This window comes from Dreissena polymorpha, chromosome 8 (assembly GCF_020536995.1).
Source record: "Dreissena polymorpha isolate Duluth1 chromosome 8, UMN_Dpol_1.0, whole genome shotgun sequence".
NCBI classification, from domain to species: Eukaryota; Metazoa; Mollusca; class Bivalvia; order Myida; family Dreissenidae; genus Dreissena; species Dreissena polymorpha.
In genome coordinates this window covers 46,200,223-46,269,685 of record NC_068362.1, presented here as the reverse complement: position 1 = coordinate 46,269,685, position 69,463 = coordinate 46,200,223, and the positions used below count along the sequence as shown (strand labels likewise).

Here is a 69,463-nt window from a genome sequence, read left to right as displayed (position 1 = left end):
TAGATACCGTCCGCTACTATTTTTGAATACAAGAAAATACACACAACACATAAGTATTGGGGCGATAAATGCAAAGCAATAGGGTGGGGAGAAGGGAGGTTTCAGAACCATTGCATTACAAGAGTTGCTAATTATAATTGCATTATTGCACAACATAAGGAAAGCAATGGGACATAAGTATGCTGCCATACGCATTTATGAAAATTAATGCTTAACGTAGTGCTAGAACTTTATAGAAATAATTCAAAGACAGCTAAAATATCATGCATGTATGTATTTGTTAAAAGTTTGATTTCATTACAGACGAAATAGTTTAAAATTGTTGTGCCAGCGTCGGGTACGGGACTTTCCATGATAAAATTATATACACATAATCGACTGGCAAGTGCCAATTTGCAAACTAAAAAATTTCACAATACATCGTCTTTTAAATATTGTGTTGTTTTTAAAGTTTGACATTGCGTTTTGTCAACAAAGTGGACTACGTAAAAACTGTGTCACTTCTGTTAATTAAGCGAATAATCATTATATGTTCTTTATCAAATAATATAACCATGTTTGAATTAGGAATACTGATTTCTCGAAAACAACAGACCATATACCTCAATATCACTGCTGCAATATGGTCCTTTAACGAAATACTTTATGACCTATTTGTGTAATCAATTACCTAAAAAAAGGTAGAGATAACCAGAAAACTTCCTTCATCCTTCAACAAATTCATTGGTGACAGACAGGGAAAAATCAGTATAAATTGATCATACCATTAACGAACGCAACTAAAAGAAGACGAGCGTCTCCTATTGTCATCTCAACTTACTACCAAGACATCTGCCTCCAGGTATGTGCGTTCTGTAAAATGTTTTTAACATTGATTTTTAATATTGCACATGATAACTTGAACCGGTGATTAAACTATGTTTAATAAATAAGATTTACATGGCAATGATTATCTTGTTTACAAGAACAGTTACAACGACATTTTGTCTGCGATTCACATTTTTTTGTGGTTTGCTGTCTTTAGAAGATATATCGTGGTATAAATGCATTTACCGAGCTTAACTAAATTCCATTTTAAATACAATCACAATAAGTTATTTTGCCCTTATTTACGTTATACAGCATATGCAACCATGTACGAAAACAAAATCGCTTTCCATTTCCAGATAACAATGCATGTCCGCACGATGAAGGCATTGGTGATATTTGTGACTGCGTGTGTCGGAAACTGTGCAGCTAACCCTGTGGTGAGTTACGTTAGATTCTTCTAAACGTATTCTTAACTTCATGAAAAGCGTTAGGTTCTTGTAAAATATTGTAAACTGTTTGAACAAAAAATTCATATATAAAAATATATAGTATGTCCTAGTTCATCATATGTTCGATGCTTCAATATTATTTCACTGTGTACATTGAGTTTATTGAAAACAAACTCACCATATGTCTCGTATTTGGGGAATTTATAATGGAAAACGAGTTTTGGTTGTAATCAGCGATACCATGACATAAAAGAGTTATAAATTACAAGCTTAAAAAAAAAGAAATGCTATTATTATATGAAATTATGTTGGAAAATATTTCCGATATAAATAACGGAATCTATGGTTAGTAATTGGTTGAGTAGCTGCTAACAATTGTATTTTAGGCTGCGAACGATACGGGCGTAGATGTAAAGGCCTTTAGAACCAGCAGAATAAAACTTGGGGACAAGGAGGTGTTCACAGTCACCAATGCGGATGGAACACCTTTGGCAATCATTGATGTTGTCCGAAGTGAGGTTGTATCAAACAGAATTATATCATATTATGTTGTGCGTGAACATGTTTATTGGAATTAACCGAAATCAATAAATATACTAATCATATCAATATTTATTGTTATTTAAGGGATATGAAATCGAGCTAACTCCAGATGGCAGAAAGTGTCGGATAAGCCAGGTAAGACTATTGTACAAGTACACATATGTGATAAATGAATCAACATTTTGTGATGAATATTTCCATTATTATATGTCAAGTACTTACATTAAACAAAGAATAATACAGATTAATTAATTATTCGTTAGTCAATAAACATAAACAATAAAAGTATCAAACATACATAAATCTCTCAACACCGATCTTATCTCGGTGTTCGTGCCTTCATTGTATTGTATGTATTTCGGATTAAAGTGTACACATGCACTTAAATCAATAACAAAAACACAAAGAATAAGCAATTGTAAAATACAATAACACTATGAAGAAAACACGTTTCTTTGTTACGTGATTGAACAAGTAATTATGCTTAATATATTCTTTATTGATTTGATTTTAAATGTGTTATCTGTATCTACATAGATTAAAAAAAAGATCTCTGTTGTCAAAACTATACTTTGAAAATATGTTAGTTTTTATAGTATTCTTATGTAATATTATTCATAAGAACCATACAATTTGAAAGTATAGTTGCAACTGAGGCATAGATTAAATTTTCTTTGTGTAAAACGTCTTCGATTTGTTTGAGAACTATCGTATACATTAATACTTTTCTTTTAACCAATAACTTTAATGCACTATGACAACACAAATGTTATCAAGGATGACATTATCATATAAACTATAACTCTTACATATGTGTGTTTCAATTGGTTACCATGCAAAGACTCATTGGACATTAAGATACATTAGCTCTTTTGTAAACGGGCATCGCCCCCTTAACCAGGCTTATATCATGGTGTCAAGGATGTCCAATTTCGAGTGTGTCCACTTTACAGGATACTACACTTATATTGATGCTTAAAGTTCGCAAGGCAAACAAATCCTTCGGAATAATACACAACTATAGCACACGAAAATTAATTAAGTTATTTTGTAAAAACAGCGACAAAAACAACGGAAAATGCCCGACGGAAATACCTAATTATTTTATAAAATAAGACATACGTGGATTAATTTGTCCACGAAAGTCATTCATTAAAATATAACGAATCATGCCGACGAATATAAAATATTGTACATTATGACATTGTATTGTATTAGCCCCAGCATCGATGTAAATCTAACCGCTTCAAGTTATTGCTTGAATAAGATCATTAACAGGTCAGTTCATATTCTTGAAGCAAGCGTGAGTAAATGATACATGGCACTTATATGTTGGATAAAATATATAAATAAGCTCTCTGTGTTGAAAGGTCCAAGACAAAAGTTCGTGTTTCGAAGAGGCGCCACTTACGGACGATGAGCCGGTTTTGGCGCGTATTTCTGACCGTTGCAAAGGCAGAGAGATCGTGACCTTGAAGCCAAAGGATTGCAATGCAAAATCCAGTCTCGAAAAAGGTTAATTATTACTGCAAATAACTTACTCCTATGACCGGTATTTATAATAAGAACGAATATACAAACGATTTGCGCTAAGTTATTATTGAGTTTGTCAATACAAGTGCTCGTATTATTTTGCAAAATGCTTTAGGAAAATATCATTTATCTTACTAACTTATTTATTTTTCAGAGGACTCCACTCGAGTAAAACGGGCTTGGTGCAAAACATGGGGAACTCGTCAAGATTGTGGCATGGAGTGGTTTCTACGCTGGGTATGCAACACAGTGCACTGTTGGATTTGGTACCCCTGTTAATGCCCCAACCACGGACGACAAGTTCTAACTGTCAGCTTAACGCTTACTTACAACTGTCTGAACTTTTATATGACAACTTGCTTCAGTTCGTATATTTATACATTGATCTTTTTTTACAATTATTACTGTTTTCTAAATATTTAGTTTTTTTTCAGAATTATTTCAATTGTTTTTTTTTACTCCTCTTTTATATTTTCTATTCACTTATGTTGGTGTAAACACAATACTTTATTTATTAATAACTTCTTATAAACCTCATAAATCTACCGTATTTCATAATACTTTAATATGAATATTAACACTGTTTTACAATACTTTTTTTCTGAATGAGCAGTTTGTCGTTAAAATATACATTTTTTTTCAGAGAATATCTTCATTTTTCAACAATTTGAATGAAATAGTGCATCTAATATCTTAATTCATATTTGATTTCGATACTTTATCGATTTTATATATTCACTTAATTTCGTTAAAACAGATAGCGCCTTCCCATACATTCTTGAAAATTGTCATATATCTGTAAAAATAATTCATAAACATGTAATTGTATGTTTTCCTTTTACTTTTTTGATTTCTGTTGTTTTTTGTTGTTGTTATATTTACGCATGTGTATTTATTTATATGCTTAAGTCGCAATTAAACTATTTGTTCTTGCTTCTCTTATAAAGCAAACTGGCAATAAATTCTTATTAAAATTATGTTGTTGACTTAGCTTTTTTTAAAATAAACATTGACGTATTTACACGTATAACTGTTCAAATGGTACGGATTTCTATAAAACAATCAACAAGTCAAAATATTGCTAAATTTAATAAGTATAATAACGTGTGTTTTTATCTGACCGTCTGACTCAACTTGCTTCGATATTCAAAAACACCTAAAACGGATAGCTCGCGTTTACTCGAATGAGGAAATATTTAGTAAGGTTTTATCTTGTACAAACGGCCTATTTAAAACATGGTTTCCATAGTATCCATAGTTAGAATACATATGTGTTACAACGTAGAAGAATGTAATCAAGATTTATTTAAAGGGGCCTTTTCACAGATTTTGGCATTTTTTTTAACTTATTCATTAAATGCTTTATATTGATAAATGTAAACATTGGATCGTAAAAGCTCCAGTAAAAAATCAAGAAAAAAAATAAAAAAAGGAAAAGAACATTGCCCGGAGCAGGTTTCGAACCATAGACCCCTGGAGTCCTGCCAGAGTCCTGAAGTAAAAACGCTTTAGCCTACTGAGCTATTCCGCCGAGTACACATCCTTGATGTATTTTATACCTTATATAAGCAATCTTCGTAGTTTCACAAAATTTAACGACAAAAACAGAACTCTCCAAATTATTCAATCGTTTCGCGTTGCAACGCTTTATAATTTTTAGGTTTTAAAATCGTCAAAAGATGCATATAATGGCTATATTAGAGCATGGATAATGTTCAGTATTACTGTTTCCTCACAAATATCATAACTAAAACGAAAACTTACGAATCTGAAACAACTTTTTTCAATTTTGTCAATTTACCAAAGCGTGAAAAGATCCCTTTAAGCGTCATGTCTTAATTAATATGTATTTCCGAGAAAAAGTTAACAGATGAAACTTCGCCATTGAATAAATGATTTTAATTATTTTTTACAAACCATGAGTTTTGGTAGTGTTGTACATATCCCTGTTATCAGATGAATACATTAATATGCGTCCCGCGTAAATGCATTTCCGCAGCGTTTTTTAAGCATCATGATAAAAGCCCGTGCATACTCACCACCGCTATAACACCACCTCGGTTATCCTTAGCGTAAACGCCGGGTGTGCCAAATAATTACGAGCTTTATCGTATGTTTAATGAACAATATGCAAGCATACCTAATCTCTCGATTTGTTAAGTGTTGTTTACTGTTTGTACTTCGAACAGATTTTCCTCAATAAGATTATTTACTCAAAAATCAAAAGAGTACGATGTAACACAACAACAACAACACTTTGTCATATATATAAGTAAATGGTTGTTGTTTTTTTCGACTTAATTTTTTACTATATATATATATATGAAATTGACAATTTTTATGATTGTAGTGGCTGTGTGGCAGAAGTAAAGTAGAACACTTTAAGATACAGAATACATGTAGAAGACGAGACGACTGAAAAGAATGACATGCATATGCAAGGAGATAATTATTTATTGTTGAACACTGTGTTTGGTACAATAAAGGTTTATTAGAAGTCTAAATTTTTAAACGCTATTAGTTGCCGTCAAAAGAAAATCCTTCAATATCTGAAACGAATACCTGTTCGCTTTTAATAAACCACTGTTTTTTTGGTCGATCTAAATTGGCGTTTTAAAAATCGTTGGCAGTCGTCAATTATAATATGCTTACAAATAACGAGATGAAAGCATACACACAATAAAAACAGCGCATTAATTAAATATAATATGCTCAAACGGTATGTAATGGCGGCATAAATATGACGAGGGCTATCCTGGACACCAGTCAAATATCTGCATGGAAGTTGAGTTGTTGTTCACAACGATATATGCACTGATTGTATAAGTTAGGATAAATTATATAAAATATTCGTGTCTTCTTCTCTTACCACGGTCACCAAGAACCGACATGAGACAAAATGAAAGTTATCGAATTGTCATCAGGAACAAGCGTTTTTGTTTTTTTTTAGTTTTAGTTTAAACCTATTTATTTTAGCTCGATTGCATCGAAAACCTCAGGCTTATTGAAATGCTCTCGAGTCCGTTTCCTGGGCTAGAACCCACTGGGGGCTGACGAGGTCAAAGCGTAGTCCGTTTCGCTACGACGTCGGGTATATGTTTTACTACGAAAACATTGTTTAAATACACGTGACATCGAGAACGGATTAGTCGAAAATTGTGTTTAAACATGTAAGATTATGCTTTTCTAATAAAAAACTCTGAATTTAAGCACAATGACATTTCATAGGGCTGTTACATCAAATTATAATCCAAGATGTGTCTGGTTTATGCGGTTAAACATGAAATATACCGCTGATTTATAAAACCGAAGTAAAGTTTCACTTTAAAAAAATGCAATTAAGGTTTACAATTGTGTTTTAGTGACACAATTTTACAATTTCCATATGGCCCATGCATCGTTAAGCCACTGGTGTGTTTAGCAATGTGTAGGGTGACCCAGTTATCAGAAATAAAGGCATGATCATCTGACAGTATACGTATATGCCTCGCTACGACAACGCTTTAGCGTGTATGCGTTTCTCACAGAAGACGTATTGGTTATCTCTCAAAGGCAAAATAAAGAAAGTGTTTTTAGCATAGGTGCGTTTACGCACCTATGCTTATGGTATATACCACATTTCAAAAATCCACATCGGTCGGTTGCCCTTTATGAAGCCTTACCTGATCAAAAATCAGACGAAATATCTATTTAATTTAGTATATGGTCATTCTTACAAATTTTTTTTTGAAACGTTTTTCTAACGTTTTCTTCCAAGAATATTGCTGACACCGTTTTTAGTGATTTTTTCTAAGACCGTTTTATGTTAAAAAATCTTCTTATAACCTAAAACAAATTTCGTTCGTAAAACAATTCTATCTGCACTATAAATCTCAATCTCCTACGCAGTGGCCTCCCTTATACTAGAAGTTACTGACCGGGCGAAGCAAGGGAAGTAACTGCTGTGAGGAGTTTCTATAAAAATCTGCATTCAGAAATCTGTTTTCATAACTCAATCTGTTGTGCACGTCTGCATCTAACGCTTACCACAAGTTTTACGACAAATTCTTGACGCAGACGAAAAGGGTAGCGTCTATTTTCATTTGTGAAAAGAATAGTTCGATACAGATCTGTCCGTGCTTAAATTTTGAAAGGCTTGGGTAATTATTGTTCATTAGCGTTTCAAACACTGATGTAAATGGAAAGATTATCTATTTAAATAGTCGGTAATTGTTTGAAATTATTGATTTGAGAAATTCGCGGATGGCGATATCGAACTACATTATACCACGTGACGCCATTCTTCCCTGTATCTTGCACCTATGCTTTTAACGCCATCGGCGCTCTCGTTGTAATACGGAGTCATGGAGTGGCTGGATGTTTCCTTTGAGGAAGAGGTACTAACAACGGCACAACATGATCCGATGCGCACAGTCGACATGGTAATGCACATTATGATATAATTAAATTCACGACTAGGCCAAAGGAAACGATTAAAATCGAAAATCCATATATAAGATGACAGTTGAGAGTCGAGAACCTAATGTCGTCGGTCTCAATAAAAATGACGCATCTTCACCTTGTGACAATCACTTATACGTTCATTTTGATAGAGACCGATGATAGGTTTTCAGCAAACGGTACTCTTTATCAAATAACATTCGATTCTCGTTATCCCCAACTCGCTTATCTCGAAACTCTGCTTATGTCAAAGTAAATCCCATGTCCCAACTTTGATCATTATTTATCTCATACGGATTTTGATTTTTACATTGTATATATCAAAGCGATTTTCTTGAAAATCGGTTATCGTCAACTAATTTTGAGATGAATTTCATGTTCGTATACATGATTTTACCTGTAAAATCCACACCTGTAACAGCCGTAAGGTGTGGAAAGTAGGACCCCAATGGCATAAATCCGCAATTGCATAATCAATATATCGTTGTAAAGGTGTGGCAGTGGGTTTCTGTCACAGGTTATTGTTTACTGCGTACATGACGGCCGGTAAATTTACCTCGTGTTACAATACGGTTAAGGCCCAGTCTCAATATGATGCCGGCGGAGCCCGAGTGCGTGATCAGGCATCTACCGGGATGATCCGGGGCCCTACAGGGATGAACCGGTGCTCCACCGTGATGACCGGTGGACGACCGGGGACAACCGGGGCTCCAGCGGGAAAGTATTAAAATGTTTAATACCTCCGGGATGAAGCGGGAGTCACCGGGTAGGACCGGTAACGACCGGCGTGGCACCGGAAACAACCGGGACTGTACCGGGAACAACCGGGACGGCACCTTAGCTCCACCGGGGCCCAAACACACCCCGGCAGAGCTACGGCAACGACCCGGTAGAGCCCCGGTGAATGCCGGCAGAGTCCCTTTATAGCTACGTTGCATAAGTAAACCGGATCTCTGACGGTGCCGTCCCGGTTGTTCCCGGTGTAGTCCCGGTTGTTTCCAGTGCCAAGCCGGTCATTGCCGGTCCTTCCCGGTAACTCCTGGTTCATCCCAGAGGTATTGAACATTTGAATACTTTCCCGGTGGAGCCCCGGTTGTCCCCGGTTAAACCGGGGCGTCGCCGCAGCTCTGTCGGGGTCTGATGCCGGTATAGTCCCGGTGAGTGCCGGCGTAGTGACGGTATACCGGGGCTCTGCCGGCTTTCACCGGGATCAACCTTTTCGTTTTGATGTTCATGCGCACAGTGAAGCACGGCATCTTTTGCAATGGGCAATGGCAGTCTGCAGTAACTGCAAACTGCATGTGATATGTCCTGAAATGGATACAGAGACTTCGTTGAGCAACCTATACATTATATTTGTACTTCGTTGCGCAACCAATACATACTCTGTGCGAAACCTATACATAAAGCGACTTGCAATTACCTTTGAAACAAAGCATTTGAATAATTAAAACACATGTTTTGTACTTTAAAATGCAGGGCCGTACCCAGGATTTTTTTACTGGGGGGGCCCAACCGGGGAGGGTTTGGGAGGGGTCCCCCCTCCCTATGTATATACTTTTTAAATTTGGCACTTTGCAAGGTGAATTTTAATGCTTATACAAAACGTATTTTGTGATATGAATTAATGGACTATAACAAGTAAATCAGCACATTTCGGAAGTCTTAAGCTTTAAACATTGGTGTGAATTCACAACAATATTAAAAGCTTTAGATTTCCGAAACTTAAAGGTTTAAACTGACGATTATCCACATCAACTCTCGTATTGCTTCCACCATTTTTTTCACAAATCAATAACGTCACAGGTTTTTTTTTAATCTGATTTTTTCGGAAAGACCTTGCCATTTTTTAGGAAAAAAATTGCGTGAAACGCCTTATTTTTGGGGATAATAATGAAAGTCTTAAATAATCAATTTAACATATTTTACTGTTTTCAAACAAATTCAATGAAAGAGATAATTTAATTATACAATATTTTTCTACACTGGATCAGGTTAACTTATATAATGAGATCGATTTGTTGTTTCAATTTTCATTTATTTACCAATGAGCCATTAATAGGTTGATATTACTCAATTCTCTGTACTCAATTATTATTTAATTCTGCCAAATTCTTATCTGTTGCTCGGCAAATTTATGAATCTGTTTTTCTTTTAAACAAACATGTTAACTATCTCATCGTAGTCTTTTTCATTGATTTCCTTTCAAAAATTATAAATACTCAGTTTTAATATCTTTGTCAGTGTTTTTATTCCAGTTCAAATTCAGGGCCCTATTCTCAATGCAAAAAGTATATATTGGGACCTAAATATTCCCAATAAAAGGTTTTAAAAAAAAACAATTAAACTTTTAGAAGGGGAAAATACGTCTAGGGCCTTATCAAAGAAGGAAAAAAACTTGCGTCGGCAATTATCAGACCATAGTCTACGAACTCCTGTAGCAGTTGCTTCCATTCGCTGCACGTAGTATAATACATGTTACATCAACCATCGATAGATGAAGCATTCATGATCACTATGGGGGACTGATCGGGGATGTGTGTACAAGGCATTAAGAAAACATTGCCTACAGGCTTATCTCGATTGGCGAGCGTTAATCCCCTTGTTTATCAGGGACAATAAAACATAGCTGCTCTTTTGTTTTGAGGGAAAGTGTACTTTGGGCCCTTGCACGAGAGAAAAAATTGCAGTGGGCCGATTATTATATAAAAAATCATAGTTCGACAGCCAGCTGGGGGGGCCCGGGCCCCTGGGCCCATGGCCTGGGTACGGGCCTGAAATGTGTAATGTACACTGAATCAAAGTAACATGTAGTTTTATTTAATTTAAGTTACCGTAATTGGTAATTTTAACAGAATAACCACCTTATGCATTGCTTCAAATCAAAATATTTCGATTTTAGCTCAAAATAAACTTAAAGGTTGCAACTACGCGCATTTGTTATTAGTTTGTTATTGAAAATAAGTGCCTAACATTACTGGATGTTCCGTTCTCTATTCCATAAACACCAGAAAAGATGAAACTCGCCTGATTAAGTAGTGTATTTACACAATGTTTTCGTAGTAAAACATATACCCGACGTCGTAGCGAAACGGACTACGCTTTGACCTCGTCAGCCCCCAGTGGAACCAGTACTTGGTGTGTTTTGGGGCAAATCTGAAGAACGCTCCAACAGTGGGTATCGAACCCGTGACCTCCCGATCGCTAGGCGGACACCATATCCATTACACCACGGCGACCTTAAAAAACCTTTTCTTTTATGGTTCGGAATTTTCAAGTTGGTATTCGGGCATAAAGAAAGTCGGCATTTTTAGGCAAATCTTGTCAATATTGTCATCATTTTAATGTTTGTATTTAATTAAAACAAGTTTATGGTAATTTTATGGAAATAAATATTTTTAATAATCATAGGCTGTTCTATGTTAAATTATGTTCTTAAAGCAAAATGTCCAGAAATAGCACAGTGAACGGACGTACCTTTTAAAAAGTGCATACAATTTAAGACTTCTATTATCTACTACACGTCCTATAACCACGGTCTCAACTTCAACTACCACCTCGACGATCATAACCATTACCACCGAGACCACAACCATCATCACATCCTGTACCACTTCAACCACAAGAAACACTACCGCAACCATACCAGCATTACAACGACAAGTGTACGCCACCTCTACGTCTATTACCCCAAATATCTAAAACCAATACAACAACGTGTACTTCAAATTAAAACAAACATTATTACGTGGATATGAATTATGACGTCAGTGTGGTTGATCTGGACCGCTGAGGCATTATAAACGCCGTGTGTCTTTGAATGTGTGACATTTTCCTGCTTACTAATACGTCGCGACTGGACTTTAGGAGTGAGCATATCAATGTCCGACCTATTTTTGACAGAACGTATCGCTTTAAACACTAACAGGCAGAGAGTAAAACAGCCATAAAGATTCCTAAAACGATTGGCACGATCTTCATTTTCTTCCACTGATGTTAGTTCAGTTATTTTACTAATCCAATGTCTTCTTACATCACAACACATGTTTCTCGCCGTATACTTGTTTCACATATTCGCAAAAATGTCAAGGTTGTAATAATTCATTGTTTGTAATGTAAACATCTATTTCACATAACATCGCAACAACAGCGCTCACAAATTGTCAAAAGAAAACTTCGTTTTGAATAATAAATTCCCTAACAAAGTTTAATTAAAAAACTCGTCGTTAAATACAAGTAATTATGTTATTCATATAAATTGCATCCGGACGCATGTTTTGTGATATGTTACCGATATATAAAGCTCGTATTTGTTACGACAGTTTCGTTAATCAGATAATGTTTCATATCAGCTCACAATGATAACGTTCAAGATAAGTGCTCACGTATGCAATATGTTACAACCTGCTGTGTGCAACGTAATGAACAAACAGAACGATGTTCGATTATATATATATATATATATATATATTTATGCACGCACGCATATATATATTTATGTACGCATATATATTTATGATCGCATATATATACATGTATTTATGTAATTGAGTGTGCGGGTGTATGAAACAAATATTTTAGGATCTCTGTTAGTCTGGTACTTTGTTTTCGCGCGAGATCTCAGAAACGTATGATTCGAGTAAGTGTATTTCGAAGTTAATCAGGTCCTTTTTCGAGCATGAGGCTGCGTTATATGGGATACCAAAGGGGTCGAAACTTTAACTAATGCTCGAGCAGGAAAAAATGCTGCTCGAGCAGAATTTTTTCCTGCTCGAGCAGAAGTTAAAGTTTCGACCCCTTTGGTATCCCATACAGTTTATGGCAGAAACAGTAGAAGTGAGACTACGCAGCTTCGCCTTACTTCTGTTCTTACTTCGAAGGTGTCGGTGGGCTGTTTGCCTTGAATGATTTTACAGGTCATCCCTTCAGGAGAATTCCTGACTGTGTTGGTAATATTTTCTGGTACGTCGTAGTAGTCTCCATAGGGACTGTCGGTCAACGCCATCAAACGCCTTATCATAGTCATAGATTTTGACACTCAGGGGCGATTTCCACTTCATGGATTGTTAAAGAATGATGCAAAGGGTTGCAATCTAATCGGTGCACAATGTGTTCTTTGAGAAGCCGGCTTTTTGGCCATGGAGATGTGGGTCTTCAGCTTCTTTCATTTAGTTTAGCAGGATACGACGAAACACCTTTCCTAGGATGAACAATGGTGTTATCTCTCGGTATTTGGAGCAGGAAATAGGAGCAGGAAATGAGGTCAATTTCTCGGTATTTGGAGCAGGACATGAGGTCGCAATTCTCTGGGAGCTTGGTAAGATCTCTTTTCCACACTGTCAGTATGTCTTCTTCTCATATCCTTGCTGTGGAGTAACCCCATACTGGTCTCTACGTCAGGCTTCAGTGTTTCTGTCGGTATGCTGTCCGGTCCTGCAGTTTTTTTCAATTGCTTTAGGGACCTGTACATTCCTTTTTCCTTCGTAGGAAAGCAGCACATGGATGGCATATGACTTGCTGGCAGTGTGCTGGCGTGACCTTAGTCATCTGCTATGATGGCGCTTCATCTCTGCAGCAACTCCTGCTTTCCTCCTTGTCTCGTACAAGGTTGGGACATTGCATGTGCACAAGAGCAAGCTCGAGTATGTTATGAAAGTACTGAGGGCGTATTTCCCATACACAATCAGTTACTGTGTAACAATAATATCTCAACCGACTACTCGATTACTCGGGGGTGTATGGAAATTACTTGGGGTGTATGGAAAATACACCGTGAGCATGTGACCGCTCTAAGGCAATCGTATTATGTCATTTTTGTAGGAGGTGAGATATTTAGTTCTGCTGTTTTGCATTTTCGTAGTTTTTCATAGGCTAGGGTAGCTGGCCCTTCACCATTTCTTCAATCAGGTTTGGGACCAATATTGTCCGGTTAGTCCACACCAATGATTGCAAAGGGAGACATTGATCTGTTATTAAAGCCATTTATGCCTAGCTTCTAGCAAAAAAGGCCTTGGCAAACAGCGTAGACCCAGATGAGACGCCACATGATGCGGCCTCTCATCAGGGTCTGCGCTGTTTGCATAAAGGAATTTCTGTTATAAATAATATAAATATAGAAATAAATATAATAGACATCCCTTATTTTGGAAATAAATTGATCCAATTTAGAAGGACGGGAGAGTCCACTAGGCATAAATGGGTTTAAATAGGACATTATTATTGCTGTGCAATACCTTTAGCACTTAATTAATTACAACAACATTTTCAGGCAGCTTACCTACCAAAGGGCGCATATTTTCTGGTTTGTTTATCTTTCTGGGAGATATTGCACAATTATTTTTTCTTATGCTTAAATTAAACAAGAAACCGTCAGAGACGGATGATGCTCCCCAAAGTTTTTTTGTAACAATATTGCACTATATATTCAGATAAAAGGGAACGTCTTGAGGGCACAGTAGTTGGGGGGACAATATTTTTTTTTAAAGAAAATTTCAAAGGGCCATAACTCTGTGAAAAATCATCCGACCAGAACCCGCTGATTATATGCACATCTCCTCTTGGTAGTGAAGCTTCCCATAAAGTTTCATTGAATTCCGGTCATTAGTTGCTGAGAAATAGCCCGGACAAAAATTGTGCACAGACAGACAGACAGATGCACACACCGACAGACGAAGCGGCGACTATATGCTGACTATATGCGACTATATGGGGAGCATAAAAATTCTGTTGTTTTGCAAACCCAACCTTACCAAGAAATGAACAACAAAAAGAGGGACATCAGACAAAATAACCTTTACTTAATTTCATATAGCATGTTCCAGCAAAGAAATTCATCGTTTTAATACATACAACGTCCAACAGAATTGTTTTATGACAAAAGTGACATAAATAACATCCAACAGTATATGGTAATTTACAGTGCCAGAGACTGTAACAAACTAATAATACAAATTAATGAATGCAGATATACAATGAAAACAGTTGATGTGCACAACAAAAATGAAAAGATACAGTTATTTAACGAACAAAATGTAGCCACCTTAACATTTGAATCTTAAGAACTGACTTGTAACCATAACCTACGTAAACTACACCCATGCAATAACAGCAACATTCTGGTATTTAATGACCATACAATACTTTCTGTGAGCGGATATTATAAAATTAATCCAATATAAGGTTACAGCATATGAAACCAAGCTTCTTATACAACTGGTTTGAATGTTTATGAAATATAAATCTGCATCTGAATAATGGAAATTGTGCATCTATCAATATCCACTCTACCTCCCCAGTAGGTTGGCTCACTAATAAGTATTGGACTGATATTGACACAAAAAGGGTGTTTTATGGTGGGCACAAACTGGGTGTAATATCTTCAGGTTTTCTATGAATCACGTGAATCTCCTGAAATGATTTTTCCGTACATAGCTTAGTGAATAAGGGCCCCATAAATAAAGTAAAAAGTAAAATTAACTGAAACAACATGCCCATTCTACATCGAAATTAATCTGAGGTATTAACAATTTGTGTTGTTTAAAATTTGCGATTCACAGTATGCTACCAATAAATGAATTCACTGTGCTGTATATGCCATGTTAGTTGAGGTTGACCTTTGAACCTTTTAAGTCATGACCAATTTTTAGGGAATCTTTCAATAGAACATAATTTGTATGCTACTCTCTTCCTGCAATTTTTTTTATTTGAAAGACTTGCCAGTAAATAAAGCAAATATTAGTAATTGGATTGACAAAAATGTATGTGGCTTTGTTTCAATTATGTGACTGATTAAGTCATGACGAATTGTTAGGGAACCTTTCAATCAAACAAACAGCATGTTGTTACAGACAAGTTAGATGTGTGCATGTCATGAAAAATATACCAGCAGACCATTTATGATTTTGACAACAGCAAAATGCATAATGGGTAAACAGACGATACAAGAATGTATGTTTACTTTTCTTGAATGCACAGACTGTCTTCTAAATATCCTTAACCCTTTGCATGCTGGGAAATTTGTAGTCTGCTAAAATGTCGTCTGCTGAATTTCTAAAATTAGCATTTTCTTAGATTTTTTTCAAAGAATACTATCAGAATAGCAAACAGTTTGGATCCTGTTCTGTGGCGTCTCATCTGGATCCAAACTGTTTGCAAAGGCCTTTAAAATTTGGTTCCCGCACTGAAAGGGTTAAAAATAGGTATGTTAACAAAAGTTATTGTAAGGGTATACATGTATATAACTGTACTTAATTTTACTATTTTAAGTGCATAATGGAAGGCTAACAATTGTACTTACGAATGTGCAATTCAACATACAAATGCATGTCTATTGTACATTTGTATAGGTCCTTGATTTGAACAAAAATCCTTTACAGCTGACAAAAGCTTTAGGGATACTTGACAGGGAGCACATACAAAACTATAACATTTACGTAGATTTCTTTATTACATACACAATCAGCACATTGAGATTTAAAGCTTTGTTTACAATATATTGTGTTTATATTACAGCAGTTAAATAGGACTCACAATGACAGGAGCTAATTGGCATGGATTCTTGCAATGTGTCTGTTTGTCTGTGTTTTAGTAACTTCGGGGTTGATGCGCAAGATAAAACAAACAATTAAAACTAGAGATATAGCAGTAAGTGTAAAATAATCCAAAAGAAACATTTTTTTTTTCAGTTTATACAAAAAGAAACAATATCATTATTTTTATGACTACACATATATTCCAGTATGAATGTGTTACCCCGCGCAAGGTTAACAAACAACAATTAACAAATGAAAGACATAATGACAATACCATAATTCAAAGACGCCAAAATAAACAAGGGCTGTTTGTAAAACATGCATGCCCCCCATATGGGCTGTCAATTGTAGTGGCAGCCATTGTGTGAATACGTTTTTGTCACTGTTACATTGACCTTTGACCTAGTGACCTTAAAATTTATAGGGGTCATCTGCCAGTCATAATCGATGTACCTATGAAGTTTCATGATCCTAGGCGTAAGCATTCTTGAGTTATCATCCGGAAACCACTGTGACCTTGACCTAGTGACCTGAAAATCAATAGGGGTTATCTGCCAGTCATTATCAATCTACCAATGAAGTTTCATGATCTTAGGCGTTAGCATTCTTGAGTTATCATTCGGAAACCATTTTACTATTTCGAGTCACTGTGACCTTGACCTTTGACCTAGTAACCTGAAAATCAAGAGGGGTCATCTGCCAGTCATGATCAATTTACCTATAAAGTTTCATGATCCTATGCCTAAGCGTTCTTGAGTTATCATCCGGGAACCATCTGGTGGACGGACCGACCGACATGTGCAAAACAATATACCCCCTCTTCTTCGAAGGGAGGCATAAAAAGAAATGATATGGACGAATTTATTCGAACAAGCAAAGCACGTAAAACAGTACACATCATCATAATAATTCAACTGTTGAATTCAACAGCTTTATTTGCATATATACAGATGAATCATTTTGGAATCAAATGGATTATACATAAAGCTGTCAAGTATAATGCAAACTTGTTTACTATGATTTTAGATAACCACTGATATCTCATGAATATTAAGCCTTACTTGAAGTCTCAAATTTCACGTTTAATAACAGTTTACTTATAATTGATCTAAGATAAAAAATAGAGTTCTTAAAATCTTATGCAAAGGAAAATTAGAATGCTCCAATAAAGGAACAAAATTAATCTGGTAGTGAGAATCTTATTAAAAAGACCTTTTCGCAGATTTCGGCATGTATTAAAGTTTGTCATTAAATGCTTTAAATTGATAAAATTTCATGTAAACATTGGTAAAAAAAAAGAAGAATAAAATTAAAGAAAGAAAACCTCAACTGGTTTTGAACCACTGACCCTTGGAGTAAAACTTCAGCATTTAAAACACCCCGACTTCTGTGTTCATACAGTGAGTTGTATATTTTATACTTTATACATGTATAAGCAATCCTCGGAGTGTCACAAAATATTAACATAATGTCAGAAATGTTCAAATTTTTCAAGCATTTCATGTTTGTAAGACTTGATAATTTCATGTTTTTACATCGTCAAAAGATGCATATTATGGATATTTTACAGCATTGTAAATGTTCAGTATTACTGTTTCCTTGCAAATATCATAACTACAGCGACAATTTGCGAATCTGAAACAATTTTTTTCAATTGTGTCAATTTACTAAACACCCATGCATGCATAATTGCAAGAGTAATAAGAGTAGATAAAAATAAATATAATAATTGAAAGTGTACTTGATAAACTGTATAATATGTTGGGATTAAGGTATATGAGCCACATTGTGGGAAAACAGGGCTTAATGCATGTGCGTAGTGTCGTTCCAGATTGGCCAGTGCAGTCTGCTCAGGCTAATTAGGGACAATGCTTTCTGTCTACACTAGATTATTGTTAATTAATGAGAGACCTCATATTAAGATATTCCTTAAACAAGAGCTGTGTTCGTGAAACACAATGCCCCCTACTGCGCCGCTTTGAAGCTATATATTTTTCCTTTTGACCTTGAAGGATGACCTTGACCTTTCACCACTCCAAATGTGCAGCTCCATGAGTTACGCTTGCATGCCAAATATGGAGTTGCTATCTTTAATATTGCAAAATTTGACATTTGACCTTGAAGGATGACCTTGACCTTTCACGCTCAAAATGTGCAACTCCATGAGATACGCATGCATGCAAAATATCGAGTTGCTATATTTGATCTTTGACCTTGAAGGATGACCTTGACCTTTCACCACTCAAAATGTGCAGCTCAATGAGATACACATGCATGCAAAATATCAAGTTGCTATCTTCAATATTGAAAAAGTTATGGCCAATGTTAAAGTTTTCGGACAGACAGACGCCATATATTTGATATTTGACCTTGAAGGATGCCCTTCACCTTACACCACTCAAAATCTGCTGCTCCATGAGATGCACATGCATGCCCAATATCAAGTTGCTATGTTAACAAGGGCTGTTTGTAAAACATGCATGCCCCCCATATGGGCTGTCTGTTGTAGTGGCAGCCATTGTGTGAATACGTTTTTTGTCACTGTGACCTTGACCTTTGACCTAGTGACCTGAAAATCAATAGGGGTCATCTGCGAGTCATGATCAATGTACCTATGAAGCGTCATGATCCTAGGCAAAAGCGTTCTTGAGTTATCATCCGGAAACAATTTTACTGTTTCGGGTCACCATGACCTTGACCTTTGACCTAGTGACCTAAAAATCGATATGGGTCATCTGCAAGTCATGACCAATGTACCTATGAAGTTTCATGATCCTAGGCGTAAGCGTTCTTGAGTTATCATCCGGAAACCATTTAACTATTTCGGGTCACTGTGACCTTGACCTTTTACCTAGTGACCTCAAAATCAATAGGGGTCATCTGCCAGTCATGATCAATCTACCCATGAAGTTTCATGATCCTAGGCATATGCGTTCTTGAGTTATCATCTGAAAATCATTATACTATTTCGGGTCACCATGATTTTGACCTTTGACCTAGTGACCTAAAAATCAATAGGGGTCATCTGCCAGTCATGATCAATCTACCTATGAAGTTTTATGATCCTAGGCGTATGCGTTCTTGAGTTATCATCAGAAAATCATTTTAATATTTTGGGTCACAGTGACCTTGACCTTTGACCTCGAAATCAATAGAGGTCATCTGCGAGTCATGATCTATCTAACGATGAAGTTTCATGATCCTAGGCGTATGCGTTCTTGAGTTATCATCCACAAACCATTTTACTATTTCGGGTCACCGTGACCTTGACCTTTGACCTAGTGACCTCAAAATCAATAGGGATCATCTGCGAGTCATGATCAATCTACCTATGAAGTTTCATGTTCCTAGGCGTATGCGTTCTTGAGTTATCATCCGGAAACCATTTTACTATTTCGGGTCAGCGTGACCTTGACCTTTTACCTCAAAATCAATAGAGGTCATCTGCGAGTCATAATCAATGTACCTATGAAGTTTCATGATCCTAGGCCCAAGCGTTCTTGAGTTATCATCTGAAAACCACCTGGTGGACCGACAGACCGACCGACATGTGCAAAGCAATATACCCCCTCTTCTTTGAAGGGGGGCATAACTATTTAAAAAGTTATGACTATTAAAGTTTTTAGACGGACGGACAGACTGACATACTAACTGACGGACAGTTCAACTGCTATATGCCACCCTACCGGGGGCATAAAAAGGAAAGTGTGCAGACTGCACAGGCTAAACTAGGAAGGCACTTAATGTACATTCATAAAGCCAAGTTTTCCCAGGATGCAGCAAAATATGATGTAGGGGAATAAAAGCAGTTTATGAGTCAAACTGGAATGCACTATCTACTGTTTACAAAAATATAACATCATGACTTTTACAAATCACATTGAAGCTTATATGTTCAAGATGACAACAACGTGATAAAGAGTAACACTAATAAGCAGCAGAAACAATACACACGCACACACACACACATACACACAGTATTTTTGACAAACTAATTTTGCCTTGCAAAAGCAAAAAGGAACATATTCTTAACCATGGATATACAGATGTACAAATTAAAACAATTTTTGTTTACATCCTCTATACATGCTTTAATATTTCTGTCATTGATATTGAGGACGATTATCATTGTTTACAGGCAACATGTGTAAATTACTGGAACCACACAAGTTTTGCAGAAAAGTTTTAATTTGTAGCCAGTGTGAAACTTTTACAGTGGCTTTAACCCTTAAAGCGCTGGAGCTGAATTTTAAAGGCCTTTGCAAACAGTTTGGATCCAGATGAGACGCCACAGAACGTGGCGTCTCATCAGGATCCAAACTGTTTGCTATTCTGATAGTATTCTTTGAAAAAAATTGAAGAAAATGCTAATTTTAGAAATTCTGCAGACGACATTTTAGCAGACGACAAATTTCCCTCCATGCAAAGGGTTAATACGAAAGTAAATGTCCATAGTTTACAAATGATAATCGCAGAATTGAAAATATATTTGAGATGTAATTATATTTGTAAATTTTAATCATAAAACTTAGTTTGATTTTCAAACAAACCATCAACAAAGGGTCAAACAAACCAAATGGACATTTGTATATTCTTGTTATTCAAAAGAATGCTAGCTTTCAATGTCACTTATGATTAGAGTTATAAGAAGTTATCCATGGACAAGTTCATAAATACATAGTAATTGCACAATGTTGGGGAATTAAGTGCATACAATGAGCACACTGAAATAAATATACATCAAGTCAATACATCAATACTGAATAACCATTTGTATAACAAAATATGTTTATGGTATGTATGTGAATTTGTAGCAAAAAACCCACCAAAATCACCATAAATGCCTTCTGGAAAAATGAACCAGTTTGTCCAATATTGTGGGGGAAAAGTAGATCTATGACAACAAAAGCTGCATTTTATCATTCTTACAACAAAACAACTATATCAACAATCTCATAGGCTGTATCACATAGGAAACACAATATAAAGTCACACACAATAGCAGAAATAGTACGAGATGCATCAGACTGAAAACTGTAACCACCGTTACAGAAATTATAATCAAGGCAATTGGCTAAAAAAATCATAAATTATAATATTTACACTTCCATAAACATGATAAAAAGGTGACATAAATATTTGTTAAACTTGACTGGGCATTCTTTCCTATCATCCAACACTTAAAAAAAAACAACTTGCAAAATATTTACTTTAATGCGAAAATGACATAATATTTGCTTGATTACACTAAGAACCATTGAGTTTTGGCTTCAAGTTTGTTTAATTTATGTTAACTGATTATTATTTTTTGTCAAGTAAGAACAAGATGTGTTTGTGAAACACAATGTCCGCCTATATGACGGTTGACCTTGAAGGATGACCTTGACCTTGTGAAGGATGACCTTGACCTTTCACCACTCAAAATGTGCAGCTCCATGAGATACACATGCATGCCAAATATCAAGTTGCTATCTTCAATATTGCAAAAGTATTCATAAAATAAGCGATTTGGGCCACATATATTTGACCTCTGACCTTGACCTTTCACCACTCAAAATGTGCAGCTCCATGAGATGCACATGCATGTCAAATATCAAGTTGCTATCTTCAATATTCCAAAAGTATTTATAAAATAAGCGATTTAGGCCACATATATTTGACCTCTGACCTTGAAGGATGACCTTGACCTTTCACCACTCAAAATGTGCAGCTCCGTGAGATACACATGCATGCCAAATTTCAAGTTGCTATCTTCAATATTGCAAAAGTATTCATAAAATGAGCGATTCTGGCCACATATATTTGACCTCTGACCTTGAAGGATGACCTTGACCTTTCACCACTCAAAATGTGCAGCTTCATGAGATACACATGCATGCCAAATATGAAGTTGCTATCTTCAATATAGCAAAAGTTATTGCAAAATGTTAAAGTTGGCTCAAACAAACCAACAGACCAACAGACAGGGCAAAAACAATATGTCCCCCACTACTATAGTGGGGGACATAAACACTATGATGTTAATCATCATACATACCGTTATCCCTGAAGCACTTATGAATACAGCAAAAGCCAGCATTGCAGCTTAAGCAATTTTATCATTAAACATGACAAATCAGTTATGATCAAAACTGTCCATTACCTTAATTAAAAATAAATATCTTAACGATCAATATAGGTATGTTATATTGAAATAACCGTAATTGTTAGGCAATTTTGATTGCCTAGAGTCAAACCTTTTATTGGTGAAACATACTTATTTTGCAATAAATATATGTGTTGTACTGTTGTGATGTTGCCCTAAGTCAAGATGCCAATCAAAAATAAATTATTTTTTAAGTGCTGTAACGATCACCTATTTGTACCAGATAACAAGGGGTGTTGACTTATTTTAATTTATCACATATTTTTTGGTGGTGATAAGTTTCAAATTATTTCGCAAAAAATCTGACATTAAATAACTTCCATTACAAATTTAATTGCAAGTTGTTTTTACATAATGCAATGAAATCTAGTTTAAGCATGAAGAACACAGATTTATACTACCATGATGCTGTAGAATTAACTATTATACTGCATTCTTTTTTGTGGAACTGTTGCCCTAAAAAAAATTTTTGTAAAACATGTATGATGTATACCTTCCCTCTCAATGTCATTCATGTGGCATTGACCTCCTCGGATCTCTTGATTGCAAAAGTATCCAGTGAAAGGAGATGTCTAAAGACTCAAAAACCCACTGACTGACTGACCTACAGACTGACAGACAAATGCGGAGCAATATATCCCCTTTTCTTCGGAGGGAGGCATAATTTTATCAATATACATAACCTAACCAATTTTAAAAATTAATGTTCTATAGAAACAAGAATATTTTTCTTATTCCAAAGAAATATCTAAAATCTGAAGAAAAACACCAACTCACAAAAAAACATTAAAATCCAAGCTTTTTTAAGAACCCCATTAACGTTGTTGGTTGCCTAGGAAAGACTGCCCAGAACTATCACAATGAGCACATATTTACAGTGTCAGTATCACATGAGAGGCAATTGCAGTGCTCCCTACAAACACACTTGCATCCGCATTTTGGACAACATGGACTTCTGCATGTGCGTAAAGTGTCGTCCCAGAATGTGCAGTCCCCACAAGCTCATCAAGGACAACACTTTCACATAGACTGGATTTAGAAGAGACTTCCTTTAAATGGACTTGTTTACAGATTTTGGCGTGTTTTGAAATTTGTCATTAGAAGCTTTAAATTGATAAAATCAATTGATTATACTGGAACTAAAAAGCTTGTTAAAAAGTTATCCAAACCTGGGCTTGAACCATTGACCCTTTGAGTAAAAGTCTGATGCTTAAACTACTCGGCCATCCGTGCTGATACTAATTATATGGAATTTTTTACATTATATACACAATCCAGGCAGTGTCACAAAGTATTATGATACCAACAGAACTCTCCATATTATTCAATCATTTTGTGTTTGTAACGTTTTATTATTTTCAGGTTTTTAAAGCGTCAAAAGATGCATACAATGGATATTTTAGAGCATGATATATGTTCAGTATTATTGTTTCCTTCAAAAATAACAAAACTTCATTGAAAAATAAAAAACTGCAACCTTTTTTCAATTTAGTCAATTTACCACACTGTGAACAGGTCCCTATAAATTCCATAAAAGCAAAAAGTGTTGTCCCTGTGTAGACTGCGCAGGCTTACCTGTGACAACACTTAATGCACATGCAATAAGCCCAGTATTGTCATAATGAGGCTAAAATTAAACCGCCAGCAGCCAAGCGCGACAACACTCTCCAGTACAGTTCACAGAACTTATTTTCAGAAGACCAAGCACCATTGTTCTCTCAATTATTCACAAATAGCAATAAGAATGACAGCTTTCAACTCCCAGTCATTCTTTCATGCTCATTTTTCCACAGCTTATATTTATATCCACCAGTGTACTGAAGGTAATATTTCATCATATTTCTGTCACTAAACCAATGACAGAGGCTTCATTAAGTTTCAAAGATTTCGAGCAAAATGATGACAAAATGGACATTTAATAGCAAAATCTATATGAGATAAGTTTTCTAAAATCTACAAACCATAATGCATATCATTATTACGGAGAACTTTAAGTTCTGACCACATTAGCAGCTTTGAAATTGCAGCCTTTCATAGCCAATCTGTGCACATATGCATAATGAAAGATCAACTCAGATATGCTGATCCCTGAAGATGCCAAACATTCAAATTATGGTCCTGCATGAAAAATGGCACCCAAGATTGAAAACATGAGATGCATTCTGGGAAAATAGGGCTTCATGCATGTGCATAAAGTGCAGTCCCAGATAAGCCTGTGAAGTCTGCACAAGCTAATATGGGACAACACTTCCCGCACATGCCTTAAGCCACCTTTTCTGAGAGTGGGGCCCATATTCAATAGGTTCTTCATTACTTTTTCCTACAAATATAAGACTCTTACTCTTCCCCTACTGGGCCATTTTCATCAGTCTCATGCCACTTTGTGTCTTTTCAGACTGGGCCTGTTGTACTTGTTGTGATCCAGTCACAACGATACAGTCCTGGTAATTGAACTGATAGACTGCTGTGCCCTCGTTTTGTGTAGCAAGACATAAAGCTCAACATGAAGTGGGGTCCTGTAACATGTAATTGGCCACAGAATCATTGGCATCGATGTAACACGCTCATGTGTCAACTTGCATACCACAACTTGGTACATTTTATATGTCCAGTTAACTGCTGTCGTCTCCTAATGAAGAGTTGATATTACGTGATATTATGGAAAGATGGCATGCGATGTTTATCACAACAGCAATGTTACATTTCTTGTCAACAGGACTGTGATTGAACGTGACACGCTATCAGAACACAGAAATCTCACACAGAATGTACCTTGAGAAACACAATACAACTTCCAAAACAATTCATCTGTTGCCGATAAGAGATAATCAAATCTCAGTCTTTAAGGCTCTACATATTTAATATGACATTCAGCATGATGCATTCGCACGATTCCATAAGGAGAATTAGCTTGGCAAAGCACCCAAAGATCTGATCTTGAATTCCACCAAGTGCACGCTAAGGTGTATGTTTGTTGGGCCAACCACTGGTGCAGTGATTGCGCAATACAAGCACATGGTGATTGCGCAATACAAGCACATGGTGATTGCGCAATACGAGCACATGGTGATTGCGCAATACGAGCACATGGTGATTGCTCAATATGAGCACATGGTGATTGCGCAATACGAGCACATGGTGGAGACTGTAGAGCAAGCTGCAAGTGTTCAAACGTGTTCAAGTAGTCATTGCTATTGTCATCGCCAGTTCTGTCGCTAGTCCGTTGGATGTTCTGGACATGATCTGTTCCGCTCGAACCACTTGTCAATACACCTGAAAATAGACAAAAGTCAGTCTCATTTGTTGAGTAGATTACACAAATGCAGTGTTTCTGACTGATTTGTATTGCACAAATCTGTGAAAAGGGGGTTTAATCCATGTGCGTAACATTGGAATAAGACATACAACTTAGAAAAGACTCCCTTGTGTCTCAAACAAAACTGTGCATTGTGTTGTTTTATGCATTGGGCATTGTGTTGCTTTAACTGTGTTATTTATATAGATTTGTTTTATAAATATATACTTTAAGTGCAGTTGTATAATAAACATATCCATGACTTTCTTATTAAAAGTCTGTGTTTTTGATAATTTTCACTGCATTTCAAACTGTTATCATGTACACATGATTGTTTTGTTTTCAGGGATTTTTTAAACACAATTCACACAAGCATACCGTTTGGGGTAAAATCAATATTAATGAAGGAAATTAACTATATGTTTTACTCAAAGATGTAAAAATGAATAACTACAACAGGCAAAAGATATATAGAATATGTACAAGAAAATACCACTCTTGATCTCAACTTCTTTTTCCACAAGAGCAAATCAATCAAATGGATTCCAGGCTGTCAACACATTTAACACTAGGGCAATTACTGTTCTGCCCTCATACACATCCAGACATTAACAGCAGTCAAGATAAAATTGCTAAGACAGATACTTTAACGGTCAGTCACATTATCCTCAATGTTTTTGAGAGTGTTTTATTTGCTGAGCATTTCTAAATCAAATACAGTTTCCAGCTTTAAGATAAATTCACATATTGTAGAAATGTCAAATTTCCAACTTTTTGGTGCAGATTTAGATGATAATAGAACTCTTGAAATCAGGGAGTGAAATTACACAAATGATGTAGACTTATATTGAAAATAAAACCTTGTTTATTAATTATCATTATTTTACAATGATACATGATTTGACATTTTGTTTATTTCTTCAATAATATTCCATTCTTGTTATCATATTAGAGCTCTACAGTTTCATGAATAACACAGCAATTAAAGGCATTTACCGAAACACTTAAAAACTATTCCCAATCTGTGTCTGTTTCAGTCCCTTTAAATCAAAACTAGAGCTTTGTCACAGATGTGACGAATACCCCCACATACACAGAATATTTTGCATGTTGTCTTCACAAAAAACAGCGGACACTATGCTCAATGTTTAAAACGAACTAAGTGACCCCGTGACCTAGTTTTTGACCTGCCATGACCCATGTTCGAACTTGGCCTAGATATCATCTAGATACAACTTCTGACCAAGTTTGGTGAAGCTCGGATGAAAACTACTTGAATTAGAGAGCGGACGACATGCTCAATGTTTAAAATGCACTCAGTGACCCCGTGACCTAGTTTTTGACCCGGCATGACCCATATTCGAACTTGACCTAGACATCATCTAGATACAACATCTGACCAAGTTCGGTGATGATCGGATAAAAACACTTAATACGGACAGAGAGACAGACAGACAGACCGACCGACAGACAAGCTCACTTCTATATACCCCCTAAACTTCGTTTGTGGGGGTATAATAAAATAGTCCATAATGCAGTACAAGTAGTTTTCTACATAATGTATACCCCTGCTGCTCTTCATGCATATTTGAGACAAATTACTACTGTATATAAATGGCAAAGGGACACAATATCTTAACTATGTTCCCCTTTGTAGTAACAGCCCATGACAGATCATTAAGGAATGAAGCAAGCATCAGTGTACTTATCCATCACTGCCACTAAAGTTTATTAATCTTTCCAAACTCCACATCTGTACTGTCTAAATTTTTAATTTTCCTAGAAGCTTCTTCAAAGTAGCTACTGAACAATTTTCTCTCAATCAAAGTGCATTATGTCATTATTTTTACTCGTTTATTGTATATGTCAAATTGGGCATGTGATAACCTTCAATGACCTTAAGATGTCCATTAAAATAAATTTCAATTACCAGTACGTTTCTTTCTTTTAATAGTTAATTTTCACTAAGGTTTTAAGTTGATAGGTATCTTGATTTATAACTTATAAGACTGGTATCTTGATTTATAACTTATAAGACTGACCAAATTTTCTAGCATAGAACAGGACCCCCCCCCCCCCCCCCCCGATGCCTCGTGTATAAAAAACTTTACAGATATCATAGGAAACAGTTCATTCTCCTGCTATTCAACAACCAGTGAAAATGATTATGTGAAATAGCATTAAAATTGACAGGCTATTGGAATATTGGTTTTCTGCTAGGCTTAAACACTAAGCAATTAGCACAAGACCATCTGAGCCGGTCTAGGTTTGTAAAGTGTGACTAGTGAGAAAGCAGGCTATGGGAGAAACAAAGAAGTCTGCACACGATATCTCCATGCAATACTGCAATCCGAAATAATAGTGGGAAAAACTGTCATAATCATAGCCAGACTTCTTTTACAGAAATATTAATAGACATTTTTATGTCCCCCACCACTATAGTGGGGGACATATTGTTTTTGCTGTGTGTTGGTTCGTTGCATTGTTTGTTTGTTTGTGCAAACTTAAACATTTTCCATAACTTTTGCAATATTGAAGATAGCAACTTCATATTTGGCATGCATGTGTATCCCATGGAGCTGCACATTTTCAGTGGTGAAAGGTCAAGGTCATCCTTCAAGGTCAATGGTTAAATATATGGGGACATTGTGTTTCTTAAACACATCGCTTGTTTTATATTAAAGTTCCATCTCCTTTGAATAATATATATTGTAGAGAAATTCTTTGTTAAATCAAGCTATAAAATGTTTTGTTTCATAAATACAGTGATTTGCCAAATTATAATATTGAATATCATATAAAGCAGACAAGGGACTGAAACAAAAGCACATTACAATACAAACAATTTGGCCATGAAATGTGGAGAGATATAAACAAATATTTTTAAATATAGACTAGACCTTTGTCACAATCATGACTAGTTTTGCGTAACAAACGCAGTCATGGCAACCATGCCAATACTTAGGTTCAAGGGCTCACAACTAAGGACTAAGTGGATCACTGCCCAAGAAAATTTGGTCTAGCACAAATATACTTTATGGGGCTGACTTATTTCATGTTTAAATATATGTGCTTGGGAAATGCAAATGTAATTCGTTCCAGAATCATATAACTCGTAGTATTGCAACAATATACACAGCTTATTTTAAGGGTGCATATCTAAGATCTTGACTAAGTACATGCTACATGTGAGAATTGTTTTATACGAATGTAGGTAAAAATGCCAGAGGTAAAAATGACAGAGGTTAAAATGCCATAGGTAAAAATGCCAGAGGTAAAAATGCCAGATGTAAAGTGGTAAAAATGCCATATGTAAAAATGCCAGATGTTATATAGTAAAATAGAGTTTTGAGAAATATTCTTAAGGATATTGAGTATTGTAGGGGTTAGGTGAATGTTTAAAATCCGCAATTGATTAAGAAACAAGAGTTCCGCGGTCGGAGATGACCGCATTGAAGCCGGATTTTTGATTTAAATGACAGGAAAGTACCTTTTGTGTTTTTGTCAATGCAATACTTAAATTACTGAAATATTGTTCAAAGGTCAAAATGAAATGTAAGTACTTTTCAAGGCATGAGCAAACCTTGTGTTATGTTTTGAATGCATATAAAAATTTTAACATTTTAACATTGAAGGTCACAGTGACCTTGACCTTCAAATGAATGACATTGAAATGAGCAGTGGTGATCTTCTAGTACTGGCCAACCTTTATGTCAAGTTTGAAGACTCTAGGTACAAGCATACCAAAGTTATAACATGGAATAAGAACTTTAACATTTTTACCAACCAAAGTATAAGAACTTTAACATTTTTACATTCAAGGTCACAGTGACCTTGACCTTAGAATGAATGACCTTGAAATGACCAGTGGTCATCTAAGTGTGCTTGCAAACCTTCATGTCAAGTTTGAAGACTCTATGTCCAAGCATACCAAAGTTATAACAATTTTAACATTTTAACATTTAAGGTCACAGTGACCTTGACCTTCAAATGAATGACATTGAAATGACCAGTGGTCATCTTCTAGTACTGGCCAATCTTTATTTCAAGTTTGAAGACTCTAGGTACAAGCATACCAAAGTTATAACATGAAATAAGAACTTTAACATTTTTACATTCAAGGTCACAGTGACCTTGACCTTCAAATGAATGACCTTGAAATGTCCAGTGGTTACTTACTAGTTCTGGCCAACCTTCATGTCAAGTTTCAAGACTCTAGGTCCAAGCATACCAAAGTTATAACAACTTTAACATTTTTACATTCAAGGTCACAGTGACCTTGACCTTCAAATGAATGACCTTGAAATGTCCAGTGGTTACTTACTAGTTCTGGCCAACCTTCATGTCAAGTTTCAAGACTCTAGGTCCAAGCATACCAAAGTTATAACAACTTTAACATTTTTATATTGAAGGTCACAGTGACCTTCACCTTCAAATGAATGACCTTGAAATGACCAGTGGTCATCTGTTAATCCTGGCCAACCTTCATGTCAAGTTTGAAGACTCTAGGTCCAAGCATACCAAAGTTATACCATGAAATAAGAACTTTAACATTTTTACATTCAAGGTCACAGTGACCTTGACCTTCAAATGAATGACCTTGAAATGACCAGTGGTTACTAACTAGTTATGGCCAACCTTCATGTCAAGTTTCAAGACTCTAGGTCCAAGCATACCAAAGTTATAACAACTTTAACATTTTTTATATTGAAGGTCACAGTGACCTTGACCTTCAAATGAATGACCTTGAAATGACCAGTGGTCATCTGTTAATCCTGGCCAACCTTCATGTCAAGTTTGAAGACTCTAGGTCCAAGCATACCAAAGTTATACCATGAAATAAGAACTTTAACATTTTCGAGCACGCCGCCCGCCCGCCCGCCCCCCCCGCCCGCCCGCCCGACAACATCAATCTATAAGCCGAGATTTTTTCGAAAAAAATCCGGCTTAAAAAATGCAGATAAATATTATGTACAAGATTTCAGTTGTGGGGGGAGGGGAATTTACTCTGTAATAAATCTATATATTATCGGCTCTAAGTTAAAATGCTTTAATTAGCTATACGTATCAATACATGCCTCATTTAATAATTAATGTAAACATAATCACCATCAAAACCCTGCTTGTTTGTCACATTGCTTTCATAATTTATTGTCCTCAAAAATCAAAAGATTCCATTACATCAATAAAAATAGCTTTTAAAAGGAATTTAACAAGTGTTATTTAATGACCGATTCATCAAAGAAACAAAAAATCCCAACCAATAAACAGAACGAATAAAGCACAATAACAAAATTATAGTCTACATTTATTAGTGAGACAAGTAGAATAACAAGAGCACCGCCTTGCGGGTGCAGACCGCTCATCTATTTTCTTTTTAAAGGTGAAGGGACTCTCATTTTCAATCACAAAGGAGGGAGGAGTGGAGTGAAGAAGGGTGTATAGTGTGGGGTTGTGGACATTTATTACATTATCTTCCAAAAAAGCGAAAAAAAAAAAAAAAAAAAAAATCGGGGGGGGGGGGGGGGGGGGGGGGGGGGGGGGTTTGGGTGCGATGGTTGGACGGTATTTCAAAAATAACCGTTTTAAAAAAAAAATGGGGGGGGGGGTATAGTGTGAGGGTGTGGTGATAATTTGTGAGATGATCTTAAAAAAAAAAAAAAAAAAAAAAAAAAAAAAAAATCAAACAAAAAATTGGGGGGGGGGGGTGGGGGGGATGGGGGGGGTATAGTGTGAGGGTGTGGTGGTCATTTGTGAGATGATCTTAAAAAAAAAAAAAAAAAAAAAATAGGGGGGGGGAGGGGGAGGGGGGGAGGGCACGGGGGATGGTTTGGGTGAAGTCTATTGTGGTATGTCAGGTAGGAGTAGTTTCATCAAAGTATCAATCAAATCTAATCATAAATAAAGAAGTTATGGCAATTTTAGCAAAATTTAATAATTTGACCTTGAGAGTCAAGGTCATTCAAAGGTCAAAGTAAAATTCAAGTTGCCAGGTACAGTAACCTCATGATAGCATGTAAGTATTTGAAGTTTGAAAGCAATAGCCTTGATACTTCGAGTGGATCGAAACACAAAATTTAACCATATATTAAAAGTTACTAAGTCAAAAAAGGGCCATAATTCCATAACAATGACAACCAGAGTTATGCAACTTGTCCTTTTACTGTACCCTTATGATAGTTTGTGAGTGTTCCAAGTATGAAAGCAATATCTATGATACTTTAGGGGTAAAGTGGACCAAAACATAAATCTTAACCAAATTTTAAATTTTCTAAGTATAAAGGGCCCATAATTCCGTCCAAATGCCAGTCAGAGCTACATAACTTTGCCTGCACCGTCCCCTTATGATAGTTCATAAATCTTGCAAGTATGAAAGCAATAGCTTTGATACTGTAGGAATAAAGTGGACCTAAACACAAAACTTAATCAAATTTTCAATTTTCTAAGTATAAAAAGGGCACATAATTCTGTCAAAATGCCAGTCAGAGTTACATTACTTTGCCTGCACAGTCCCCTTATGATAGTTAGTAAGTGTTGCAAGTATGAAAGCAATAGCTTTGATGCTTAAGGAATAAAATGGACCTAAACACAAAACTTAACCAAAATTGTCAATTTTCTAAGTATAAAAAGGGCACATAATTCTGTCAAAATGCATGCCAGAGTTATCTAACTTTGCCTGCCCAGTCCCCTCATGATAGTTAGTAAGTGTACCAAGTTTGAATGCAATAGCATTGATACTCACTGAGAAAAGTGGAACTAAACGCAAAACTTAACCAAAATTTTCAATTTTTTAAGTATAAAAAGGGCACATAATTGTGTCAAAATGCACGCCAGAGTTATCTAACTTTGCCTGCCCAGTCCCCTCATGATAGTAAGTAAGTGTACCAAGTTTGAATGCAATAGCATTGATACTTTCTGAGAAAAGTGGACCTAAACGCAAAACTTAACCGGACGCCGACGCCAACGCCAACGCCAACGCCGACGCCGACGCCAAGGTGATGACAATAGCTCATAATTTTTTTTAAAAAAATAGATGAGCTAAAAATAACATGTTCAATAAGAAATGTTTCCGTACAATACTCAATATCCTTAAAAAATATTGCTCAAAACTCTATTTTACTTTTTTAACATCTGGCATTTTTACCTATGGCATTTTTACCTATGGCATTTTTACCTATGGCATTTTTACCACTTTACATCTGGCATTTTTACCTCTGGCATTTTTACCTCTGGTATTTTTACCTATGGCATTTTTACCTCTGGCATTTTTACCGCACACCGTTTTATACACTTCATGGGATGACATATTGTAAGTTTCTATTGAATAGCTCGATAAATGTTGAATAAAAAAGTTTGTTCCACAAACTTAGCATTGTGTATGCTTCTGCAATGACCAATGTCAAGGGCAATTAACTCAGGAAGAAGATAATTACTATAATTTATGTTTCAAGTTAATCCCTTAAAAAACTGAAGAACTAATTCAACAATCCCACAACCTGACCAACTAACAGAGTGACTCCCATATGTGTGTGTATAACCGAGTTTATTTTCAGGTCCTTCTAGCCTCTTCACGAGGTCTTTGTAGCCCAACCTGAGTGACTCCCATATACCTTCTTTCTAACTTTTATTTTCATGGGTTTAACAGCCTAAATCCTGGGTAAAACAAAATGTTATTTATATCAAGTTAATATCTTTACCAAATGATTAAGTATTGCAAAACAACAAATCTTTGTAACATAAAAGAAGCTCATCATTACAGGATGTCACTTCAAAACATATTTAAATGTGAAGTGATGTTAACTGGAGGCTATGATAAGATGATGAATGCAGTTAACACTGCACACTGTGTATCAAGAATTAAAGGAAATCACAAGTTTGTAAATAACATTTTGTCATTGGGCCTTCCATTTCTATCTTAACCCTTTACCACTTAGATACATATTTTGACGCATTTGTTGTCACTTCGAAAGTTAAATTTAATGAAAGACCTTTCTTACTAGATTCAAGTTTTAAAGGCTTCATTTCCAACCCTTAGATACTGATGAGCAGCAAACAGCATAAAACCTGAACAGACTGCGAGATACTCGCAGGCTATTCTAGTTTTATGCTATTTGCACATTGCTTCTGAGTGGGAAAGGGTTAAAGGAAGTCACAAGTTTGCAAATAATATGCTGTCATTGGGCCTTCCATTTCTATCTTAATAATTGTTGTTATAAAGTTATCTTTTCACCAATCAGTTTAGTTTCATTGTCCTTCAGTAGTTTTAAGACACACTTGCCACTTGCCATATCTGTTATACAGATTTCACAATTTATTATCAAATTTATTTAAAAAAATTATTTTTGATTTTTCTAAACCAAACCAAGGACACTGTTCCTTTAAAAGCACATTCACATAATCCGTACAGGTAACAACTAGATTGCTATTTTGTACCTGCACTTTATTTATTTTACGCACTGACCCACTTTTGTTGTGAAAATAATCAACAATGTTTATATAACATTCCATTTCAAATTCATCAAACAGGACTGGTTTGAACCAACAGTAAACTTTGCAAGTAAATAATAAAAATGTTGTTAACATAGTTGTAAAGTTCTTCAATGGATGAGCAGATCTTTGACTACCCTGTATTCAATTTTCCAGAACAAATACATACATACGAATGTCTACTGCATTAAAAAATGCATTTTTCAAATTAAAAACCAGAATGATGATACATTTAAATGAAATAATGCAACAGTCTCATGAATAAAACATCTTGCATAAAGACACATTTAGACACAAACTACATTAATAAATTATATACAAACATTTTTTTTACAAAATAAATAATTTCATTTCATATTTATAAGCAATGAGACATTCAGAAACATGGCCATCATTCATATTAAACAAAGCTTCAAATGTAATTATTCCTTAAATCATGTTTATTTCTGTAATTGTTTATGTCAATCTACTAATCAACTGCTCTGTAAGCTCCCACTTCTTATCCCAGCTGACTCTTCACATCTCTCCTAGGCAATCAATGCCACAATCAGACAGGGGTCCGTCTGGAACCTGCCCTAAGTTATTGGTCTCTTCACAGCCAATATAACACTCAATAAACAGACCAAAACTGCCTACGCAGCCTGGAGGATCCAGAGGGTGAGTAGGTGTTTTGTTTCACAGCTACTGCTTTAATGATACTTTCGGGCAGATATTGTGCAATATAAAAGTATAAACAGCAAACATTTGCATCTAGGACATTTATTTCCACTGCTAAGACCAGGCCAGCTGGCCCAGTTGGTAGAAAGCTGGACAACCAATTAGAGGATTGCGGGCTCGATTCCCAAACATTTCATTTAAATGGTAACCATGTACATGTATCTCGGATTTTTTTAATTGCATTGGCATGCGAGTCAAATGGCACAGATATGGTGTATGTACATTTCTAAGTATAAAATGGCTTCTTATTTTGACAAATTTCGTACTAGATTTACCAGACTTGGCCCATCTGTCATTTTAATACGTGGAATACATTAAGCAGGTTTGAATGAATGAAATACCTCAGGTCATTCCTCAAGACATAAGCTTACCCAAACAAGAGATATTTTTGTCAGAAACATAATGCCCCCTACTGCGCCGCTTTGATTAATTTTTGTTGTTGATTACATCCCTTTAAAAAATATAACTTCCCTTGAAAAAATTATCTGTGCCTGCCAAATGATAAATAGAAATTATCTCCCTTTAAAGGTTGTTACTTCCCTTGGATTTTTTTTACCTTTGACCTTGAAGGATGACCTTGACCTTTCACTACTCATAATGTGCAGCTCCATGAGATACACATGCCTGCCAAATATCAAGTTGCTATCTTCAATATTGCACAAGTTATGGGCAATGTTAAAATTTTTCGGACGGACGGACGGACTCACAGACAGACAGTTCAAATGCAACCCTACCAGGGGCATAGAAACTTAACCTAGCTCAGATTCCAATGCCAACCCGGTCAGTAAAAAAGCTAACCTATTTTTCTAAAAGAAGCTAGAAAACATGCATGTATACTACTCAACCAATTGTAATGGATGTAAAGATGCCTAGACTCATGTTGATCGCTGATATACATTGTTTGGAACATTGTGCCAGGTGAAAAAATATAAGATTGAGTAAGGAAAAGCAGTCATATTTTTGTGCAATGCGGACAATTTTAAACAAATAGGGATAGTGGAGATATATTAACAAATACATACATGAAAATGTGGTACATATTTACTTCTAAAAATTAAAAACACTATGGTATGGCAAATGAAGGACTGTCAAAAGCTAAATTAAAACTGTGAATACATACCCTTTATGATAAATACATAGACAAGGTAACCGGGCTATGGTGTCTCCCTGATCTAACTCATCGAAGCATATTACACATTCCCCCTTGCTCTCTGTCAAAACATCCTCTGAAAGAGAAATGCAATCTTCCAGTCAGGACATGACATCAGGTTTATGTTCAGCATTCTTTGCACCCTTATCTCAACAATGGGTATTTTGATCGTCCTGACTGTATAGGAAAGGGTATTGTAGAATATGGGCTTTTTTCTTGGTTTTTGGAAAGGGTCGGCCTTCCATTTTGCTGAAAAAAATTAGCGACAAAACAGAAACAAGAGGGCCAAGATGGCCCTAGTTCGCTCACCTGAGAGGAGTCGGTTCATTCAATCTTTACCTAATGTCAATCTTGACCTAGATATTGACCAGACAAACATCCTGGTCAAGTTTCATCATTATTGAACCAAAACTCTGGCGTAGGGAGTGTTTTTGTTTTTGTAAGATTTGAAATGGTGACTTATATTTTGAGTTGACCCCCCTTACCAAACATCAAACTTTGCTTACAAGGATTTTGTATAATAAAATGAAAATTTGGACAATCTAAGGGCAACAATTATGGCATTAATTATGTGATTTTGCTCATCATCAAACTTGACTGAGATCTTTCAGCAACTTTGATAAAGAATGCTTGAGAAATGTGAATGCTAGAGTGTTTACAAACCAAATGTGGACGGACGGACAGCGGACAAAGACCAATCCTAAAACCTCACCTGAGCAATCAGGTGAGCTAAAAAGTGTTTCACCGATATGAGCCATTTTCCAACTTGTCCAAGAAATCAATAAAACCAATGTATTGACTAAGTTTCATGATGATTAGGCAAAATATGTGACTTCTATAGTGTTCGATCACAATGTTTCTCTATATAGTCACATAAGGAAAACTGCCACACACCCCTGGCAGCCATGTTTATTGACCCATCGGGACCATTTGCAAACTCATCTGAGATATATATAAAACCAATCTTTTCACCAAGTTTTATGATGATTGGGCAAAAAATGTGACTTCTAGTGTTCACAAGCATTATTTTACTATATAAATATAAGAAAACTGCCCCCCCCCCCCCCCAGCAGCCATGTTATTCAACTGACCAGAACCATTTTCCAACTCAACTCTTGTATCAAGGAAACAAATGTTCTGACAAAATTTCATGAAAATTGGGCAAAAAATGTGACTTCTAGAGTGTTCACATGTTTTCACTATATACATATAGCGAAAAATGCCCCGCCCACTGGCGGCCATGTTTTTTCACCGATCTGGACCATTTTCAAACTCGTCTGAGAAATCAACAAGGGCTGTTTGTAAAACATGCATGCCCCCCATATGGGCTCTCGGTTGTAGTGACAGCCATTGTGTGAATGTTTTTTGTCACTGTGACCTTGACCTTTGACCTAGTGACCTGAAAATCAATAGGGGTCATCTGCCAGTCATGATTAATGTACCTATGAAGTTTCATGATCCTAGCCATAAGCGTTCTTGAGTTATCATCTGGAAACCATTTTACTATTTCGTGTCACCGTGACCTTGACCTTTGACCTAGCGACCTGAAAATCAATAGGGGTCATCTGCGAGTCATGATCAATGTACCTATGAAGTTTCATGATCCTAGGCATAAGCGTTCTTGAGTTATCATCCGGAAACCATTTTACTATTTCTGGTCACCATGACCTTGACCTTTGACCTAGTAACCACAAAATCTGTAGGGGTCATCTGCGAGTCATGATCAATGTACCTATGAAGTTTCATGATCGTAGCCATTAGCGTTCTTGAGTTATCATCCGGAAACCATTTTACTATTTCAGGTCACTGTGACCTTGACCTTTGATATAATGACCTGAAAATCAATAGGGGTCATCTGCGAGTCATGATCAATCTACCTATCAAATTTCATGATCCTAGGCATAAGCGTTCTTGAGTTATCATCCGGAAACCATTTTACTATTTCGGGTCAACATGACCTTGACCTTTGACCTAGTGACCTGAAAATCAATAGGGGTCAACTGCGAGTCATGATCAATGTACCTATGAAGTTTCATGATCCTAGGCATAAGCGTCTTGAGTTATCATCCGGAAACCATTTTACTATTTCGGGTCACCGTGACCTTGACCTTTGACCTAGTGACCTGAAAATCATTAGGGGTCATCTGCCAGCCATTATCAATCTACCTACAAAGTTTCATGATCCTAGGCATAAGCGTTCTTGAGTTATCATCCGGAAACCATTTTACTATTTCGGGTCACTGTGACCTTCACCTTTGACCTAGTGACCTGAAAATCAATAGGGGTCATTTGCGAGTCATGTTTAATCTACCTATTAAGTTTCATGACCCTAGGCCTAAGCTTTCTTGAGTTATCATCCGGAAACCATTTTACTATTTTGGGTCACTGTGATCTTGACAATCGACCAAGTGACCTAAAAATCAATAGGGGTCATCTGCGAGTCATGATCAATCTACCTATCAAGTTTCATGATCCTAGGCATAAGCGTTCTTGAGTTATCGTCCGGAAACCATTTTACTTTTTCGGGTCACCGTGACCTTGACCTTTGACCTAGTGACATCAAAATCTATAGGGGTCATCTGCGAGTCAGGATCAATGTACCTATTAAGTTTCATGATTGTAGGCCCAAGCGTTCTTGAGTTATCATCCGGAAACCACCTGGTGGACGGACCGACCGACCGACCGACATGTGCAAAGCAATATACACCCTCTTCTTCGAATACCCCCTCTTCTTCGAAGGGGGGCATAATAAAACAAATTTTTTGACCAATTTTTCATGATAATTGGGCAAAAATTGTGACTTCCAGAGTGTTGACAAGGTTTCTCTATAGCCAAATAAGGAAAACTGCCCCGCCCACTGGCGGCCATGTTTTTCAACGGACCGGAACAACTTTTGAACTCAACCAACATATCATTAAGAAAACATTTTGACAAAGTTACATGAAGATTGGGCGTGAAATGTGACTTCTAAAGTTTTTACAAGTTTTTTTGTTTTTTTACCTAGTGACCTAGTTTTTGACCCGGCACGCCCCATATTTCAACTGGACCGAGATTTCATTGGGACGAAGCTTCTGACCAAGTTTCATGAAGATTGGACAATAAATATGGCCTCTAGAGTGTTTACAAACAAATGTTAACGGACGGACGTCGGTCACAAAAGCTCACCTGAGCAATCAGGTGAGCTTAAAAAGAACATTTCCCAAAGTAAGCTTGAATTTTGGGGAAATTTGAATAATTTTAAAGAAATTCTCCAAGGAAAAGGGGCCAATCTCTTGGGAGTAGGGACCTATATACATAGGTATTCACACAAAATGTGAAAGCCTTTGTTAAATTGTGTACATGTAATATGATTTTTTTAGAACATTATCTAGTACATTTACCAAATTTCTTCTTTACAAAGTCTTATTATTCTACATGGACAGGTACTGTCCTTGAACCTTATGCTTGGGTAAAAACATCCATCATTGAGTTGCATACATGTACATTGATAATCAGACCTCATATATGGGATGCTCGATAAATTGAGCCTCATTCTGTAAAAACAGGGCTTAATGCATGTGCGTTAAGTGTTGTGTCAGATTAGCCTGTGAAGTCTGCACAGGCTAATCAGGGGCGACACTTTCTGCCTAAACTGGATTTTTGTCAAGAATAGTGTTCCTTTCAATGAAAAATACAATAAAAGCAGAAAGTGCCGTCCCTTATTAGCCTGTGTGACCTGCACAGGCTAATTTTGGACAACTCTTTATGCACATTCATTAAACCCCCTTTTCACCCAGCACGGTCAAATTATATTTGTTTCAATGATTAAATATAGTTCTTTATTATGCAAGTGAAACATTGTTTTGCCATGTAAAAGTAGTCTTTAAGTGTAGAACATTATGTAACATAGAAAAATGTTGTTTTGTTTTTTTAACATAGTTTGCTTGTTATCATAAAAAATATGGTTTGTTAATAACAACAAACCTCATCAAACAACTTTACTACACAATAAGCATAATTGTAAACAACATTTAAATTTGCTCTAGAAATAAATCTGTTACCATGGTAACTGTATACATGTATTTGTGGAATTGTTTAATGAAAACTGTTTCATCACCATGGAGCTATTTTAAGTTACACAGTAAATGGTCTAATCAAATATATTTTAACAATAAACATGCTTGCGTCTTCTCATTTTGAAATTCTTGGTGAGAGAGTTGGATGATTTTAGAATGTTTACAAATTCTGTCAGTATATTTTATTTTTCCATTTAATAAAATTCATTACTACCTGCTTTACTACATGTACATGTAAGTGGTAAATATGCATATGCTTGTACAGTTCTTAATACATGTAGTCTCACAAATTTTTCTGTAAAGGGATTAAATTAATAATTGATTTAAAATTAATATCTTGAAAATAGAAATTTGAGTTTGAATGCTTATATCAGGGACAATACCTTTATGAGTCTTCAAAAAATATTGATATTGTACATGAAAAAGGCCTTGGCAAGTTGATCAGATTTCGGGCTAGTTGCTTTTGGAACAAACTTGCCCAAACTGGCAAGTGCTTAGACAAAAATGAGGCAAACATTGCCTTTACGATATCACCAGGGCTTTTTTCTTTCTTATATATAAGAGGAACCAATATTGGAATATACTTTCAGGATTCTTTCCTATCATATTTGTGTGAACATGTAAGACATGGTTCACAATCATAAAAGTTGACAGAGAGTATGAACAGTACAATCAATACTTTTATCACCTTTTCAAGATTACAATAACATATGACGGTCATTTGTGCTATATATCCTTATTCTTCGAAATGTGGACAGGGTTTTCCTGGCTAAATTTTTTATTGAACCCTTTACCACTTAGAAACTTATTTGGACGCATTTGCAGTCCCTTAGAAAGTTATTTTTAATTGCACGCCTTTCATACTAGATTCAAATTTTAAAGGCTTCTTTTCAACCCTTTATAGATACTGATGAGCGGCAAACACCTGAACAGACAGCAAGTTACTCGCAGGCTGTTTCTCGTTATATGCTGTTTGCACATAGCCATTTTCACTTTCTGAGTTGGAAAGGGTTAAACCAATTTGCCTCACAATAGAATTCTTGTTAATTTGACTAGTTTGTATGTAATTATAAATAAAAAGTTGGAGCCAAAAACAAACTCCCTGTTATTATAGGATAGATTTAACCTGGCCCTAATGAACATTCCTATGAAATCCATAGCTTATTCTAAATGTAGAAAATAAATTTTAAAAATATATTGTCCATTATTGATATTGATTTTGAAGAAGACATCCATATATATTCATGTGAATTCAGTTTAGTTTTGCTGTTGATATTTTTGTTGATTCATTTTGGTAAAATTATGAGTGCACAAATTTGCATTGATCAGTCTTTCACTATAAAGTTAACCATTTGTATATGTATATTAATTGAATTATACAATTAATGTACCTGGCCCAAATATTGTCAGATTTACATTCTGGCGAAGTTTAATAAAGATTGAGTCATAGATAAGGCATGTGAAGTGTTATAAGGTTCCTATAAGATTTGACATGTTGACCTTGAGCTTTGAAGGCCATGTCCCAGATTCAAACTCAACCTAGATCTTGGATATTGTTAAGTTTAACATGTTGACCAAGTTTCATCTGAGCTCCAGAAAATATGTGTATGTGCGTATTTACACATTGAAAATAAATAAAAAAACTCATTTAATATCGGCCGGGTATGTAACATTACATAAGACAAATCTTGGTATGTATTTTTAGTCAATTACTTGTGTGTAACCGGTTCAACTAATTATCCTGTTTAGTGTAAGCAAATCTTTAAATCAAAAGTTAGTCAATAATTAAAAAGAGCACGGCCATTGATTTGTTTATGTATGGTACCAGAAGCATACCATTTTAAACGCTTTATTTAATTTGTTAAGTCAATCTTGGATATTGATGAGTCCTTTTCCTTGCAGCAACTAGTGTGTACCTTTGAACAATGCAAAGGGTTGACCTTTTGAACGGAAATCAAGATATTGAACAAACAGTACTGTGGACTACAACAGGAATTTATGATACTTACCATTATAAGTTATCCTAGGTTTTGTTAAGCACACTACAAGATGGCATTCAATATCGTCTGGCTGCACAAACTTGGAGCAAACTGGGCATTTGATGCCTACAAAAGATAACCAAAACACAACTTCAACACGTGAAAACAGTATGTTTCAGCAAAAAAAAACAATATGGATGACCATTTCTCTCTTGCAAGCCTGAATGTGTCATCAGCACTACATAGAGCTGGGCTTAATGTATGTGCATATTCTTTCATCCCACATTAGCCTGTGCAGTCCACACAGGCTAATCAGGGAGACACTTTCTGCTTACTAGTACATGTACATGAAAATCTAGTTTAGACAGAAAGTGTTGTCCCTGATTTGCACAGGCCAATCCGGGATGACATTTAATACACATGCATTACAGCAGGAAAAAGCTTATACCAATGGGTCTGTCAAGCATGTATAGAATATAATTCAGGGACTAACCAAAAGATCAATTTTGCAATGTATATGTGTTCAAAACATTTTCGGTTTCAAGTGAGTTAGTAATTAACCCTTTGAGCGCTGGAGCCGGAATTTGAAGGCCTTTGCAAACAGTTTGGATCCAGATGAGACGCCACAAAACGTGGCGTCTCATCAGAATCCAAACTGTTTGCTATTCTGATAGTATTCTTTGAAAAAAAATCGAAGAAAATGCTAATTTTAGAAATTTAGCAGACAACATTTTAGCAGACGACAAATTTCCCAGCATGCAAAGGGTTAAAGACTTGAAGATGAGGAAATAACATGCTTATGCTTATGAATAGACTGCTGAAATGTCCCATTGTTCACATTTGCAAACACTTACAATGGTATGATTGGTGAGAAAATGTTCACATAATTTGGTCGAAACAAGATGTAAGACTCAGCTTGATTCATTTATGATCTAGTTGCATCAACTTGTATGAACATCTATTACAACATCTGCAATATCAATACTCAATAGGAAACAGTTAAGTATCAGAAAAGAACACTGAAAACATGTACAAACTAGCAGTGAAATGTTTGTTTGTGCAGTTGGATTATTTCCCCTTTCAAGGCTTTTTTTCTTTCTGTGAGAATGGCCGTTTTTCACAATTTTGGGAAGTTTGTGACTAAAATTATCACTATTTTGGGAAGTTTGCGACTCAAATTTTCACAACTTCAAGAAGTTTGCTACTCAAATTTTCACAATTTTAGAAAATTGACGACTCATTTTTAACAATTTCAAACAGTTTGCGACTCATTTTTTCACAAAATGGTGGGGGCCAAGGCTGCTTCACAAAAACAGGACAAAAAGCCTTGTCTTTTTACCTGTATTTCAGTCGTATCACGAAGTCACACTTTTCCTGGAATAGCTGGGTTACCAGTACTTAGTGCACATACTATTGTTGCTAGTTAGTTCGCTAGGCCGGGGATCAAACCTGCAATCCTTTGATTTGAAGTCCAGCACATACCAACTGAGCTAGCAGGACCCAGCTTCTAAATGAATTTTGAATCGTTTTTTTGTTAGGATACGTAGGATATGGTGAAGATTTTTTGTCAAGTCATACATGATCCCATTCACTTATAGATTAATAATACATCAATATTTTGGAACAAATTAACTCTCTGGTAGTATTATCAATTTGTGTCATTATCAATAAACTTTTGTTGAGAAACCCAAAATTGGCAACTTAACAAGAACTGCAATATCTGACTTAATTAAAACATATACAAATCTGTTGAAAACTTCACAAACCATGAATCCTACATCATATAGTGCATGTATCTATTTGGGTTATTTTAGGGATTCATTTTGTCTGTGAAATGGAGGTTGATACAACAAAGAGGCAAACAAACAAACATGTACATATCGTAATGTGCATAGACATGCCAATAGTAAATGAATTTCCTAGAAGATTCTTCTACAAGTAAACAAAGCAGTATATGAATAAAATATGGAGACAAATTACTATATGTGAGAATAAGGCCACACATAAAGGACATGCTGTTTATTGGGCATGCCGTAGAGATTTATTGACATAAAATTGATATTGACAGCTGAGCATGGATAGACAATGCTTGGTGAGAGGAATTAAATTGAGCCTTGCAATAGAAAAAAGGGGCTTAACCCTTTACCACTTAACCCTTTGCATGCTGGGAAATTTGTCGTCTGCTAAAATGTCATCTGCTAAATTTCTAAAATTAGCATTTTCTTTGATTTTTTTCAAAGAATACTATCAGAATAGCAAACAGTTTGGATCCTGATGAGACGCCACGTTCTGTGGCGTCTCATCTGGGTCCAAACTGTTTGCAAAGGCCTTTAAAATTCGGTTCCCGCACTGAAAGGGCTAAATACCTATTTGACACATTTGTAGTCCCTTAGAAATTTACATTTAATTAAATACCTTTCTTACTAAATTCAAGTTTCAAAGGCTTCATTTAACTGATGAGCAGCAAACAGCATAAAATCTGAACAGACTGTGAGTTATTCGCAGGCTGGTCTGGTTTAATGCTGTTTGCACATAACCATGTTTACTTTACACTTGAAAAATAGGGCTTAATGCATGTGAGTTAACCCTTTGCATGCTGGGAAATTTGTCGTCTGCTAAAATGTTGTCTGCTAAATTTCTAAAATTAGCATTTTCTCCGTTTTTTTTTCAAAGAATACTATCAGAATAGCAAACAGTTTGGATCCTGATGAGACGCCACGTTCTGTGGCGTCTCATCTGGATCCAAACTGTTTACAAAGGCCTTCAAAATTCGGTTCCAGCGCTGAAAGGGTTAAGTGTTGTCCCAGTGTTGCATGAAATGTTTCCTTTTTAAGGAAGTCTCTTCTAAACGAAAATCCAGTCTTGGCGGAAAGCCACATCCCTGATAAGCCAGACATCTGGAAAGACACTTAAGCACATGAATGAAGCCCCATTTTCCAACAGCGAGGCCCAATGTATAGTTATTGACATCTTACAGTTACGACAATTTTAACAGGACAGCTTAATATGGAAAATAGTGCGAGAAAAAACTGTTCACATAAAAACAAGTCACTTCCTTTTATGCAAACAATTAATGAAGTGCCACAATTAATGGGGTGTCTATCTTGCCAAGTGTCCTTCAGAGTTCATCTCTATGCCAGTTGCATTTACACTTGCATTTTAAACTGGATGTTACTCATTTTAGGCCTACAGGTAAACACATTGAAACCAACAACTAACATACAAAAACCAACATCTAAAAATATTCACAAGCATGAATCAACTCCAAACCTGTTTTAAACAGTTTTATTAACTTTATGTATCAAACACATAACAATTTAAATCTATCAGTTGATAAATATGTACCGGTATTTTAAAACACACTTTACTTTAAAAGTACATTTAAGGCTTTGTTTAAATTACACTGTATGAATAAATCATGCATTTCTATATAAATCAAGTACAAGTAAGAAAATTTAGACACGTTAAAATGAATATTGCAATATCTTGTGTATCCTTATACTTAGAGACCCAGTACAAATTTAAAGGAATTCCTGAATGATTATAGTTGATACCATTTTGTTATGTTTTCTATTTCAATAAACACTATTCTGATAACCATGTTATTCATAAAAAGTGTATAACACAAACGTATGTTCCATTGAAAATTCCTACTTGTACAGTGAAAAAGCAGGGTGACCATTTAATAAGTTTAAAAAAAATTGTCTTCAGCTTGTATTTTTTTTTAATATTCAGTCCCTAACTAGGTTGGTGCATATTGATAAACAATATCTTGAATGTGACATGTCAATTGCAAATATGACTAGAGGTGAATGTTTGTTATCTTGTCCAATAATGGCTGCCTACACACTTCATGGGAACAGCAAAATGACTGACAGTTCACAAAACATAACAATGCCTAAAGCTTCCATTTTCTCTGCTGCCACTGATTCAAACTAGTGTTGTTTTTTAAATGACACCCATCTATTTTTTATAATTATCAATATGTTGTTTGATTTGGGGAAGGGGGTGGCATAACAAAGATTATAGAAAGTAACTATAATCCAAACTAATTTCATCTACTCATTTATTTATTATTAACCCCCTGACATTTAACATTAACATTGTATAATACACATTTATATAAACATTATATCCACAATTTGCCAGGGAACATAACTTGTTTTCAATTAAATCTGCATTCAAGTAGCTGTCTGTTAACTGGTTTAAACTGCATTCCACCTAAAATCATTTGTTTCAATACCACTGCTAGAAAAATAAACTGTTAAGTGCCCCACTATTTAAACATATAAATTATGTAAGATTTCCGTTACCAGCAGCACCATATTATTGAACAGTGCTATAAATAAGACATAAATAACTTTAGATGAATCCACATGACATATTGTATGTACATGTACACGTAAGAGGTTATATAAATGTAGGGTCAAGTCCATCATTGGTCACAAAACATTTAACGCTTTACCACTTAGATACGTAATTTGATTCATTTGTAGTCCCATGGAAAGTAAAATTTAATTAAAGACCTTGATTACTAAATTCAAATTTTAAAGGCTTCATTTCCAACCCTTAGATACTAATGAGCAGCAAACAGCATAAAACCTGAACAGACTGCAAGCTACTTGCAGGCTGTTCTGGTTTTCAAAGCTGTTTGCACAAAGCCATTTTCACTTTGCTTCTACATGTAAGTTGGAAAAGGTTAATCAATACAGCAGTTTCAAGACTTCTACCAACAACTGTATTCATTCAGATTGTAAATTTGTTAATGTATTTGAAGATGAATGTGTTACTAAAATACAAACTGGGATTTCAATTGATTATGAAGACAAATCTAGCTTTATGATGCAAGCAAGCATTTTGCTTCTTTCTCACTTTTGACTTAAGCATATTATCCACCTAAAATCATGGTGATGCTAAATTTACCAAAGATTATTTCAGAGAACTAAAAAAAAATAATTTTGACTCATACATATTGTGTATCATCGATTTGATAATGTTATATAACAAATAGTATGTGCGCAATAAGTTGTCTGCTCTTGTTTATAGATTGTGGGTCATGTTGGTAAAGAAGTAATTATGCAAAATATAAAAGCAATATGTCAAAGGACATAGGAAATATTTGGGGTAGTACGCAAATTTTAACATTTGCATGCTAACGCTAACGGGAACGCTAACGCCGACCCCAGGGTGAGTAGGATAGCTCCACTATATATATTTCATATATAATAGTCGAGCTAAAAACTGATACATTATTCAATAAATAAAATTCAATAAATAAAGTGATATGAAAAAACAACATAAACAAACAGTACATGTATTTGTTTTCAGTATGTGTTTGAGGTGTTTACCAGAGAATTAAATTTATGAAAAGTTATTCTAACATCAAAGATAAGTGACTCATAATTTCAATTATCTTAAAGACAATATATGTTTAATTTGGTGTACTCTGCCAGATTAATTTGATTCTGTTTCCATGATCTGAGAAGATTATTTTACTTCCAAAAACCCCAATCTTTAAGTACATAGTGTAACCATGGGAATACAATCTCAACAAGGGCCATCTTGGCGCATGGCTTTAGATACATTGTATGATCTTACAGAAAGTACCAACTTACTCAGTAAAACAAATAAGACACAAACATGAACAAGAAAGGTATCCATATAGCACAGATATCCTACATTCCACTTGCTCACACTTAAATCTCAAAAAAAGCTGTTTGAGACCAACGTTTGATCTCTATATGTGACTGTAACAATTGAAGTAGGGAGACAGTTGTACACGAAATGCCGCCTTTGTATGGTATAAAGATACCTAAAAAAAGCATGATGAATGACAAAGTTTCAGTTTTAACAAGCTTTTAACGGCCAAATTTGACCTTTAACATATAGTGTGACCTTGACCTTTGAAGTAAGGAGACAAGTGGTACACCCAACTTATTGCATTATGATGGATTGCATTTGAAATTGTGCAAATAAATTTCCAAATCCACCAATATATTGCAAAGTTAATTGGCTGGGACAGGATTTTTCAAGCTGTTTCATTGCCGAATTTGACTATAACACCTATGTGTGAGTCTGACCTTGACCATTGAGGAAGGGAGACAGTTTATACATGCAACAAATTGTTGTATACACAGGTAAAAGTCTCAATTTTTACTATATACAGTATATATTTTTTATTTTTTCCCTATTGGGAATTTTTTAGCAAATTTGGGGAAAAAGTATACTTTTTGCGATTGGGAATTTAGCCGAATTTCGGCTAAAAAACAGGGCTCAAATTTAACTTTTTTTCTATAAGCAATACATTGCAAGCAGCTTTAATATCAACTCGCAAAATGAAAAACATTCTCGCAAATTTTTCTTGAAACATAATTTAATTTCCGTTGCTTTTTTCTTACTCAACGGTTAACTTTTCTTTATCTTTCCTATTGTTATTTCCGTCTGTGGGCAAAAAGAAATTAGTTTTTTTTCGCTTAAACGCCATGTCTGTTCAAGTCCAATGAACACTTGTGAATTAGTTGACTGTTTCATGTTTTTTGTACTAATACCATCCGCGTATCTGTCCTATAAGTATACCAGTCTACATACAAGGTGCGTGCTTCTGCTTATGGGTATTCAGACCTTCTATAAATTGACCTGCATTTTAGTGTCAAGACGTCGAGCGCATTTAGGAATATTACTCTTTTTTCATGATTTCTTTACTCGCAAAAAAATACTAGTGGCTTGAAACTTTAATCGCAATCGGTATTTTTCATTCGCATTTTGCGAGTGTTAATTTCGAGCCCTGATAAAAGCGGACCAAAAAAAGCCCTGGTCAATCACTGAAATTTGTTGTAAGTACTTTGTTTTTCATAAACTTAAAAATGATGCCATTTGCAAGAGAATCATCAAACAAATTACCAAAACGTTTTCAAAGACTGACTTGTATTGGAAGATTGGGAAAGACAGCAAATGACATCGCTGGTTACAATAAATATTCTTATACTGCAAGTGGATATGGCTGTCATTGTTATCTGATGAGAGGTTTTAAAGTCAGATTTTTTGGGCCACTTATAAAATATGATGCTAAATCTGTGACACCACCCCATCTCCCCGTCTTTTTATAAAAATTGACACAAATCTGATAAATGATCCCCGAATATATTGGATCAGCAGCATTGGCAGACCTGCAAAAAATCACACCCCTTAATATATAGTGAAAGTATGGCTGTGACAGGATATCTTGTACATACGGACATAGAAATGAAATAATGATTAACACACAAAAACTGAACAATCATGTACAATATTTTAGTCAAAGGGGAGTAACCGCAAGTATAATATAACCCCTAGTCCAAATTTTTGACGCTCTTAAATATTAAGCTTCTTTTTATATGGGTAATATTTGGAGCGTACAAAGGGGGAAAGACCAAATTAATGGTGGGAATTTTTCGTTCTTTGTCTATATTGTTGAGCAAGGATTTTGTGCGCAACATTCAAGCCCCGATATAAGACACTTAATATCAACGGATTGCAATAATATTTACATACCTGTGTAGATTATTCATTTCTCGATAATGTTCTGTAAAAATTATGTCATGACACTTTGAATTTTGCACGCCTGAGCAATTTAAATCCAACCACTATTCAATTTTTCAATATCTCTCGATTCGCTCGCTGTGTAGATATAAATCGATAACACGACCTCGATGTAAAGCATCTGGTTTAAAGTGGAAGAATAAACAGCATAAAATACAGTTTGCGTTCGTCTGTTGTGGTGCAGCGCGTTACATAGTAAACCGATGTTATACTTTTCTGGATTAATTTAGCATTGTTTTTTTCTAAATTGACAATGTAAAAGTTCTGAAATAAATTACATCTTTTATTTTTATACTGTACATAAATAATATTGATACAGATCGTACAGTATACCGTCCTAAATAACGTAGAATGTAAGTAAATTAAACAACACAAACAGAGGTGCGAAAAAGACATGCATAAACACTTGCTGAAACTAAGAACAGTGAATAGAAACTGCACCATATCTGTTTTGAACATATGCTTATTTAATCGACAAAGATTAGCATACTAGATCTAGTTAGGTAAAAGTCGGTGTTAAAAGCTCATGTTTAATAAAATTACGCGTACATGTTACACCGACACCGTAATGCCTTCTTCTGATTGGTTCATATTTAAATCAGTTTAATGACATGGCTGCAGGTCAGTGATTGTTTTGCGATTTAAGCAGAAGTTTAACTGAAGAATTTATGCCTTTCTTACTTCGAATCGACGATATTTGATGTAAAAATGGACTTCTGAATTAAAACTGAATGAGTTGGTAATGTTATTTTGCAATTTTGCAAGACTAGACCTCTGGTATTGCTCTTACCATCTGTTTAATCCTATCTGCACTAACCTATGTCCTATCCAAGCCATTACACTTGAATGTCACTTAACCAACAGTTATACTGCCCTAACCTACATATATGAGTTTCACTATCAGGGCTTTTTTTCCTTCTTTGCGATTGGCCGTGGATGGACATTTCACAATTTTGACACGGCCAATTCACAAACCTGACATGTCCGTGAATATTTACAAAAACGGCCGTTTTAAATCGTGAAAAACAGACTTTTCGTGCTCAAAACTGTCACAAACGGCCATTTCGGAACAGAAATATAAGTTTCATAACCTCGTTTTTTATTCCGAATTCGCGAAAAATTGTCGACTTGCGTTACTGATGTTTGCTTGTTTTAATCAATTTTAAAGTGTTGTGTAACCGGTGAAACCGGCGTAATTAGTAAAAGCTCTGCCTAGCAACGTCACTTTAAAAAAAAATGGCGACGCGGAACGCTTGTTACTACACGAAGAAAATTAAAAAACGGCAAAATAATCCCGATTTATTGAAATTTGGGATAACAGTGAAGAAACAAAAGCTTTCTATAGAAGGGTAAGTTTTGAAACATGCACACTGATAACATTATAAGAAGTCATTTGATAAAAGTGAAAGCATTTGCCGCGGCTTATGTATTGATGGAAGCTAGTCAAAACGTCCTCTAGTATCGATGACCGTGACCTGTTATTCGTATCTGTTTACGATTGTAAATCTTGGTTAAAGTATTAATGCAGCGCTTCCGTTAGCTTTTAAAAGTTGGAAGTCCTGACTTCCAAGCCTAAAATTTTGAACGTCCCAGACATAAATTTTGAAGTCCCACTTTTATTTCAGAATTTTAATATACGTACATGTTCCAACTCTATCCATTACCCGATAATCCAGTATTATTACGATTTATATTTTCAAAACCAAAATACGACTAATATTGACGTCTGCAACGTCCGCCATTTTGGCATATACAAATTGAATTGTGGGATGGGGGAATTCCCATTGAACATGCGTTAATCACGTGACGTGAATAATCATATTTAGTGATTACAACAAATCAACGACTTAACTAAAAATATTTCATGTACCTCCTTTCAGAAAAGTTTGCGTAAGTTAAAGCGAATTTTGGAGTGTAAAAAAGCGTCTTCCTTTTAATTATACCGAGTACACTTAATTCCGAATCGCAATATAACTTGTCAGGTCATTCATACATGTAGACCAATATGCTTAGTTTGGCAATTTCAAAACAAGTTATTTAACTACTTGTTGCATTATGTGTTAAAACAATCGGTATACAATTAACGTTATTCAATTTAAGTATATTCAAATGCTTATAAATCAAACGAGTAATCCGAAATCATTTCCAGATTTTATTATTCACGGAGAGTTAAGAACATTCTAGCAACAAATAAACATTTCCCATGTATTTCGTGCACACATGAAAATCATGCAAAAATTTGACTTCATGTACAACGTCACGCCATCCTTCCTCGAGGAAAGCGTTGACTTAATTAAATTTGATTGCTAAATAAAAACTTCGTAGCGCAGAGGTCGCTAATATTATTGTATACAGCTTCACGTGGGGTCAGCATGTATTCTGCTGCCTAAGCGCTGATTGGCTGATACGCCAGGTTTTTTTTCCACTTTTTGGGAAGATAGCCCATGGCTTTGGAATTGGGAATTTTATCGGCATTTTCATGAAATTGGGAAAATAAATTCATAAGCCTTTTTTTCCACACGAAAAGTCCACTGATTAGGGAAATACTAAATTTGATATAACCCTTTATAATCATTTAAATTAAAAGAACAAAATCATATAATACTTTGTTAGATGTAATTGAATTAAAATTGAGATAAAATACACATAAGACTTCTTTCTAAAAAAAAAACAAAAAACAAAACAATTTTTTTTTATTTTTTTTGGGAAATTGGGAATTTTTTGCCACATTTTGGGAAAAAAGTATACTTTTTGGGAATGGGAACATAGCCGAATTTCGGCTATAAAATCGGGCCAAAAAAAAACCTGTACGCTTACCAAGAAGCATGTGATTGACAGCTGGAAAAATCAATATTGACTACTCGCTGAGAAATTCATTGAAAACTGTAGCTCTTATGCGGAGCAAAGACCTATAGGTCTTTGGGCGGAGTTAACGGTCCAAATAACCCAATTTGTTGTTGACATTTGTGCGTGTTGTGTATTCGCAAACAGCGAACATGTGGATTATCGGACGTCCAAGAGACTTCCACCATTTGCATAATGGACGTACGTCTGCCATTTTCGGGCGTAATTTACGCCCGGACATCCACTAACGGAAGCGCTGATTAATGTGGTCCCTTCATATATATTTTTTTAACTTAAATGCATATTCATGACGCATATTCATGATTCAAACTTTGTATGTAGTCTATTTATGCTTTGTGAAAAAGTGTGAAAAATAAAATTACTCGTTTACATTTCTTACAAAAGTACTGTTGTTCAATGTATACCTAATGTTTCAGATTAAATGACAACCTCCCAGGGAGATCATCATGCACTGGCGAGGGTCAGGCTCACAGAACATGAAAATTATCATGAAGAAGGAATTTTCCTCTTCAGATATTGAGAGAATTATCGACATTTTCAAGAGTAAAAAGAACAGAGTTCTAAAGCTGTAAAGTCCAGAACATGTCTGAGTTATGTGCCCTTGAAATGCTCTATGTTTATACATGTTTTCCTGTGGTAAAGAAGTGTTGGGACCAGGTATTTAGTTGCATTTGGTACATGAATGTTTTGCAAATCAGATATATGTATATGTGTTCTTATTGTATCAAATACAGTATTCATAGAAGGAAAATATGCCTTTATTGCATTATTGAAGGAAATGAAATTTTGATAATATTCAAGTGTTTAACATGCTTTAACTATACTAATGCATTGAACTTTGAATTTCACAATTTTAAGAAGTTTGCGACTCGTTTTTTCACAATTTTAAGAAGTTCGCGACTCAATTTTTCACAATTTTGACAAGTTCGCGACTCATTTTTTCACAAAGTGAGGGGCCAGGGCCGCTTCACAAGGAAAAAAGGCCTGACTATGTTTAATTCACGCACTCTATAACACACAAAGTTTACACATCAACAATAACAGAGCATCAAAAATAACCTACAATGTATTCAGCTTACCATGCAATGCGAACAACTGAACAGGAAGTGACTGAGTTATATTCCGTAATCCACGAGCATGTGCCACTGAGAGAGGCCCGAGATCTTCTGGGCTAGAGTCTGAATCTGGGGTGCCCCCTACAGCCCCTGTCCCAGATCCGTTACTGACCACAGGGATATGAAGCCCTGCCGCAGATGTTGCATAACTTCCGAGGCTCCGGGCTCGAGCCCTATTTCCGCCATGGGAGCCTGGCACTGACAAATGGGGACCAGCCCCGTTATGTGACCCAGAATAAGTTCGAACACGACTAGGAGTGTTGGTGCTCTGTTTACCACCCATGTTTAATAATAACTTAATGACAACACTTACAACTAACTGGTTATCACTTGTTTGCACAATAACAATTCAACTTAGTTTTGATTTATTTATATACGCATATAAACAAAGCCTTTTGTCACAAATATTTAGGTCCGCCATGTTTGTCTTCCTTGTTTTGGTAAAGGAACCAACACAAATGTGACGTAAGAGCACATGTGACTAAGCAAGAAACGTAAAATCCCAATCGTGATACATCGGCTATCTCGGATTCCTCCGTATTTATGAAATAAATCGTCTGCTGATCCAGAGTGGTAAAATCCATAAACGTCTCAAAAATAGGTCAAACGTAACATTGCTATAAATAGTTCACTTGAGTGAACGATTTCTCGGATTATATTTCAATGGTAAATAATAATATGTAACATTATTATTATCAAATCTGTGCAATGCAATGATGCCTCTAAAACACTTAACTGAGTTAAAGATTCACCAATTGTCAAAGTACCTGCATGGTAACCGAGTGTTTGTATAGAAAGAGTTTTCTTAGTCCGGTTTGTTATTTTGCTTTTTTTAATATAATGAAACATTTTTTTGGAATATGTGACTTTTTTTATAATTATAAGTTATTCATTATTTGAACAAGTCCCCTTATTGTGTTTAACTGTAGACAAAAACTATGAGGATTTGACTTCCCTTTGTAACTTATAAAATGAAACAACAAAACTAATTATGTAAAAAATATGTGGTATTGCAATTTAGGCCAGAATTACTTATAAAATGTTAAGGTTTATGCACACAACATTATTGATTAGAACTACGGCTGACTGTGACGCTGTTTAACAAGTGAATATTATGAGATACAATTCGGTCCGTATGTTCACAACATTTTCCGTATAATTACTATAAATATAATTGCACTACTTTCAATCTCAGCATAGGTTAAACTTCGTGCAAAACAGAATTCTACATCCCTATATTTTTCAAAATAGAATAAGTAGTTAGAAAAATATTTATTGAGGACTACTGGCGGGAATGTTTGAATTGGATATTGAGATAGTAAGTTTAAACTTGGGTTACACAGATATGCCGAAAAAAAGAATGTAAGCGTTTGACTAAAAAAGCAAGATAACATGAATGACTTCATAAAAAGATTTCTTATTGCTTAGCATCAAAAAAAATTAATAAATAAGCAGTAAGTCAATAAATCACGTATCAGAACTCCAGGGAATGACTCCGTTAAATTGCCGACCATTAAACGCGGTAAAATCCCGGTGGTAAAAATGCCAGTGGTAAATAAGACAGAGGAAAAATGCCAGAAGTAAAGTGGCAAAACTGCCAGATGAAAAAATGCCAGAGGTAAAAATGCCAGATGATGTACTTGTATTCTTAAATATTGCATTTGAGCAATTATCAATAGGATATTTAGTATTGGATATATTAGCAATTACTTCTTTGTAAATATAGAGAATGTCCCTCTTTTGTCTAGATGAAAAAAAAGTTTTCTGCTGCATATAGACCGTTCCATAATCGATAAATTGACCGCCGCCATATTGTCAGTCACGTGACTGTCCGCCATTACACTGCTGCTAACTTGTCCGAGTCTGCGATTCCAAAAGTCAAAGACGTAGAGAATACCCGCTTCACCGTTGTCATATAAATAAATTACTTAATGAATTAATGTGAGGCTATTATCACATTTTTGTTGTTTAAATGATTGTTTGAAGTTGACATTTGATTGTTACAAATAAAATGTTTAAAATGCTTTCGTGTATTTGTTTTTTATCTGTAATCAAGTGGTACTCATCGGCGAAAATTTGCCGGTTCAGTCGCTCATACTATGTCTTTGATTAGACTTGTTACTTTTAACGTTTCACAAACAATTCACGCATGTATTGTTGTGTTGATTTTAATAGCCGCAACATCAAGCAGATTATATTTTAATTAATACTTATAAAAGATTCTCGCGCAATTAATTACCGCTAATTGTTTGTAATTGGTCTCATTTGGTAAAAAATCTACATTCCAAAATCATAACATATTATATTAAGCATGATATTTTTGATACGCCTTCCATTATTTTTCTTGTTCTAACTGATATCAGAGATAAAAAATTGTGGTTTGGATTTATATTTTTTTAGATGGAATTTTGTCACGTTAAAAAACGAGCTTTTTATCATGAGAGAGTGATATTGATCTTGACTATCTTTTATGTGATTATTCGGAAGATGAAGGGAATGTGATCTATGTGATATATCTATATTTTCATCTTTGAATCATTTAACAGCTATAAAGCTTAAATACTAAAAAATGTATTTTATAGGTCTTTGAAGTAACGCAAAACATATGGATAACGACACCAAATGTTTAGTCAATTAATCCACACAAAAAAAAACTCCGAAAAAACAACAACACCTGAATAATATTTCAAAAATATATTATTAAGCGCCAAACGAATTTATTAATACATATATTTGCAACTTTCAAACGCGGCATAAACATCAAATTAAAGATTATCTGAAGACTGAAAGGCCGACAATTTGACACAACAAAGAGCTCTATGCATAAGCCGTAATATTTTTTGCAGAAAAGCTTCAATAAATTACAATAGTAATACATCTAATAATAAAAATATAATTATCAATGGCATGAGTAAGCTAGTGTGATAAATAAATGAGTGTTAGAAAGTGTAATGAGTGCTTTGAAAATAAACATACTACAAAGCCATATTAAAGGCAAAGGACATGACAGTATTTACATGTAATTTTAATTTGATGGGTTTTGTACAAAGAATGACGCTATTGAGGAATATTAACATACAACTGAAAAAACACAACTTCATATGATGCAAATTGAACTGTGTACTCATGTATATTGAAAACTCGTAACTAGTGAGTATGAGTGACACATATCGAACATTTTAACACACATATATTTATATACATATATATTTTTTTAAATATTTTTTACCTCTGTTTGGTGTCAAATGTAATTTCTTGTTTTTATGATATCGTTCGTGCATTGCCGTAATATCAAATCTTCATACGGAATGACGTAGTTTTAATTAACCGATACCCGCTTAATACGTTAAATGTTTTATTTTTATATTTCTTTAAATACTTTATTTTTTCATAAATTAAACGGGCTAATATCTTTACGGTGTACAATTTCTGATATTCTATATTGGACATAACTTTTAATTTGTAAAATATGTAACATTTCTAATTTACGCAACTGTTAAGTATGTCGGAGGTAAATTATCTTACCAAATGACTGCTTAATACTACCAGTTAGATGAGACATGGTGGCATCATCAATTGTATTTAATGACCAGACTGTCCTCTGCCACCCAGTGTGGTTTATGACACCATGTGGTTAGTTAAGTCTGGACAATATCTGATCAAAACGAGATAATCGGATTATGCAGAACAAAGGGGCAATTAAACACTGGAATGCAAAGGCATACACGATTTAAAGATTGATGCAAATAATCAAATGGAAAATAATGCATTTAATTTAATTAAATGCTTTTTTAATGTGTCAATGTGTTAGTTTTCCAAGACAACCAAGACCATGTAATGACGGCCTTAGAATTTAGAAAGAAATTCATCCGTTGAATAATCGGTGCTCTCTTATATATGTTACCGATTGTTAAGCAGCAGTGTAATGGCGGACGCGGAGAGAATTCAGGGGAGATAATTATGTAATGACTAAATTATGGAACGGTCTATATTTAGCAAAATAGGGAGAGAGTCACGGCTTTTTTGACACAGTATCCATTGTTTACATGAAGGATATTAAATTAAAATATTATTTAAATTAATATCATCAATATAAAATAAAAAATGTTAAATAGTTTCCCAAAACAAATTATTACTATTAAATCAATACTAATAATAAAGAAATACCACACGTTTTAAAATTATTTTGTTTAATGGTACATGCACAATAAATCTCCATTAGTAAACATGATCATCATCAAAAACCTGTTTTTTGTCACATTTCTTAAATAAATTATTGTCTGCAAAATCAAATGATTCCGTTACAACAATAAAATTATTATAATACATTAATAAAGTATCTTTTTGGTTTCTTTGATGACTGATCAACAAAGACATAATTACAGTTTAGGTTTATTAGTAAGACAATTATAATAAATATAAATTGTTCATTTTGACAAAGTCATCAGTATAAAGCATATACTTGTTTTCAATATTCAATATCCTAAAGATATCTTAAGAACTATATGTGTCTGCATAACGTCTGGCGTTTTTACCTATGGCAGTTTTCCACTGTCATTTTTACCACTTTACTTCTGGCATTTTTACCAGTGGCATTTTTCATATGACATTTTTACCTACGGCAGTTTAACCTCTGGCACTTTTTCCTACATTCGAAACCCCGTCATCCTTTTGCTATCCTCTCTGCAGCAGTGTATTATTATTTAATGATGTCAAATAATGATGAGAAATTGGGTGAAATATTTGGGTTTTCTTTATGTACGAAATATTGACAAGTATATCAGTAGCGAGTATGCAAACATATCGTTTATCGTTTATTCTTATGACTTTATTCTTACGATAGAAATTAAAAAGGATAATATGTATATTCAAATAATGTATATATGCAATGTTAAGATAAAGTCTGAACAATTAATAATGGGAGGTATTTACAAAACTAAGACCTGGTTAAGATTTATTTAAAGTAGCAAACACACTCAGGGTGGGGTATAATTGGAATCAATAACATGGAAAGTCAGACCTGATTAAATTCAAATAAGAACACATTGAGTCCAGAGTCGGCATATAGATACGAGATTATAAGTAACACTCATGGTCAATAAACAGCACAGATGAAAAGGTCACCTATTGTCTGGGGTACAAAAGTTATAGTACTGACGAAAGTAACAGAATTACTCTATATCAATAAAAATTGATTAGTACCAATATATATTGATTAAATTTTAGTATATCCGCCAAGCAAGTGAATACATGAAAAAGTGTTCCTTCTAGAATATTCTGACGAATCAACCAATGAATAATAACCATACTAGCTGAGGACCAATCAAAAGTTTAAAAAGAAAAATATGCAAATTAATTTGGGGACAAAATGGGGATGTTTGGAAGGAGAGCGGCACTCCGCGGTAGAGTTAGCGTTTAGACTTGGAGGTGTACGGATCGAGAAAGATACGATCATGTAGCTATCAGACTGTATTTGTATAACCGAAAATATTAAGTATGTTAGACATTAAATTGGACTAGAAACTGATACATGGTGTTGTTGAATATTTTATCATGTATTATGCAGAGAAATTAACATAAATAGATAGAATAGACTTGTCCCACGCGCGGCACGAGAAAATGGGAGTTAATGCAAAACTCGTCATCTTGGCAATTCGCGCATGACGAGATATCGAATGATAGGCTACATACCGGTAATTTAAGAGTAATGAACATTGTTAGTAACTATGTGTCGTCCATGAACTATGAACGATTACGTGACACAGGACGTTAAATGGTGCCGTGACCAGGATTCGAACAAAGAAATACTACCACTTACAATTACGAAGCCATGGAAAACAACGCGAAGAAACTCCGTTTCGGCAACTTCTGTAACCAGTAACAACAACCGTGAGCCGGGAACAACGACATCAGACCGCACACATTCTGCAACTTCCGGTGAGTGACTGTTTTATTTCCTAACGCTTGTATCAAAATGGCAAATCAAATAATCCCTGAATTATTTCAAAATTTAAATGAACAAATTAAAGATGTTAAAACGGCCATAAGCACTCAGACTATTTCACAGGTGGTACAATCATTTGATGGAAATTCAAAAGAATTTAAAAATTGGATTAAAAATGTAGAAAAATATGGAACACTTACCAATTTAGATGAGAATAAATTAAAATTTGTTGCTTACCAATCTAGTAAAGGGCTTGTTAGTGATTACATACAACGCTTTTTGACTGATGATCCGATAGGGACATGGACTGATTTAAAGGAACAGCTTAAATTAAGATTTGCAGAAATTCAAGACCCACAATACGCTTTCTCATTATTAAAGACGACTAAACAAAAGACCGACGAAAATGTTCAAATATACGCTGAGCGACTTTTATCTCTCGCGACTGACGCATACGAAAATATTGAAGGAAATTTAGACTATATTGAAAAACAGTTAGTAGAAATTTTTATCGACGGATTATCGCACGATTATTTGAGACTTAAATTAATGCGCGAAAATCATGCAACGTTATCAAATGCTTTAAAAAGCGCTGTACATGAGCAAAGTGTCAGAGCTAGGTTTGAGTTACGATCGCAAATAAATGGACTTGATAACATTACGACCGATAATATTCAGACAGATATCGATTATATTAGGTCATCTATTGTTTGCACATATTGTAAGAAACACGGTCATTCTATTGAAATCTGTCGCCGTAGGCAACGCGAGATAAGTGCATATACGGTAGGGCGGAAGGGTCATACGATAGATCAAAACGGTAACAGGCACAAGAACGAATATGACAAAAATTGGAAAGATAAAATTGATTGTTGGAATTGTGGTAAATTAGGACACTTTAGTAGAGAATGTACTCAAAGAAAAACGTACATTAATCGAAAAAACTAGGAAATTCTTACCAAAAAGGGGTCTATGGTAAGAATGAAAAAGTCGAGACATATAATATCGCTTTGTGTGGTAGTCCAAATTCTTGTGTTATTTCAACAGGTGGTTATCAATTTAGGAGCTTGGTAGACTCGGGCGCTCAAGTCAGCATCGTGAGTAAACGTACTTATGATATGTTAAAACAAAAACCCGCACTGATATTTCAAAAAGTAAATCTAAAGTCGGTAAATGGAAATTCATTACATGTCCACGGAAGTGTAAAATTGAGATTCAAAATAGGGAGCATATATAAAGAGCACATGTTTTTTGTAGTAAGTAACGTTAATAGAAATGTTATTTTAGGAAGAGACTTTTTACAAGATAATGGTGTCCGTTTATACTTTGATTTAGGATGTTTGAGGATTGATAACTGTTATGTACCTCTAGAAGAAGATGTACATCTTTCAACGATAGCGAGATTAACTAGACATACTGTGTTAAAACCACAAACTGCATATAGACTCTTTGCTCAAGCTAAAAGAAACTGCATACGTTCAAATACGAATTATGAATTCAATGGAATAAGCAATTCTTTCTTTGATAATGAACCCGGTTTAACAATTGTTAATTCAGTCGTCAAGACAACGCGTGATAGACAATTTCCCATTTTAATTATAAACAATACGCACAAAACAATAAGGCTTAGACGACACTGTGCCATAGGGCGAATAAAATCGGTAAATGATAATGAAATATGCTCAGTACAAGAAGTTATTAAAAATAATCAGCCGAAATCAGGTTTATCTAAAGATGAAATCTTATCAGATTTACGTGTAGATGAAAATCAAAAAGAAAATATTCTACCGATACTCTTAAAACACAGAACTCTCTTCGCAAGAAATAATTTAGAATTAACACAAACTTCAGCAATAGAATTTACCATAGACACAGGGGATCATCCACCCATTAAATTAAGGCCGTATCGAACACCATTAAACAATAAGGTATTCATAGATAAAGCCATCGACGAAATGCTAGACGCAAACATAATAAGTCCGTCAAGAAGTCCGTGGAGCTTCCCTATTGTTTTAGTAGATAAAAAGAAAAATAACCATGACTCAAACAAAGATAATAAAGACGAGAAAAGGTTTTGTGTTGATTTTAGACAATTAAACAAAATTACAAAACCAATTGCCTATCCCTTACCATTAATAGATGATATATTGGCGTTATTAGGTAAAAGTAAATATTTCACCAGTTTAGATTTGATATCGGGATATTGGCAAATACCTATAAAGGAAGAAGACAGAGAAAAAACGGCTTTCGCTTCGGGATTCAGGGGTCTATTTCAATTTAATGTTATGCCCTTCGGTGCCTCCTCCGCCGGTGCTATATTTCAAGAATTGGCTAATAAAGTACTCAAAGGTTGTGAGAGCTTCGCTGTGGCGTATCTAGACGATATTTTAATATTTTCACCTGACTTGCAATCTCATCTATCACACGTAGATACAGTACTACAGAGTCTCAGTAAACATAACCTAAAGCTAAAACTATCAAAATGTCAATTCTTACAAAGAGAGACTAGATACCTAGGCTTCATCATAGATCAAAATGGTATAAGGCCGGATCCGTTAAAAGTGGAAGCGATCCGACAATTCCCTAGGCCAAAGTGCGTGCGCGATGTACGATCTATCTTAGGCGCAGCGGGATTTTATAGGAGATTCTGTCCGTCGTATTCAGAAGTAGTCGAGCCACTCATTAATCTCACGAGAAAGAATGTCCCATTTAAATGGTCAAAACAATGCGAAGATAGTTTCCTACAATTAAAAGACTCATTTACGCAAATCCCTTATCTTTCATACCCTGATCCAAAAAAAGGTTATATTCTGTATACGGATGCATCTGATAAATGCGTCGGAGCCTGTTTGACTCAAAAATGCGACAGTAACGAGACCGGGGATTATGTGGGCGAAAAGCCGATATTTTTCATATCGCACAGATTAAGCCCCACACAATGCAAATATAGTACCATTGAAAAAGAATGTTACAGCATATTTTACAGTCTAAGTAAATTGCACCATTATTTACACAATGCTGAATTTGTTATAAAGAGTGATCACAAGCCGCTTAAGTATTTATTGGAAAGTCCGATGCAAAACAAGAAAATACAATTATGGGCCTTAAGTATAGCGGGTTACAACTGCAAAATTGAATATATACCGGGGAAAAAGAATATTATTGCTGACTTTCTAAGCCGACCTCCAAAAACCAAAATAAAGAATTATCAATGCGATCAAACAGAACTAGAATTAGATATTAACGATAAACATTTGACGATTAGTTCGGAAATAAATGGACAAAACCAGACGCGCGAAATTAATGTAATTGACTCTACGCATATCGATCACAGGCAAATAATTGATAATATTATTACCCCGCGGCCACTTCCAGTCGACGACACAGCGTCGAATGATAACATACCAGGGCTTAATATGCAAATAGAACAAGAAAAAGACCCTCATATATCTGAGATTAAAGCGAGATTAAGATTAGGGAAACAGAACAAGAGTGAAGATGATAGATATTTAACGGTTGATGACATACTGTACTACATATCAAACGTAGATGAGGAACCTACTCTCAGGCTTTTTGTACCTAAACACCTGACTGGTTCAGTTGTCAAGCAATATCATGATGAAAATGGGCATCCTGGGTCTCAAAGGCTTTTTCAGACACTAAAAGAGAAATATTACTGGCCTAAAATGTTCAAAGAATTGAATGATTATGTATCTAAGTGCATTATATGTCAAAGTAGAAATTTAAAAGCAATTAAAGCTCCCATATCGTCAGATACCTCAATACCGCCGTTTCCGTTTTCAGTGGTTTCCATAGATATATGCGGTCCATATCCGAAAACGCTTTCCGGAAATAGATATATAATATGTTTCGTGGATCAATTTTCCGGATATATAGAGGCATTTCCGTCGCCGGATAAATCGTCTGATAGCGTAATACACCTGTTAATGAACGAGATTTATTGCCGTCATAGTTGTCCTATAAGAATTATAACTGATAACGGAAAAGAATTCACAAGCACAGCTTTCACGGAAACATTAAAATCAATGAACATTGACCACGTAAAGACGACAATATATCATCCCGCGTCTAATGGCATGAACGAGCGTTCACATGGGACTATGAATAATATACTATCAAAACGGGTTCAAGAAAATGTACAACAATGGGAGTACGAAATATTGACAAGTATATCAGTAGCGAGTATGCAAACATATCGTTTATCGTTTATTCTTATGACTTTATTCTTACGATAGAAATTAAAAAGGATAATATGTATATTCAAATAATGTATATATGCAATGTTAAGATAAAGTCTGAACAATTAATAATGGGAGGTATTTACAAAACTAAGACCTGGTTAAGATTTATTTAAAGTAGCAAACACACTCAGGGTGGGGTATAATTGGAATCAATAACATGGAAAGTCAGACCTGATTAAATTCAAATAAGAACACATTGAGTCCAGAGTCGGCATATAGATACGAGATTATAAGTAACACTCATGGTCAATAAACAGCACAGATGAAAAGGTCACCTATTGTCTGGGGTACAAAAGTTATAGTACTGACGAAAGTAACAGAATTACTCTATATCAATAAAAATTGATTAGTACCAATATATATTGATTAAATTTTAGTATATCCGCCAAGCAAGTGAATACATGAAAAAGTGTTCCTTCTAGAATATTCTGACGAATCAACCAATGAATAATAACCATACTAGCTGAGGACCAATCAAAAGTTTAAAAAGAAAAATATGCAAATTAATTTGGGGACAAAATGGGGATGTTTGGAAGGAGAGCGGCACTCCGCGGTAGAGTTAGCGTTTAGACTTGGAGGTGTACGGATCGAGAAAGATACGATCATGTAGCTATCAGACTGTATTTGTATAACCGAAAATATTAAGTATGTTAGACATTAAATTGGACTAGAAACTGATACATGGTGTTGTTGAATATTTTATCATGTATTATGCAGAGAAATTAACATAAATAGATAGAATAGACTTGTCCCACGCGCGGCACGAGAAAATGGGAGTTAATGCAAAACTCGTCATCTTGGCAATTCGCGCATGACGAGATATCGAATGATAGGCTACATACCGGTAATTTAAGAGTAATGAACATTGTTAGTAACTATGTGTCGTCCATGAACTATGAACGATTACGTGACACTGATCAGCCGATAAAGGCTATCACTCGGTGAACATGACAGGGTTCCAACCGCCCCCACACCCAATGAAGTCAAATGACATAGTAAGTTTAGAAATTGTAGTTTTATTGTATCCGTTCAATACGAATGTTCACCAATGGTTGACATTCCCGTATTCAGGGTTTTCTGATTACACAATTTTAAGCAGGTTTTGTTCACGATGGACTTTGCCCAGTTCTTTAAATTTTTGTGCAGAATGGCCGAAATTATGCGTACAGTACAGAGTGTAGACTCTGACCAAGTAAGTATGTTTATGAATTAGATTAATGTCACATGATCACAAAATGTCTGCGCCCTCTGCTACCATTTTTGTTTACTTATGTGGTCCAACAAATCTCAATTGAACATGATGTGTTTCATCAAGCCATTATGTATTTGCATGTGAATAAGTAAAGCCATGTCTTTCAATAATAAAGAGATCGATGCTTCCAGGGATGAACGGAGAGCGTTGTTATCTGTGCAGGCACCTGAGGATTCGGAGGCGGAAGTTGAGATTATTGTCGGAGAGAAGAAAAGGGGTATATAAACTTATTTACCGAAGTTATTTTTCACTATATGTATTTTCAAACTAAATAAGGGTCTTTATTACATTGAAGCTTAAAAAAGAAACATCACTTGTCCTCAAAATTATTAATGTTGTGCAATTTAACTCAAATTTCAAATCTGGAACATTAAGAAGTTTAACCCGTCGGTAATTTAAGATAAATTAACAATTAATTTTACTAAGCGCACTCTAGAGAAGTTTTTAATAAAATAGTAATTATCAGAGAGAGATTCTAAAGAAGAGACCATTTATCAGAGGGGCCACTACAGCATAGCTAAATTACGGCCCATCAGTCCAGGTATCCAGGTATTCCCTAAACCTTGCATAATACAGACTACAGTTGGATAGGTATTCACATTTTTATTACACATCTCATATAATCAAATACAATCAAAATTAAACAAAGTTACTGCTTACTGACATATATATCCTTCTAACTTAAATCAGCTTTCCAACTATTCAACAAATGCCTTTCCCAATCGCTACGCTGTTGCCCAAGAATAATCACATCTCCGTTATTAACCGTTAATGAGAGCACAGCTTTGTTGAAGACTATTTGAACTGGACAACGGCATAGCAATTGTGAAAGGCATTGATTGAATAGTTGCAAAGCTGATTCTCGCAACAGATTGAAGTTAGATGGAGCACTTGGATTGAGCACTTGGAATGCGGTCTACCAGCAGCTTTTGAGGCAGTATCTGAGGTTATATCTCAAGACGCCTAGTGTAGAGTTGGCCCGTTATGTGATGTTTGAAATGTGGGTTTTCCATTTCAGGTCATTGAAATTAAGTAAGAGGGATATATATGTCAATAAGAAAAGTATGGGTTCTCTTGAACGTTTTTGAGAATTGTGCTGTCAATGTTGTATAGAATGAAGATTTTGAATTTTAACTTAGGAGGAATTTTTCTTGGAGTTAACCGCATTCCCCTATCATGGGCCCATTTTTGTAAATTGTCAAGGTCTTCTTGTAGAATTTGGTGGTCTTTTATTCAATTGATGGCTCTATACATTAGGCAGTCATCTGCGAATAGCATGATGTGGGATTTCACTCTTTCTGGTGGGTCATCAATATGACAGAAAAACAGCTGGGGCCCTAACATTGTGCCTTGTGGTACGCCAGACTTCTCCTTCAACCACCACGCACATTTCAGGTTGTGTGAGGAAGTTTGATATCCAGTTGAGTAATGGACCGCAGATGCTGTAGTTTTCAAGCTTCAGCAGTAGTGTTGGTGGGGCACGTTGTCAAAGTCCTTACTAAAATCAAGGATAATTTTGTAGACCTGTTTTTTTCTGGTCATGGTATCCGAGCAGGTCATGGGCTGTGACAGCAAGATGGGTTTCACAAGAATATCCTGAGTGAAAGCCATTGAATAAATTGAAATAAATTTCTATTGAAATGAATGCTTGTATTTTTTTTATTGTTCTTCAAAAAGAGGACATACTTGTTTGTAAAAAAATACAATTTTTATATTGATATTCTTAAATGCACAATTATGTTTCGGGGGGCAATGGAATTAAGTGTGTCTTCGCAACAAAATCCCGAAATAAGTACGACAGAGAATTGTTTAAGTGGCAACTATGTTGAATAAAGTCTGTTGTACTTCTTTGTTGTATTTATTACTTAGCACTCCTGTGAATTCATCAATATTTGACATTTTAGTAGTTTTTAAACATCTAACTGAAGTGTTCAATGTGCAATTTTTCGTCTGAAATGGCCATTAACTTTTGTAAAAGAACCCAAGTTGATTAATGTCAAGTTTTGATGTTGAATTTGAACTCTTATGAAAACCATCCCAAAGTAAATGCTCAAAGTTAATGCACAAAGAATCCTGAAAATATTGGCCAACCAGTTCTCCTAGCATGCTTTATTCTTATATCATGTCACTAGAGTTGAAAAATTGATATTCAAATCTGATATTCTTGTTTACAATCATGTCATTGTTTCGTTTGTTTACAGGATCATCATGGTATGCATCTGCGTTAATGGTGGTGAACGCTGCTCTCGGGGCCGGCCTCCTCAACTTTCCAGAAGCCTACCATCAAGCCGGGGGTGTCTTGGTAGCTATACTCATTCAGGCAGTAAGTTTTATATCAATTTTAGCAGCGCTCTTGAAAAAAAGGGCTAAATGCATGTGTGTGAAGTGTTGTCCCAGATTAGCCTGTGCAATCTGCACAGGCTTATCTGATCTGGGATGACAATGCATATGCAATAAGCCCTGTTTTCCCAGATTGACCACTTTGTTTGTCACTGATTTCATAGGAGATACATTATTGAAATAAATACACGCTTTTAAAAGTCTCTGCTTTTATATTGTTGTCATTAAATAAATAAATCAATTGTATAATGTGATGAGGTTTTAGTGTTGTTGTTTTTTTAAAGATGATAGTTTTGTATTATTTAAACACAATACTGGAAAGAATGGTTTGCCATGAGTAACAAGTACTTCAGCCTTTTTTTAATTCTCAGGTATCTACCTTATATAAATAAACACATTTATGTGTACATTATGTTAAATACAAGCAAAAAATGAAATGTTGATTCATAAAGGTACAGTTCACGCGTTAATGCAGCTGTATTGTTTCCAGCTGTTCCTAGTGTTTGTGGTAGCAGCCCATATGATTCTGGCCTACTGCTCAGACCTCAAGGGAGCCGTCACGTACCAGGATGTAGTTTACTCTGTGTGTGGACGCAACGCCCAGCGCGCTAGTGCTGTGTTCCTGGCCTTGTATTGCTTTGGCACCTGTATCACATTCCTCATCATCATTGGTGACCAGTGGGAGTTGTGTACGTAAATGTGAGCCTTGTTCTGGGAAAATTGGGCTAATTGCATGTGGATAAAGTGTCGTCTCAGATTAGCCCGTGTAGTCTGCACAGGCTGATCAGGGACAACAATTTCTTTATGCACTGGATGTTTGTTTAGAAGAAACCTCCTTAAAATGAAAAAATTCAATAACAGCAAAAAGTGTTGAACCTGGGAGCGGACTGCACAGGCTTATGTGGGACAACACTTAACGTACATGCATTAAGCCCATTTTTTCCATAAGTGAGGCTCATAAGTCAACAATTAACACATGTCGACACACTCATTGTCTGTCTACAATTATTATTTGGTACATTTAAGACAAAAGGTGTAAAACTAGAAAATAAAGTTGAAAGTAAAAATTTACAAAGGTCATATTGATAAAATCAATCTTAAACACTTTATATATTAGATCAGCATGGCTGGATGTTCAAATTACTTGGAAGAAGTTTGTTTAAAACATGCCTCCGAAGGGTGTGGCAGTTTTTCTTATGTCACCATATTGAAACATTTTAAACAATCAGAAGTCAAATTTTTACTTAATCATCACAAAAAGTATGCAGAACTTTTGTTCTTATTATAATAATTTTTGGTAGAGTTTGACAATGGTCCATTATAATACCTGGCTTCCAGGAGGTGATGTCTGATATGAAGAAAAATCATTTGAATATGAGACTGAGTCCAGCATTTCAAAATAGCCACCAGAAGCCCAAGAGTATTTAACCCTTTCAGTGCGGGAACCAAATTTTAAAGGCCTTTGCAAACAGTTTGGATCCAGATGAGACGCCACAGAACGTGGCATCTCATCAGGATCCAAACTGTTTGCTATTCTGATAGTATTCTTGGAAAAAAATTGAAGAAAACGCTTATTTTAGAAATTCAGCAGACGACATTTAAGCAGACGACAAATTTCCAATCATGCAAAGGGTTAAAATATACAGGGCATCTGGTGCTGTTGACTGGACCAGACTGGCATTCATGAGACAGAACGGTCAAAACATGGATTCAAATTTATTTACAAATTTATAAATTGACAATATCAGAGACCATTCTGTTTTAAAAGTCAATGAGCATTTCTTAAAAGTTCCTCTCAGACACTAGGGTCTTTAGCCATCTTGTTGGAGGTAAAAATTGTAATGCCACTTGCAAAAATTTTAACCTTGTTTTAATGGATGTCCTTGGCATCCACAATCCACTATCCGCAAGCTGTTTTATAGCCAAGTCTTTGTCCTCAAAGTGTGACTTTGACCTTTAAAGTATGGAGACAG

The 69,463-nt window shown here is 35.3% G+C and overlaps 3 protein-coding genes and 1 long non-coding RNA gene across 4 annotated transcripts in view; 2 read left to right on the top strand and 2 right to left on the bottom strand.

Moving 5' to 3' along the window:
* Positions 1-754: 754 nt before the first annotated feature.
* On the top strand, positions 755-4,303 carry LOC127842483 (uncharacterized). Its single transcript, XM_052372013.1, has 6 exons — positions 755-841; positions 1,167-1,247; positions 1,646-1,777; positions 1,887-1,937; positions 3,173-3,317; positions 3,490-4,303. Exons 2-6 carry the CDS (start codon positions 1,173-1,175, stop codon positions 3,612-3,614), a joined length of 528 nt encoding a protein of 175 aa, XP_052227973.1. The 5' UTR covers positions 755-841; positions 1,167-1,172; the 3' UTR covers positions 3,615-4,303.
* An 11,899-nt stretch (positions 4,304-16,202) lies between these two features.
* Positions 16,203-20,525, bottom strand: LOC127842486 (uncharacterized). Its single transcript, XR_008031666.1, has 2 exons — positions 16,880-20,525; positions 16,203-16,759 (listed from the first exon to the last, which is right to left on the bottom strand). It is a non-coding gene; the product is annotated as an uncharacterized LOC127842486 (long non-coding RNA).
* A 2,392-nt stretch (positions 20,526-22,917) lies between these two features.
* On the bottom strand, positions 22,918-54,162 carry LOC127842482 (E3 ubiquitin-protein ligase ZNRF2-like). The gene is made up of 4 exons (XM_052372012.1): positions 53,657-54,162; positions 42,165-42,260; positions 36,071-36,176; positions 22,918-25,724 (listed from the first exon to the last, which is right to left on the bottom strand). Exons 1-4 carry the CDS (start codon positions 53,973-53,975, stop codon positions 25,667-25,669), a joined length of 579 nt encoding a protein of 192 aa, XP_052227972.1. The 5' UTR covers positions 53,976-54,162; the 3' UTR covers positions 22,918-25,666.
* Positions 54,163-65,108: 10,946 nt separating this feature from the next.
* Positions 65,109-69,463, top strand: part of LOC127842476 (putative sodium-coupled neutral amino acid transporter 7) — an 11,343-nt gene continuing 6,988 nt past the window's right edge. The window contains exons 1-3 of the mRNA XM_052372006.1: positions 65,109-65,367; positions 67,352-67,473; positions 67,981-68,179. Coding sequence (XP_052227966.1) covers positions 65,247-65,367; positions 67,352-67,473; positions 67,981-68,179 — 442 coding nt within the window. The 5' untranslated portion in view covers positions 65,109-65,246. The remainder of the gene's footprint in view (positions 65,368-67,351; positions 67,474-67,980; positions 68,180-69,463) is intronic.

Coding starts and splice junctions, on each gene's coding strand:
- LOC127842483 (XM_052372013.1), top strand. CDS start 1,173: ATGCATGTCCGCACGATGAAGGCATTGGTGATATTTGTGACTGCGTGT. Junction 1,248..1,645: donor ACTGTGCAGCTAACCCTGTG/GTGAGTTACGTT, acceptor ATTGTATTTTAG/GCTGCGAACGATACGGGCGT. Junction 3,318..3,489: donor AAAATCCAGTCTCGAAAAAG/GTTAATTATTAC, acceptor TTTATTTTTCAG/AGGACTCCACTCGAGTAAAA.
- LOC127842482 (XM_052372012.1), bottom strand. CDS start 53,975: ATGGGTGGTAAACAGAGCACCAACACTCCTAGTCGTGTTCGAACTTAT. Junction 42,261..53,656: donor TCAGTTGTTCGCATTGCATG/GTAAGCTGAATA, acceptor TATCTTTTGTAG/GCATCAAATGCCCAGTTTGC. Junction 25,725..36,070: donor CTATGTATTTATCATAAAGG/GTATGTATTCAC, acceptor GTCTATTTTCAG/GTGTATTGACAAGTGGTTCG.